The sequence below is a fragment of the Argopecten irradians genome, chromosome 9 (genome assembly GCF_041381155.1).
Source record: "Argopecten irradians isolate NY chromosome 9, Ai_NY, whole genome shotgun sequence".
In the NCBI taxonomy this organism is placed as follows: domain Eukaryota; kingdom Metazoa; phylum Mollusca; class Bivalvia; order Pectinida; family Pectinidae; genus Argopecten; species Argopecten irradians.
The window spans coordinates 37,576,389-37,634,612 of NC_091142.1; the positions used below are offsets into that span (position 1 = coordinate 37,576,389).

A 58,224-nucleotide genomic window follows, 5' to 3' on the forward strand; every position below is an offset into this window, starting at 1 on the left:
TTGATTGTAACGTTCTCCATGTTACACAATGTTCTGGAGTATATTTCAACAAAGACCAAAAGATCCTTGATTTCCTATCGGATCGAATACATGGACTAGTATTCCTTCGGCATCGTGGAAGTTACATTTACTACATTTTTTCGCAGTGAAATTTAAGGTTTTATGGTGAAAATATAAGCGACTTATAAGTGGCTTTTGACCAATCGGAATGCAGCATTGACAGTGAAAATATCATTTTGATTGTTACGTCATTAGCTTGTGCACACAAATGGCGTCATATTTATGTGAAGAAATATGACGTTATGCTTACGTAATAATCGCAAGGGCAAATAATTCTGTAATTCTGTGTTCTTTTTGCGGAACTAGTAGTGTTTATCTTCTGTAAATAAAAGCTTGAAAACAAATGTAATAAAAAGAATATTCCGTGTTTCTTGATGAATACATGAAACAGTTATGTTATCTCGTGAAGTGAAAACTTTGATATTTTCACTCGTGCTTTGCACTCTTGAAAAATATCAAAGTTTCCACCCCACTCGATGAGATATAACTGGTATTCATCAAGAAACAAGGAATACCCTCTATGTACCACAAAATTTTGCCAATGTAAGCTGTGTAACTTTTATCTATTGAGCGTACCCATGTAATCTTTTTGAATAGCTCACTTGACCTACACGTATGGCGTTTTCAAAAGTTATGCATTTACACAGTCAATGACGTGACATCAAACACAATAGACTGATTTGTTAGACTTTCTAATGTCTGCGAATTTATTGATTTTACACTTGAAAATAAATTAGAATATCAAGACCATAGTCAAAAGATAATTCTTTATTAAGTTCATGTAATAATATTTGGTAAAAACAGCAAATCCAAGTAAGACATAAGTGTCTATTCAACAAAATAGCAAAAAATTATATTTAACGTATATCTAAAGGCCCACTACATTTCAGAAAAAAATAAAAGTTGCTTAAAATAACAATCACATAAGAAAATTGATATCGATGGCCTAAGATGAGGTTCCAAACAAATAAGAAAGCAAGATTTCCTGCGTCATCTACATTTTATGTTTTGCCGTCTGGCACAGTGATTTAACAATTAAAGGATTGTTAGATTGCATTTATTGGAGATATAAATGCAATCTGGGTGGCAGATAAATAGAATAGCGCCCGCTAGGTAGGGCGATATGAATTTTTATCTGTTCCCAGATTGCATTTATATCTCCAATAAATGCTATCTAACAATCCTTTAATTTTATATTTACATTTGATTTTCTAGTTCAAAGTAAATCATAATTTAAATGCAAGTGAAATTTGAATTTCCCGCTTCAGCCATTTAACCTCAACAGCCAAGTTCGACGTGATAAAAAATAGTCCCTATAAAAAATTGAAAAGATAACAAAATTTCAATGTTTTTAATAGCTATTCCGTATTTTAAAGATTTTTTTCATAACCAAACTGGTTCATTCAACTACAATGTCAATTTTCCTGCGCCGACTAACATGGTATATGTAGATATTATTACACCAAGTTTAGGCTGCATTTATTGGCTCATAATGCAGATCACGATTATCATTACAGTAATGGGAGTCGCTGTGGCAAAATGTAAATATAGACAAATAACGGGACAGCGGAAAACATAAGATGGCCAATGGTAGAAAAAGAAACTATTTCAATGATTTTAATTAAATAGTTCAGAATGTGCTAATAAGATTAGTTTTAACATTAAGCTAATAATATTTGCAACTCTATATAATCATCAACATTGTTTTACATTTTGAATGTACTCTCGTGGTTTATTTAGATACACCCACATTTTTTGTTTTATCTCCAAAATAAAAATAACCTATTCAAGTTCATCTTTCATGACAAAGTCGTGCGACATACATGAATGATTATGTGATAAATCTTATTGAACATAAAATACCAAAATAAATTAAAATCAGTCTTTATACTTTTCAAAAGATTTCAAACGAAAAATAACACAAACATAATTCTTTATGAATTAATGTCAAAACACATTTGCATACATTAAAAATACAAACAATCAGGATTAAAACATATATGTATACCAGTATATGGTTTAATATGTTAAAACATTGTGCATCTGTTAAATATCTAAACGTAAAAAGATAAACAGTGCAAAAAAGTTACTTCGCAAAAAGGGACACCGCCTGAAACCCTGAAAGATTGGGCAACACTGAAAGCGCTGTTGATAACATCGCTCGAAGATGGGGCAACGCTGAAAGCGCTGTCGATAAAATCGCGTGAAGACGGGGCAACGCTGAAAGCGCTTGCGAAAGAAAAGTGACTATTTTGCATTGTTGATCTTTCATTGTCCTCTATATATAACAGAACACAAACATGACATGGCAAAAATATACAAAACTTATTGTTGATTCATACTCAGGAACGACCTGTGCAACTGTTTTGTTCATTTGGCTATTTCAATGAACATTCAGTCATAATATTGAATTAAATTTTCTTACTTTCAAGCTAATACAGCTGTTTGTACCTCGTGGCTCGTGATAAGGTGTTTGGTGTTAATTTTTGGAGAGGTGGCCAATCAACATGAACAGTATGTATAGACAAATTACATTTATTATAATACAAATGTATATTAGTATATCAATGTAATCACTATCGCTTGTAGCTTCGAAAAGGATAATTTATGTATTCTATGACATTGGGAATAGATTTTACGTATCACAATAATTTCAAATAGAATAAATATTAGACTGTTAGCTTGACTTGGTACGAACGCTTGCGAGTGGTGGCTGGGGTCAGAAGTTTGAATTTTTAGTTTTAGGATTGAATCTTTAAAAGTTTACTTCAGCCGTTCCCGATGTTAATAGTTTGAATTTTCGACCAAAATTTTGCCGTGACTTAGCTATAATTTCTTTGTTATTTTATCAAGATATTCCACGGCTTTTATCTAAAGAATTTCTTATTTTATCGGACAATTAATGTTTTCAAAGAAATGCCACAACACAAGCACTGTACATGCTGCTATGATAATATTGCTTAAACCAAAGTGTCATTGGTATATAAACTATTACTACACTATAGGATTGATTAATAAAGGTACATGTATTCACGTTAATGGCACTTCTCAGTTTTGAAAGTCTTTCTTTTCTAAAGGTCGGTTCTTATTAAACACTTGTTGAACGGTATCAGCTGTTAGCGTTAGTTCAGCTTCTTCTAACGCACTACAAAGCAGTGATACTTTCTCCCTGTCAGGACATGACTGATTCTCGTGCCAATACATGAGAAGGTTTGTTTTCAGTTTGTTGGGACTATCTTTATAGACCTGTTCAAAATCCTTATACTTGGTATCAGGTATTTCTAGGTTGACGGCCACTTCCCACATCTTATTAAGGTCAATCTGTTTAGCAAGACAAAGCATGCTTTTGTCGCCGAAAAAATCTGAAAAAATGATTATATAATTTATTAACAATAGGAGGGCATCACTTTGGGCCATTTTACGGCCACTCAGTGGTAAGCAAAACGTTTTGGAAGATACATAAGGGTCAGCTGCATATTGTATCTTTATCAGAATATCCAATTTTTCTGCGCTCATGGTAATTTCAGAGGTCAGAGTCAAAGGGTGAACATTCACATTTTCATTGTCCTAATTAATTAAATATTAGAATAGAGATAACATATATTTTGCAGTTTTTGCATTCAAATATTTGGTTTGGGAAGTTCAGTTCAGAAAACTGATGAAAAATTCAAAATGTAGGTCACAGTGACCTAGTTAAGTATTTGTTCTATTTTAACATTAAAAACTTTAATATTTCAAGAAGCAACAGGGATTAAACGAAAATCAGTGCCCTATCATGCAAAAAGAATTTAAAAAATAACTGATATTACGTAATCATTTGAATAAAAAACGAAAGACTACAAGAAGAAATAACTGTTAACTTACTTATATTTGCTGCTTGCTGACTGGTTTCGATTGAGGATAAAGAAGACGATGGGGTAAGGGTAGTCCTGGTTCTGCTTGTAGGCCTGTTAAATCCGCCATTGGTGTCAGGTGTGATATTCTGTGCAAATGGGCTTCCTACGTCAGAAACGATTGGCTGTGGCTTACATATACTCATATTTCGTGGGTCAAAATGAGCTGTATACAGATAATCGTTGCCTTTAGTATTGCGGATATTTCCCTTAGGTTTAGCCATACTGGTGTTTGAAGTCTTTTTTACTGCTTTGCAGTGGATAGTTGCCATGTTGTCTTTGTTTATCCTTCTAACAGGAATGGCGACAAAAATGGAGTGTCCGCCCGGGATAACTTCTATAAAGTAACGCCTTTTCCAACACAAGGCTAATGGGCCTTTCTGTCCGAGAGTGACCTCGATTTTTTCAACTTCTTTTATGTTCACATTTGGTGATCTGCTTCGTGACAGCTCTATAAGATTCATGCCATTACGTCGTTTTGTGATCGTGTCTTTGATGTCTTTTTCATGTGCTACTTCTACATGGAGCCTCCACGTATCTTCTTGATAACCGGTGCCTATGAAGATCAGAATATTGTACGGACCGTGTCCGTGAAGTTGTTTTATTTCTTTTGAGAATTTTTCCATGTTCTCTTTCACATTTTTGGAATTCGGTACCTTCTTTTTTGAATATTTTGCATATGCGCCTTTCCTTAAAAATAAAATCATTCCGAAATAATTATATAAGTGTATAAAATAGCAAAGGAAACCTTAAAATCTACGACACACAGAATCGATAAATAAACAAATATAGCTGTATTTAAAGGCAAGAAAAACATAAACAAGAAGGATTCATGCTATGTTGATAGCAAACCATTTTTTAAACAAAAGCGATAATGCTTGTAAATTTCCGTTACAGATATTAGATTGATATGTACATGAATACAAAAATGTTGGAAAATATATAGATATTTTCTAGTGTCATCTATACTTAAGAATAAACTTGAACATATTATTTATATAATTGAGATATAACTATAAAACGGAGTGTACTCTCATCATAAACCGCATATTCAAATTAATCCTTATAATTCAATTTACTAAAGATAATCCCCTCAAAATTACAAATAAATTTTGGAACTCTCTTTACTATGAATTCATTTCGCCTTTATCTCAGCCAATCAGAAGCGACGTTACAAACAATACATATTTTAGCAATATTGAATTATTATAAAACAAGTCAAAATATTTGTGATGGTAGACATATACCAGATTTAACTGGAATCATGCATAATAAGCAAAATCTTATTTTCAATGTTATGTTTTTTATTTGGTAATATACTTAATAACATACTTGCTGAAGTCGATCGTTTCAAAGCTGCACACATTATCAGACAAAAGAGTTACATGGACATCCTCGTTGATTGTCATTTCATCGCCAATGGTCACACAGTATAGCTCGCATTCTCTAAAATCATCTTCTTCCATTGATTTCAAAGGAATTTCTATCCGGACTGGTTTCAGGAACTTTTCCTCATGATGAATGCAGATGGTATCAGAAAAGCCTGCAACTTCGGTTAAGAGGATGGTATTTTCCTTCACGGGTTCAAACTGTAGAAGTATAATATTAACAAGAAAAGACAGGTATCTAAAAATAATATTTGGATAGACGCTAAAATATATATATAAAAAAGCAAATCAAAAGTTATTCGCTTGTTATTTGTTCATTCTGTGGTGCTATGAATTAATTTTTTATTATAAACTTTTATTGTCTGCCTATAAAGCTTTGATATTAATGTTCACATTAACTTTCTACATACGTATGTAATCACAAGTGATGATACCAATAGGACAACGTAAAGTCAACTATATCGGTAGTTGAAATTCACACATACTGTACAAGTACTATATTTTAGCGCTCTATGTGCAAGGCATTTTGCGCTGAAATAAGACGGCGCTAACTATAAATACTGTATAAAGTTAGTAGAGCAATTATTGCGAATACGTGAATACATCCCTGCGTTAAACAGTTCAAAATCAATTTAGCAAAAAGTGATTGCAAAACAAAAATACAATGTATGCGTTTTATTTGCAAACTTTTGACAACCTATATTTAAAACGTTATTTCACAAAGAAGGGGCATCACTTAGGGCCGTTTTACGGCCACTTAGGGGCATGCAAACTATTTTGTATGAAAGTTCCGTAAGGTCAGCTTCATATTGTATGCTATTCAGAAATTCGGATTTTTTTCCGAGCTCATTATAATGTCAGAGGTCAAAGGATAAAAATTGATGTTTTCATCATTTAAGTCCATATTATTTAGATTTTATAGTAGACATTATTTTTGTTGCAGTTTTTACCTGCAAATCATAGATTTATGAATTTCAGTTAAGAAAAAGATGAAAAATTCAAGAAGGTCAACTCTTATTTTACAATGATTTGATAGCTTGACCTGCTTAAGATGATTACATCCTAAGGTCACATGGGCTGGGTGACGGAGTTAAATTAGGTCATATTCAATAAATGGTACCTTTTTGCAATAAAAATGAGTGAATTTGGAATATTATATTTTTAATTTGATCAAAAAGTCTTTAACTAGTTATTTCCGGAATCTGTTTTTTAGAACTTTAATGACTATAGTTGTCATATCCAGAAATCATTATCCTTTCGACTCAGATAATAATGATATTCAAACAACTCCTGAAGCATCGTCTTATTATCCGACACAAACACGTATTTTTTTTATTGTTATGTTAAATATTTTTGTTTGCATTGTGGATATGAGTTTCGCTCCGTAATACACTATTTTACGTTAAAGGGACAATTCACTCAGGCTAATTCTTTTACATAACCAAGAAGCAAAATATGGCATAAATGTATTGTTCTACATTTCTTATGAAACATTTAACTCAATATATTGACAAATTCCACGTTATTTTTAAGTATTTTAATTGATACCGTTGTAACTACAAATCGTTGATCAATACGATTAAGCAGGTACAGTATGTACTCTGTACCCATTCCCGAGCCAAAGTCACGCACGTTAAACATATGAACTACATAACCACTGAGGAGGTAATAAAATGATTCTTAGGCAAGACAATTCATCTAATAAGGTAAACCACTACTGTCAGAGCGATTTGAGCAGTTCTAGACAAAAGTTGCATTACTCTACGAGCAAGGGACAGGGTTCGGCATACAAGATATTCGACCACAATGTGTAATGGCGGACAGCGAGCGAGTTTGAAAGTTTCACACACATTTCACCACCATGGGCTTTTCGAGCATATCACGGTAAAACCGACTGATCTAATTTCCATTAGAACCGATTTTTTCCCCGATATATGTTCAAATTTTAATGTTGTCTTAGATTGAATTGTCCCTTTAAAACTTTGTGTTACCTTTATCAGTGCTTTTTGTGGAGAATCTACGGTACCAGCGGGGAATGTAATTACTCTTTGTTGGTCTTCAGGACAGCGATAGGTCAGTTCCTCATTCGGATTCAGCTCAACTATAACCTCATGGTTACTGTTCCGAAAGTGACAAGAACAATGTATCTGTATACTGTTGTGTAATGGTTAATGCTACAGAGCGTGATATATTGTATAGTTGATGATATTCGCGGGTTTTCATTTCGCTAAATTCGCGGGTACATCCAAAATTGCGATATATCATGGTTTCGCCTATTCAGAATTGGACTTTAAAAGGCTAGACAGATAATTCGCAAAAATAAACCCCGGCGAATGAGTCTACAACAGTAAATCGCGAAATGTAACAATTATACAGGAAGATGTAAATTACCTTATTAAACTGGGTATATTTTAGTATGTAAGTGAATGTGTTTTAAGAGTCGAAAAATCGTCATGCAAATCCAGCGACTGAATATTCCACTTTTCCATTTTCCTATTGTAATACTTGAAAAAGACAAATTTAAGGCATGATCAATAATGATATTTTCAATTGTTAACGAAATCAGTTTACTGATAATTTTTTTCCGTATAAATCATAATGTATGATAAACTTACATGCTTTGTTCAGGCAATGGTTCTGCCTCCATCCTTTGCAAGGGAAATTCAAATAAAATAAACTTTGTGAAGGTTAATACTATTGAGCGACAGTTGTATATACAACAAAACCCCATAATAAATATTGGAGAGAATTACGCATTAAATCCGTGTGTAAATCCAAACTATTTTAAACACACGATATACATACATAGTGAACTTGCCGGACATTATTTAGAAACAATTTGCCTTATACAACTATTTTATAATTCTTGTTGGAATATTGCTCAATAAAAGAAAGTGAATATATTACGACAGCTACAGTGTACAATTTTCCTTCCAAACAATCTAGTTTTAATTGTTGTTTACATTGTTACGTTTTACTTACGCTGTCCTTTCATAGATCATTTTAGAGCCGGTCTTCAACCTTAGAAACGGGAAGGGTCTGATGATTAATTCTTTTGTAAATATAACAACAATGTGCAACGTAATAAATAACATCACAATTGCCACTTCGTTGCTGGAGTCAATTAATGAAACTTAAAATGAATAGATTTGTTATGTAATGAAACTTAAAATGAATAGATTTGTTATGTTGTGGATGTATACAAATGTACACAAATCAGAGTGTACTCTTAAACTGCGAAATCCCAATTTATAGGGTCTCTCTTTATGAAATCATTGTGCCGTTTTTCAGCCAACCAAAAACGATGTTGCAAACGACGACGCCATTTATAACATATGTTTAAGGCAATAAAAATACCTGTTACAAGCAGAAATTGAATTATATCCATAAAGCTATACATGTATCTCTTGCAGATAACTTATTTACAGGTTTTCAGTTTATACTTACTTGGGCAATTCAGGGATTCGTTCATATCCTGATTTATTTCTGAAATAATAACAATATACAATCTTCATTCTATTGTCAAATAATGGTACATTTGTATCTTCTCCTTTCATTGAAATTAATGAACTACAACAATGTATATCACCTGCGTACTATTGTCCGACTAACTTAACTTAAATAAGACATACATAAAACGTTTACATCTAATCTAAACGAAATACTAAAATCTAATCTGGACATATCCTATGGCGTTATATATCTCGCTTGTTGAAGCTGACAATCCAAGTTTAAACAATCGTATCGAGATGATGTTTGCTTTCAAATGGTTTTCAGATGACACTATGCATATGAGTACCTAATTACCAGTGCTGAGATAGTTGGGCATACAAACAGTGCAGAGTACAATACGCGTCCAGATAATTAAACGCAAAATAAACAGTGCACTCCCCTGTTTTTGTTTTTATTTATCATCCTAGACACATTAAGGATATAGCTGATTAGTACTGGGGCAACCTTCACAAGAATAACTCTTTATTCTATAAGTGCCCTTTTTATTTTGAGTTGAGTTATCGGGGCTCTATATACAGGGGATACCAGCAAACTTTCTAAAAGAGAAAAAAAACCCATCTCAACACCAGTGTTTTAACTTGCACTGTCATCTTTAACTACTCAGATGGATCCGAGTGCTGATCAATTTTTAAATGTGATATCATATACTTACAGGATATATTTCAGGATTCCGTCCATGGCTTCCCTCATCCTTTGAAATATGAAAATAACATCTTGGTAAAATTTTGTATAATGTTTAAATTGGTCAAAAATGTATTATTCCGACTACAGTGTTATCTAATTGATCTATTTTATATGTTTACGCAGGAGTTCATTCCATCCCGCTTCAAAATACGCAAATTGATTTAAATTGCTTACCACTGATATGAATCGCAAAGAAAAGCTTTTAAAACAAAGTAATATTGTTGATGAATAATCGATTAACAAATTAAGTCTTTCAAACACATTTGAATACTCAGCAATTGTTATGTTCTTGTACTGAGAATAACATATAAATATAAATAATAATATATCAATCTTACCCTTTCAGGCGATCGACAATTGAATTTGCTTCTCTGAAACAGACAATAAGTAGAAATGTACCAAACATATGAAGACTCGATTCGAATTGAAAGGAACTACTTACACAAAGTTTAGCTTATTGATCAATTATTATTTTGAAATACCACAAGTGCGAGTCATTAACCCCTTAACTCCCAGATACGCCAAACTACGCCAATAGCAGTTCGGTGTAGGAAATACTGACTTATCTCCCTTGTTACTGAAGCTATTTTGAAACTAAATACACCTACTTAAACTAGAGGTAATGGTATTTCTTGCTGATTGACCATGGTAGTCTCTGTTTCACATTTTATATTACATGTACATGCTTGAGAAAAACTTGACTCTCAACCGGAAAAACACATTATTTAACAATACTGTACAAAACAAGGCAGTCGTATCCATGGCAACAGTTTTTCTATTAATTAAATGACATGAATTAGGTGTGCATGAACAGTCCATTCTGTCTATTATAATTTTTGTTGAAAAGTACATAGCAATTACTTTGTGCTTACAATGAAAAATATGTAAACACAAAGCAAAGTGCATGTGATTTTCATGTTGGAAGATGGTTGCTATGGTAACAGAAAAATGAAGGAAGAAACTTAATTTATACTTGGAATTTGAAAATGCATTATCCTTTCATGTGTACATGTCGATAAGTGATACAAATACTTATCTTCTTCCAAAAAACACGAGGAAAAACCACTCTGTAAGAAAACGAATTTTGGAAACTAACAAAAAACATCGGTTTCTATAGAGTTTCAGTTTCCTTGGAAACGGACCAAACCAGACAAAAGAAGGATAGCTTTAGCATCAAAGGGATAACCCTCAAGCAAATAAAACAAAAATCTTTATTTTTTTAGCCTTATGAAGACATTTCCTTTGCTCCAAATCCTTTTTAATGGTTAATTTATGTTTTTTTATAGAAATATGCAAGTTTCGGTTACCATGGCAACTTCATTGAAACACAAAAATCAATTTTTTCAAGAAAATTGAATAGATCGTGTTCTAGTTTCTAAATATATATGGGTTGCTTACCAAAATTATCAACGGAAAATGGAGAAAAAACGCATTGAAATAAAAGTTGCATTTTTCATCAGACTCCTAAAAAATTCCTGGATTTTGAAATACCACAAGTGCGAGTCATTAAGTAACAGGTTTAAATTATTTCTGGTTAAATTTTCAAAGATACCTTGGATGAATAATACAATCTACGAAATCAATTACGTCTTATTCAAAACAATTAAACTCACATGCTATCAAGGATATCGTCAAACCTGTAAAAGAAAAAGAACTTGTACATAAATATTTAGAATTAGAAATGATTTACATCGAAAATGAAAGGGCAAAATTTCCATAAAATTTTGGCGAAAACTTTAATATGTGAAGCGATCTTTATAAATCTAACAAGCATACTTTATCTTTGAAAATAGTATTCTTCAATGGATTGTAGGATAATTGCATTATTTTATTGCCAGTAGCAAAAACTACAAAACTATGGCGGCTATTGATGCACTGTTTTAACCCCGAGATGTAAGAGAACACAGCCTTAAAGTTGATAAGGCTTAGCAACACACGTCCCCTGTCGTCAATTACATTTTCTATAGCAAGTTATTATTTCTTAGTTATGCTATCATTGTACGAAGTTTGAACACATTCGTGATGTGTTTTTCAGTTATCGTCCGGAAGCTAAAATTTGAAGAAAAAAAAACAATCTATTTTTAGTAACAGTGACCTTTATAGTTGATATATAGGCCCCAAATTCAATCCCACGTTGTGTTCTCCCATGTGTTACCATTGTATGAAGTTTGATCAGAATCTGTTGATGTGTTCCAAGTTATCATCCAAAAAACTCTTTGTGAGACAATATATTATTAGTAACATATACTTTGTAGCTGACCATTTGACCTCAAATACAATCCCAAGCTCTATGTTCCTATATGCTATAATTGTATTAAGTTTGAACAAATTCCGTCGATATGTTCTCAAACTTCTAAAATGATCTATTTTTAATATCAGTGATCTGACTTTTTGACCAAAATCCAATCCAAAGCTGTATTTTTTCATATGTTACCATTGTGTGAAGTTTGATCAAAATCCGTTTATGTTTTCTCAAGTTATGGTCTGGAAATATTTTTTTCTAAACAATCTATTTTTTAGTAACAGTGACCTTATCACAGTTAACATCTGGAAAACAATTCCGGACAGACACACAGACGGGAACAAACACTATAGGAGATTTCAGAAAAGATGGCGATGACGTCACACAAAGGTACATCCGGGCGCTCAAAGGTACAACTCTTATATCTGTACACATAAACATTGTAGGAACACAGCCGCTTGCGATGTTTGTTTACATTTTATTGTAATAAATAGTACGCCAATCCGAGAACTATTGCGTTATTTACATTTCAAAAAGTGTAAATAAAAATATTTTATAATAATATATGAATTTAAACTTATAGTATTCATATATTTTACTCTGTTTATACTCCATTTTCGACCGCTACGAGAAAACACGGTCGCCATTACGTATAAACCTTGACAGATATATTGCAAATATCAACTTGATATTACAAATTAAACTCAAAGTCCCTCAAAATATAATTATAAGCAATTACTGTTTTCGAAGTGTTTCTTGATAAAACACTTTACGATGTGTGATTAGTGCAAAATTAAACATTTGCTTTCGTAGATTACCCCAAGCCAACGGCAGCCATTACAGCACAGTCGAGAACCCGAATTTCGTCCATTTTCAGTGTCATTAAATTACGTATTCTGGTTATTTTTTGTCATCAATTTTGGGATTTAGTTTATAACATACAAATGAGTCAGTTTGTAGGTTCTTTTTATCATATTTTTAAACAAAACTTTGAGTATTTAGGATTCTCGAAGCCGTGCGCAATGTATCCTGGTCGGCATTTACAGTACTACGATCTGTAATTTATATCAATTTAAATGAAGTCTACCTAATATGTATTCCAATTATCTAAAAGTAATACCACTTCAGTTTGAGACTTAACACAGCCGGCAGTCCATGGCATAAAAGCGGCTGAAAATGAAATATTAAAAATATTATTTTACGAGATCGCCATATTATTTTACGAGATCGTCAGCCACGTGTACGTGTACGTGTAAAACAGTAGTTTAATTACTATTCGTAATTTTGTTATGATAAAGAGTATTCCATTAAAACAACATGTACATAATAAATAACGAATATATATCTTAAACAAGTACTTTTTGAGATAAAAGTGTTGGTAATTATTAATATGATTTATTTCCCCAACAATGCTGTGGCCTTCGGTGATCTACCAGCGACGAAGCCATACACGAGCGGCCTTGGTCTGGTCAGGTGGTTCACGTTTTGATCATGTATAACAGAAACATTACACATTGAAATAGATCATCTTTTCATAAACACTTTTTCACAACCTGAATTTATACGTATGGACAAATTCGGGTAGGCCTACGTGTGATGGCCCGGCAGGATTTGGGATTTGCAAATTATTTAGTCTAGATGAAATAAATGATTATTCTAATTACTGGTTTATGTAAATAATGAATGCAAGTGCAATATTTGCACCGTTGGACTTTTTTTTATTTTGCTATAATTAATATCGATGCTGATTTCGTTTGTGCGATGATATGAGATTAGGAGGTTTTGCCGAGTCATCTAGGTTTTCCCTGTCGACACCAAAGTAAAACTTGTATTGTAAGACAGTGACCGTGTATTCTGTTTATCCTGCAACTTTTTCATTATACATACAGAAGATGGTATTCAAAACTAAAGCAAATTGCCTGTTTTTTACACGATTTCGCTCAAAGCGAAACGCTTCTTTGATGATCAAGAAAAGATGCATTCACTAAACCGAATGAGTGTATACTCCTTTTTACTACCGTGGGAAATATGTAAGCGACGTCATTCCGATGATTGTGGCGTCACTGTTTGGCGGGACTGACTGCCGTTTGATTCACTCCTACTAAAAATGACGTCACTGGAATGTTCGGAATGAAGTCATCAAATTTAGAAATTGAAACAAACGAAAGGAATTAAACATTTATTTACTCACACCGTAATATTTTCCTATCGTAACTATTACAGGAAATTTTTATTATCCGGTATAGAGTTTTGTACCCGACTAATGTCGATATTGGAGCTGAAAATGCATTGTTTCTTGATATTGTTCCGCTTCTTTTGTTGACTTTAAATTCGTAAAATGAACTTAACCCGCGAAGGGCGTCAGAACGCTTGTTTTCAACGGGAATAAACACCGTAGTGATAAAGACCTTCCAAGTATGGCAACAGTGAATATTTGCATCAGGGAAATAGGGACACAAAAAGACGATTTTCTCCAAAAGTAAGATAGTTACACTACATAATTTTGCTGGAACACTTAAAAATCGTTCTGATTTCAGAACAATTGGAATTATGAAGATATCTCTTACAGTATTTTTATTATTATTATTATATATAATGTAAGTTAATTACAAGCTAACCGATACTTACATTATATATATAATTGGCTTCTTAGGTAAAATATGTTTTTCGTTTAAATATCACATACAGTGTATATAACAATAATGACAATAAAAAAGCCAACCGAATTTTATAACATATATATATATATATAATTCATTTTTCACAAAAAAAATAATACGGGCAGCCACTTGAAACGTCATGATATATACACGTGCAAATGACATACGTATCAATTCACTAGTAAACGTTTCTGTCATAATATGCGTGCCTCTGTGTTTTGGCCGAGGTGACCAAATTTTCATTTTATGGTCTCGGAATAGCAGTTGAGACTGCTTGTTTTACACATGTTCATAGAAATTTAACTGTCGAAAACAGATATATCTAGATTTAATATCCCATGAAAAGTTACATAATATAAGACCACGATCGAGAGCATCGTGGGTAGCGATAGGCCAAGGACGTCTCCTTGCAGGCGGTGTATGGGATTTGCAAATGATCTAGTCTAGATGAAATAAATGATTATTCTAATTACTGGTTTATGTAAATAATGAATGTACTTGCAATATTTCCAACGTTGGACATTTTTATTTTGCTATAATTAATATCGATGCTGCTATCGTTTGTGCGATGAGATGAGATGAGGAGGTTTTGCCGAGTCATCTCGGTTTTCCCTGTGGACACCAAAATAAAACTTGTATTGTAAGATAGTGACCGGGTATTCTGTTTATCCTGCAACTTTTTCATTATACATACAGAAGATGGTATTCAAAACGAAAGCAAATTGCCTGTTATTTACACGATTTCGCTCAAAGCGAAACACTTCTTTGATGATCAAGAAAAGATGCATTCACTAAACCGAATGAGTGTGTACTCCTTACTACCGTGGGAAATATGTAAGCGACGTCATTCCGGTGATTGTGACGTCACTGTTTGGCGGCACTGACTGCCGTTTCATTCACTCCTACTTAAAGTGACGTCACTGGAATGTTGGGGATCAAGTCAACAAATTTAGAAATTGAATCAAACGAAAGAAATTAAACATTTATTTACTGACATCGTAATATTTTCCTATTACAACTATTACAGGAAATTCATATTATCCGATATCGAGTTTTGTGCCCGACTAATGTCGATGTTAACGCTGAAAATGCATTGTTTCTTGGTATTATTCCGCTTCTTTTGTTGACTTTAAATTCGTAAAATGAACTTAACCCGCGAAGGGCGTCAGAACGCTTGTTTTCAACGGGAATAAACACTGTAGTGATAAAGACCTTCCAAGTGAATATTTGCATCAGGGAAATAGGGACACAAAAAGACGATTTTCTCCAAAAGTAAGTAAGTTACAATTCATTAATTTTGCTGGAACACTTAAAAAATCGTTCTGATTTCAGAACAATTGGAATTATGAAGATATCTATAACAGTATTTTTATTATTATTATTATATATAATGTAAGTTTATTATTTTGATAATTATTTTCCCAGAAATAAATTTCTTCTAAGCCCATAGGTACAAATGTATAAGTTTAACACTGTGTCTACCGATTGGTTTAAAGGATCACATACCCATTAAATTTAGATTTTCTATTCATTCCATAAATACTTGTTTAACATCATTCTTTCATTTCACGTACCTCTCCATCAGCAACTCGACTTCATGCTCTCTATAAAAGAAATAAAATGAAATAATAATTAAATAGACGTATACATTAACTTAATGGGTTATTTATGGTTAAGATTAAAATTTCAATCCTTAACTACCCAAGCCAAGGTAATGTTTATCAGACAATAACTGCCATCCAACAAAGTGACCATTATGACAACACTAATATTGACATGAAAGACTCAACTGATCACTGTGAAAATGGCTGATCAATCTTATGGATTAAATCATCGTTGATAACCTCAATAATTTTACACTGCAGATCTGAACTATGAGTAAATGATGTAAATACATGTACAAGCAAAACACTTTCTATTTATTGTGAAATCTAGTGCGTCGTATTAAGATTGTCTGCAAAGTGTTGGCATCTATATATACCATATACTCCATAAAAAGATAGTTTAATGCTTAAATATACTTACATGCATCCAAGTAATCTTGACATGGTTTCTGGCCATCTGTAAACACACAAACTCACATATATAGATATGTATCGTCTGTAAATTACTGTGCTTGATAGGGATCAAAATAATAGTGCGAGTGGCTTGACCAATGAAATAAAGTATCAGTTTTGCCAAAATCCGAAAGAGTACGTTAAATATGGATTTTACGGAGACGTTTGAATAAAAATATCTTACTGAAAAGTATTATGTAATCATAAACAAACAAAGGTAAATATTGTACTAATAGATACTGTTCACCGATGAAATTAAATATTAGAAGAAGGGTATGCTGTGCCTTTAATTTTAATGGGATTAATGTTATTGATATGTATCAGGCATGCCGATTAGTGGTGTTCAGTTTCATTAATACTCCAAATGTGATGGCACTTTCATGGGCAAATCCAACTGAATGATCAATATACTGTGGAGTGATTTATTTCTATCTGGTTCTCCCAGAATTCTTATAATCATATATATATATACAGAGATATTCTACATTTTCCACGAGTCATTCCATATCAACGACACCAAGAAGATTTACAATTAAATATAATCTTCAGATATGTCTCTCAGACCAAGCGAAATAGGAGCCTGATTTTGTAAATCAATTACTACTAATTGAGTATTTTGGATTTAAGATTATATTGGTTAAGTTTTCATTTTAACGGATTTTATTGACATATGATGGTACATTCTGTTGGATCGAATAACAAGTTAAGTCCATTCACATTCACTCCTTGAATTAGCAAAGGTTTGTGGATAAATTTACGTATCTTTACAAATAAACACGTAAGGGTCATTGTAAGTAAAGGGAAGTAATTCGTATACACTTGCACGCTTCAAATGCACACTATTTATAATAATGTGTTAACACTGACATCTACAGATATTGGTATAATAGATCGAAATGCCATGCTCAGTGATATTAATGCACAGGTCATTGCTATCAACTCTCTTTAAAAAGATATATTTTAATAATGGTACTTTTTACAGATGCAATGCTGTTTTAACTATATTTATATTAGCACATTCCATTGAATAAAATCGAGATGTCTTCAGTCATCTCAAGAATGATTAACTTTCTGATTTAACCATGCTATGTTATAGTTGTATCTTTCTTACAGATCACCATGACTTTATTAATACTATATTGTTTGTAGCTATAAGGGGTATAAATAAAACCAATGGGTTTTACCAATATAGTTATGTACATTTGTACATCTTTCAATATTTATCTATTAGTAAGTCCATAACACACAGGGCATCATTGGAATAATATATCAATAGTGATATGATTAAGCCTTCCATAGGGGGTTTAAAAAGAATATTCTTGTATATAAAGTCAGTCCAGAAAATAATGAGCTACGTTATAATTAAAAGTTTGGAAGGAAAGGATGATGTTGCGATGTCTAATATGCAATTATATGATAAATCGTTTTCGAAATCGTTTGACATATATATATATAATAATAATTTATCAAAACGTTTATATCAGTTAAGATGTTACACAAATGTAACAGCATGAAAATTTGATGTATTCCCAAAACACTGATCTTACACAAACAGAACTTCTAGTGCGCATGGAGATATGGCCGTAACCAAATTACTAGTTGTGATACACTTACCAACCAATTTGTTTGTTTGTTTGTTTGAGTTTTACGGCCCATCGACAGCTAAGGTCATTTAGGGCCAAACTACAATTCAGGCATTAATATCAGGATAAAAGATCAGGGTAAGAAAAGGCAAGTAAGGATTAAAACACAGATTGTAAACGTTTATTTGATAAAAAAGGTTTGCATGGGATAAAATAGTTTTGGCTAAAACACACGAGAAAACTCATGCAAAATGTTGATGTAACGATGAAATGTTGAGCTGGTACGATGATATAATGAGAAAAACGTTCATATTTTATCTAAAATACCGATTTCTTTGAGATAATTAAAAATACGATTATGTCTCACGGCATGAAACAAAGTGTACATGTCGGAGACATCGTAGTGCTTATCTCGTATTTGCTTAAAATCAATACAGTGCACTAAAATATGTTCCACTGTGAGAGGAGAATCACATGCATGGCATGTAGGAGGATCCTCCCCTCTCAATAGATAGGAATGTGTAAAATATGTGTGTCCAGTTCGGAGCCGAGAGAGAACAACTTCCTCTCTGCGGTCTCTCCGACTGGACAGTTTAGGATTAAGTGTAGGTTGAATTTTAAACAGTTTATTGTTTGTTTCGGTAGACCACCTTTGTTGCCAATGGTGTTTGATGGCTGACTGAATTGAAGGTTTGATGTCGGTGTATGGTAGTTTCAAATCTGTTTGTGCTAGGCGAAGAGCAGTCTTAGCTGCTTTATCAGCCTGTTCATTCCCCTTTATACCCACGTGACTGGGAATCCAGAGATAAGTAATTTGAGTTTTAGAAGATAATCGAAATGTTCGGATTAAAAGATTTTGGATTAGAGTATTTCTAGGGCTTCTTGATTTCAAAGCCTGAAGAACCGAAAGAGAGTCTGAACAGATGATTGCCTTTTCGATGCGGTGTTCTTCGATGTAGTCAAGCGCCAGACCGATAGCACATGCTTCCGCAGAGAAAATGGAGGCAACATCTGGAAGTCGGATAGAGGAGCAGTGATTAGACGTACAGCATGCTGCCGCAACATTATCACCATCTTTTGATCCGTCAGTGTAGATCTGAACATGGTCAGGGAAAGCCCTAATGCACTCCCGAAAGGAGGATTTGTGTTCTTCGGGTAATGCACTGGACTTTGCCTCTCTCATGCAAAGATAAATTGATATCAGGTGTTTGAATGAGCCATGGTGGTACATCCGATATGGTGTACTCGTCAATGGCGTCGAAATTTATATTTAGTTCCTGCAAAAAATTTGAAATTCTGATGCCAAATGTTGGTATGAGCTTTTGATTTTGTCTGAATATGTCCTGGTGTTGTGGATTAAATACAAGATCGAATGCGGGGTTTTTGGGATTGGATTTCAGTTGGGCAGCATACTGTAAGGATAATTTCTTTCGTCGATCGTCTAGAGATGGCTCATTAGCTTCCACATGGAGACTCTTCACAGGTGTTGTTCGAAAAGCTCCAAGTGCCAGACGCAGTCCCTGATTCTGGATAGGGTCAAGCATCTGTAGATAGGAGCTGCGAGCCGATCCATAGACAATAGAGCCGTAGTCAAGTTTTGATCTAATAAGTGCCCGGTAGATACGCAGAAGCATTTCACGGTCTGCACCCCAATCAGAATGGGACAGAACACGTAGAATGTTCAACGCCTTCGAGCACTTATCCTTCAGATGTTTGATATGTGGAACAAAGGACAGTTTCGAATCAAATATTAGTCCAAGAAATTTAGTTTGTTCAACTACTGGAATTTTAATTCCATTGAGTGTGAGGTCAGGATCATTGTGTGGTTTTCGTTTTTGACAGAAGTGCATACAGACAGTTTTTGATCTTGAAAATCTAAAGCCATTTTCGTCAGCCCAATTTTGTAATTTGCCTAAACATTGTTGTAGTTGTCGTTCTATAGTGTGCATGTTTTTTGATCTGTAACAGATCAAGAAATCATCCACAAATAGAGACCCTTCCGTAGATTGGCCAAGACATTTAGTTATGCTGTAATTTTTAGTCCAAAAAGTGTGACGGACAGGATACCACCCTGAGGGACGCCCATCTCCTGTGTTTCTGTTTCTGAATAAGTTGAACCCGTTCGAACTTTGAAATGCCTGTCAGATATAAAATTTGATATAAACTTTGGCAAATTACCACGTATACCGATGTCATGGAGATCGTTCATGATTCCATATTGCCAAGTTGTGTCGTATGCCTTTTCAAGGTCAAAGAATACGGCCACAAGATGTTCTTTCTTGGCAAATGCTTCTCGTATAAATGTTTCTAGTCTAACTAAGTGGTCTACCGTTCCCCTGCGGTTTCTAAAGCCGCTTTGCAAAGGACTTAAAATATTGTTTGATTCCAGGAACCAAACTAATCTGGTATTTATCATACGTTCTAGAGTTTTACAAATACAACTCGTCAATGAAATAGGACGATAGTTATTGGCATCAGTAGCATCTTTCCCGGGCTTCGGAAGGGGTATAATAGTAGATTCCTTCCAAGACTCAGGAATTTTGCCAGAAGAGTAAACTTGATTAAATATAGTTAAAAGACATTTTAGTGAAGAGTCTGGTAATTGTTTTAAAAACATATATGGAATTTCGTCTGGTCCAGCTGCCGAGTCCTTTGATTTCTCAAGGGACTCGAGCAATTCTGGTATCTCGAAAGGCCTATTGTAACTTTCACTATTGGAGGATTTAAAATTAAGACGTCTCTTTTCCTTTTCCTTTTTAAATTTTTGAAATTTTTTGGAATGATTTTTGATGGATGAATTTTTAGCAAAATTTTTGGCAAAGGCGTCAGCTATTTCGGATTTTGAAGAAAATATTTTATTGTTGTTAATGAGGTGGGAGGATGGTGTTGCTTTTCTTTTCCCACTGATTTTTCCAATCATTTCCCAAACTTTCTTCGAAGATGTATTGGAATTAATTTTTGAGACGTACTCTTTCCAAGTACTTTTCTTGTCGGATTTGATAGACCTTCGAGCTTTTGCTCTCCAAATTTTAAAATTGTTATAGTTTGAGACGGTTGGCGAAGCCAAGTACCGCCTCAGAGCGGAATTTCTACCAGATCTATTGATAAATGAATCATTTGAGAGACGAAACTTTGTAGGTTTTGGCACGGATTTTGGTATGGTTTTTGTAGCGATAGAAGTGAGCGCTTCTGTGAAAATTTTAATGGGGTCATCGAGGTTCAAAAATTTATCCTCAATAAGCTCCTCTGCGCACAAATTTTTAAATTGAACCCAGTCCGCCTTATGTAGATTCCAACGAGGAATAGGCTCCTCAAGTTTTGGTGACCCTATGTTTTTAAGTATAATTGGAAAGTGATCGCTCCCACAGAGATCACCGTTGACCATCCAATCATAATCCAGAAGAATTGATGGATGGCACAACGATAAATCAATGTGGGTAAGCGAGCCAGAGGCAGGGTGTAAATATGTTGGGGCATTGGTGTTATAAAGACATAAGCTGTTTTTATTAATAAAATCTTCGATACGTCTACCTCTATCGTCAGTGCCTGGGGAGCCCCAGAGGCTATTATGACCGTTAAAGTCACCCATGATAATATATGGCACTGGTAGTTGTGATACGATGTTACTAAGTTCATCACAACTAAATGGAGTATTTGGAGGTAAATATATAGAACAGACTGTTATTTTTCGGTGAAGAGTTGCGCTGATAGCAACAGCTTGTAAGGTGGTATTTAGCTGAATGTGTCTGTGAGGAACGTTTTTATGCACCGCCACCGCCACACCACCTGATGCGCGGCCACCTGTTGTTGGGAGTTTTTGTGTATAGTGTAAATTGTCTGAGATTGATGGTGTCTTTCAGCATTATTTCTTGAAGGCAGAATATGGATGGGTTTTTTGTTTGTATAAGATGTTTTAATTCTTCTATGTTCGCTTTAAATCCGCGTATGTTCCATTGTATGATAGTGTTTGTCTCTATGTTGGTCCCTGAGGATAGTTTGTCGGACCGACAGGACTACTTGAAGTAGGTTGTTTGGTGGCGATAAATGTGTTGTCACCAAACTCGCTGTCGTCCGATAGAACATCATAGATGTTCCGTCCAAGGATAGGGTCATCTGATCCCTTACTGGGTTTGTTGTTTATTGCAGGGAGCCTCGCCAGCTTTACCTTGGTGGTTTTTGTCTGGCGTTGCTCCTGCGGTGGTGTATTTGCTGGTCGCTTGGCTTTCTCAGGGAGTTTTTTTACGTCAATAGACGGTGAAGATGTAGCACGTCTATGACGAGCGGCGGTAACTTTTTTTCTAATGTTCGGTGTTTGGTGTTGTGTAAGTTCTGGAGACGCCGGTGGGATTGGCGTTTTAGCTCCAGGTGGTTTTTGTTGTGGTTTGTGTTGGGGCTTATATGGACCAGACTTGAACCTGTTCGGGTCCCCCATGATTATTTTGCAGGTCTTAGCATCAGCCATATCTGGGACATCATTGTCCCAGTTAGGCTTGTCAACCAAGGCCTGGACCGACGCATGTTTGACGGTGACACTGTCAACAGGCGTCTTTGCGCGGGTGATCTGAGCATAGGTTGCCACATTCAGGTCTGAACGCTCGACTATCCTCCTAGCCTCGGGGAAAGAGACACCTTGGGTATATTTGACCCGTAATATCTCCCTCTCCCGAGTCCAGGCGGGACAGGTGCGAGCAGACGCAGCATGGTCACCCCCGCAATTGACGCAGTGACGGTTGACAATGTCACATTCGTCTTTTTCGTCGTGACCTTCACGGCCACAGTACTGACATACCATTTTCCGTCTACAATTGTTCTCATGATGGCCGTACCTCTGGCAGTTACGGCACCTCAATGGATTAGGGATGTAGACAGTGACATTGTAACGTTGGTATCCAACAGTTTACGCTCTGTGGTAATGTTGGTGTAGCGAATGTTAAGATAAAAGTGTGTGTTGGGACCAAGCTCCCACTTTTTCTCGTCATGATGCGTTTAACATGAGAGACCGGAATGTTCTCCTCTTGGAAGTATGACAGTATGTCAGCCTCATTGTCATTGCGCAAGGCTGGGCACCTGATTACCCCCTTGCTGCAATTTAATGATGAGTGTGGTTTTACACACACACTGAGGCCGGCAAAACTGTTGGTTCCAAGGAGGTTCTCCGCTTGTTGCTTGCGGAAAACCTCTATTAGGAGATCACCCGATCCCAAAGGCTTGACAGATTTGACATCTCCAGCAATGCCTTTGATGCCCTTTCGCAATATTAAGGGTGATAAACCTGCAGTGGTCTTGCCACTCTGTGTAGAGGACATGACCAGAAACTGTGGGAATGTGTTTGTTGTACCGATTTTTGTTTGTTGATTTGTGGTTGATTCCTTTTGGGGAAATTTTGGTTGTAGTTCATTTTGTTTGTTTTTGGAAGCCATCTTTTAGAGTTAATTACAATTCGCTAGCTGTGCCCCCACCCACCTCGGAGCCCAACAGGGGGACACTCATGATGACATGGATATCCAATGTCAAAGTGTCAGGGTTACACAGATAGTATACTCGGAAGAATATTTCGAACAAACATAATTCAAATCAAGCTTGCGACAGCACGCTCGCAAGATTGTACACCTGCAAGATCGATCAGAATCAAGACAATCCAAATTAAACTCACGATTGACCCTAAGCCATCGCCTTCTTGGAGATCTACGAACCAAGGGCTCGGCATGACCAGCCGATTGATAATACAGGGCCCATATTACCTCTCGTCTAACCGGAGTCTGAAGCCAAAGTAGTGTGTAGCAGTAAAAAAAGGAAGAAAAAAGAGCAAAACCTATTCAACCACCAGGACCTTCTTCCCCCGGATACGAGATGCAACCCACGGCAAACAGGTTGGCTCAAATTGGAGCTACTGTGAAAGCCTTCAGCTACACTGATATCAAGCAGACGCACACCACACCCCCAAAAGTGGTGCGCATCCGCAAGAGACCAGTGCACCCAGTCTCGGGACGTGGACCCAGCTTTCATGGAGACCAGTTGTGATACACTTACCAACCAAGAAGTTCTTTTATTTCCTGTGGCCTGAAAATATATTACTAATTAGTACATCAATTGGAAATTTCGACATTTTACCGAAATTAAGCTAGCGATTTTTTACTTCAACCTTATGATTTCACTGTCATCGATTATCTATTAACAAAAATTAAACCATTAATGGTAATTTTTCAATTTTTTAATAATTATTCCAATTGTCTATGATATTATGATTAACAAAAATTAACTTACATGTCCGAGATCTTGTACGTACTGAAATAATAATTTTTAATATTACGTTATCATCATAGATAAATTTCTCGACATGTTCGTTATAGTTTGTTTGTTTTTTTGAATAATTAACGCCTTGTTAATAGCCAGGGTCATGTAAGGACGGCCTCCCGTGTATGCGGTTTGCAGTATATGTATGTAGTGTGTGGTGCGTGTTTTTGGAGACTGTTGTATATTCGTGTTGTGCCTTCTTGTATATTGGAACCCTTTTTATAGACTTTGGTGTATCTTGCCCAGGGTACAGAAACCAGAGTCTATCTCACAGGGGCAAGCGTTCAACAGAAGGTTAAAAGTTAGGCGGTGTCAAGGGAGTTATTTTGAAGGGGAGAAAAGGTAATATGCTAAATATAGTCACCTTTTACGATCATGCAATAGGGGACGCAGGTACAATTCCAACGCCCTACCTGCACGACTGATGTTCGTAATACATTTCGTGAGGCAATTTTGATAGTGTCAATATTAATATTGAAATAATTTGTAAAACTTAATAAACCTACCTTTCTGACACCCTCCTTTTACTGAAAAAGATTAAGTGAGATGTAACTCTTATGAAAAGGGAATGTAATGAACACGTAACCAGAAAAATACCTTTTATACAATCGAAACTATTCAACAAATGAAATAGCTATACGTTATTGAGAAACCTGTTACTTGTTTAAGGGAAGGAACTCTTCAAAGTGATCAACATTTAAGATGTGATTCCCTTCTTTTGCAAGTTACCTCCCCTTGTTTCACCATCTCGATTAATGAAAAAGGCTAGTTTTGATTCCTTGCTTTAAAGTTGCATGTGTATTGATTATATGTTGTTTGTTTTTGGCCATCTTAGAGGTCGCACATACTGAACTGAGACAAGAATATTTTGAAGGTGTGATTGGCAATGTGGTAATTCAATTTTGTTAATTAACAATGTTTGAGTCAACGAGGCGAAAGGCAGTTATATATAGCTTTACGTTATTACATAACCCGTTACCTGATATCTAGTGATTTCGAACGTGTACAATCTTGTATATGTCACTATTGTAATATGAACTGGAACGACGATTTTTATTGACTAGAAATTCATTGTGACGTCATGCTATATCATTTGAAATGGAGCTGATATTGATACATATGTAGTCATCAGCCCCTAGTTATCATAATTTTTGACTAATTTTGAATAACATTTAGAAATACATGTCGCCAAGTAGATTCTTACAAGCATAGCCTTTTTAGCATGATAAAACGGTATTGATAATACGTTAAATCTATCTTTTTATAAAAGGTGTTTTCTATCGTTAATTCGTATCAAAGATCATTAAAATATTTGCAATAAAACAAACCTAAAGAATTCACCATCAAACAATTAACAGAATGCTTACCTGGCTGATGGATTCTCTAAACTGAAATAGAAATATAAATCGTATAAATATAAGTTCATACAATAGAAAATATTACTTAATCATACTTTGCTTATCATTGGAGGGTGAAAGCAAATTTACAACATCGCTCATTAAATTCCCCGATTACCATAAGATGCTTATTTAAACAAACACAACCATAAATCAGCCTGCCAATATTTCAATAATAACAATTAATTAAAAAAGTAATAAATAGTAAATAAATAGTGTGAGGTACGAGTTGTCTCAAACAATAACATACCCTTAGTCGATTGTCAAACTTTTCGACCGCAATTTCGATTGCCACCTCGAAAAGCTGATATATCCGACGTTTCGACCGTGCATGTGATTGCATATAATATCCCCTTTTGATACGTCAGTGTTATGTTTATGGCTACATGAGTCTATCTGATAAAGTATCTTGTGCTTATAACCATTGTTTAAACACTGGGGTTGATTTAGTGCACATAGCATGTTGGGTCGAAATAATCCGCCATATACATCAAACGGGCCGAGACATTTCGTACCTGCGCACTATAGATGTAAACAAACATGCAGACGAACATGTTGTGTTAGTGTTATTTAGGCCATGGGCTAGGAGGGTCCCACATGCATCCCCCCCAAACCTCCGAACCAATATTTTTCTGAACCCTTATGACCCACTGATCACAAATCAAAATGTTAACATTGCGTAACTTGGGATGAACTTCCGGTTATGACGTCATAAAGATGGCCGCCATCTCGAAATTGACTGAAAATTGAAAAATAGTCATAACATTGACATTTTTCAACCGAAGTAGACAAATGAGGTATCAAAATGACCACAATTGGACACAAATACATATCAGGACCAAAAAATTCAATATATGTAGTGATTTCTACGTAGGAAATGAAAAATATCTGATATTAAGCTCAAACATGGTGATTTTTCAGCAAATTTTTCATATTTGGCTTGACGCAGCAAAAATGTTTCTCAACAGCAAACTTTTATTTCTAATAAGTTTTTTGACCATTAATCAATCAGTTTAAGCAACAAAAACAACAAAAACCAATGTTAACATCGTTTAAGTTCCGGTTATGACGTCATCAAGATGGCCACCATCTCGAATTTCACTGAAAAATTAAAAATAGTCATTACATTAACATTTTTCAACTGAACTAGACAAATGAGGTATAAAAATGACCACAATAGAAAAACAAATACATGTCAGGACCAAATAATCCAATATATGTAGTGATTTGAAAGCAGGAAATTAAAAAATACGATTTTAAGCTAAAAAATGGTAATTTTTCAGCATTTTTTTCATATTTGGCTTGACGCAGCAAAATTGTTTCCCAACAACAAATTATTATTCGTAATCAGTTATTTGACCTCTTATCAATCAGTTAAAACAACAACGACAACAAAAACAACAACAAAAATATATAGAAATGCAAAAGAGAATTGTTGTTATACCATTATTTGGTTTACAAAACATCACCGGATGCGGCATATGATTGTTATTTTTTTCCAAACCACTGACACTACAGTTTCCTGGTGTCTTGGAATTTCCTGAATATAACATTAGCTAGTGACGATTTATATCTAACAAATTTGAATTTAAAGTTGGCTGAATATCTAAGTACGACTTCATAATAATCCATTTTCATGTTCGAAATATTGTAGACTAGTAGCCTCTCAAACTGAATTATTACAGCAAAACGCCAACTAATAGCTAAAGGGTATCAAATTACATTTCTGTAAATACCATGACACTTTTCGAAACGTGTTGTGTCTTTTAGAATGAGCACATCCATTGTTCATTTCCTGTGTATAACGTAAGGAAATATAAGATGGTTACTACAGTGTCACATATTTATTTCACTAGTTCTTAATGATAATCATTTTCATTGTGCGTGCTTTCTCGCAAGAGTGTCGTCTTCGACTTCGATGACCTGATGTGACATTACATAACCGGGTTACCATCGTGGTTCTAGCTTGTCAACCGTCCATGATTTAACATCAGAAACATCGAATTCAGGGATGTTGGAGTTCTTCCTGTTTCCAACCTAGTTTCACCTAGATTTACATATCGTATATGATGTTTCCAGACTTTCCCCCGGCATTATGGAAAAGACACCAGATGCACATTTTGCGGAGGGTAGGGTTGGTTCTCCTTAATTCGTATGAAGCACAATTCCTCATTCTTGTGAACCTCAGTGACCATAGGTGGCACAGGTGGATTCTTTGAGGTCATCGATGAGGTCTGCAGTGAAGTTTCACTCTTTGCCAACCAAGTCTGGAAAGCACTGTAGAGAACTTTTTACTGGATAGTCTTCAATGGTCTCTTTACGCATACACCAGATGTGACACAACCAGCACCTTCAAGGGAGTGGGAAAAGTCAGACCAATGAATATCATTTAACATTAATGGCCTCATTAGTGACCTCGATGATATCACCTGTGCCATTTATAGTTGCACGAGGGTCCACAAGATTGATGAATAGTACTTCATACAAATTATGGAGCTATGCGCTAAGGAGAACCAATTCCACCATTGGAAGAATGTGGATCTGGTGTTATTTCCATTTTGCCGGAGAAGTCTGGAACAGCATATACGTACGATATGTTAGAATCTGAAAGAGATCCCACATCCCTGAACCTGTTGTTCCTGATATGAACTCTGGCCATGGATGGGTCATAAAAGATGACAGGTTAGAACAACACTGGCAATATGGTGTCACTTCAGCTCATCGACATCGAAGACGACGCTCTGACTTTCAACGAATTGGATACTGATATCTTGATTACTCTGATTCTGACTGCATGTGCCAGCTACCAGATATGTCGAGTCTCTTCAGTGGAAAGTGCAGTGAGACGAGAAAGCACGCACAATAATAATTGTTATCATTGAGAACCAGTGAAAGACATATGTGACACTGTAGTAACCATCCGACATTTTGCTTATGCTATGCATAGGAAATAAACAATGAATCTGCTCATTTTCAAAGACACAAACGTTTTGGAAACTGTTAATGATATTAACGGAAACACAAGGTTAGCTTAGGTTACATTTGTTACGCTATCAGTAGGCGTTGTGCTGTGATAATTATTTTTGAGACGCTGCTAATCTACACAATTGAGGGTATAACAATAATTCTTTTTTACATTTTCTATATATTTTTGTTGTTGTTGTTGATGTTTTTACTGATTGATAGGAGTTTATATAGCTGATTACGAGTAATATTTTGTTGTGGGAAACTTTTTTGCTGCGTCAAGCCAAGTATGAAAAATTTGCTGAAAAATCACCATTTTTGAGCTTGAAATCTTATTTTTTTCATTTCTTGCGTACAAATCACTACATATATTGGTATATTTGGTCCTGATATCTATTGTGGTCATTTTGATACCTCATTTGTCTACTTCAGTTGAAAAATATCAGTGTTATGACTATTTTGCATTTTTTCAGTGAAATTTGAGATGGTGGCCATCTTGATGACGTCATAACCGGAACTTATATGATGTTAACATTGGTTTTTGTTGTTTTCGTTGTTTAAACTGATTGATAAGTGGTCAAAAAACTTATTTGAAATAATAGTTTGCTGCTGGGAAACATTTTTGCTGCATCAAGCCAAATATGAAAAATTTGCTGAAAAATCACCATTTTTGAGCTTTTTGAGATTTTTTCATTCCTGCGTAATAAATCACTACATATATTGGATTTTTTGGTCCTGATATGTTTTTGTTGTCCTATTGTGGTCATTTTGATACCTCATTTGTCTACTTCGGTTGAAGAATGTCAGTGTTATGACTATTTTTCAATTTTCAGTCAAATTCGAAATGTCGGCCATCTTGATGACGTCATAACCGGAAGTTCATTCCAAGTTATGCAATGTTAACATTTTGATTTGTGATCAGTGGGTCATAAGGGTTCAGAAAAATATTGGTTCGGAGGTTTGGGGGGATGCATGTGGGACCCTTCTAGCCCATGGCCTAATCTCGGACTGACGAAGGCCCTATAGTGGCTGAATATATATTCCATAGACATGATTTTGATTTTACTTTGAATTTATTTTGGCCTTTATTTCGGATAATTAATATACTAGCTTTTACCGTTTTTACCTCATTATGAAAAAAGTACCTAACACCAGGCAAAAATAATAACTTAATGACAATTAAATAAAATAAGTACATGATGACCTTATAAAAATTCAAAATATTTAGATCTTGACTTAAAGGACATCATAGAGATAAAATGTTGCTGGACTTGTGACGTATTAATAAGGAGAGGATATGTTTTAGGGAGATTTTCCCCTTCCTGAGGACAACACTTGTTTACAATAATAAACATTATCATGATTAGGGTTGTGATAGCGGTTTCCTAAGTTATTTTAATTTACCTACCTCTGTAATATATTCTCTAGTTCTGTTTCAGATCTAAGTTTGTGATTATGATTTATTAGATAATTTTACTTACCTCTGTAATATATTCTCTAGTTTTGGTTTAGATCTAAGTTTGTGATAATGATATATTACGTATTTCACTTACCTCTGTAATATATTCTCTAGTTCCTTTTCAGATCTGTTATAGAAACCAAAGTAAAACATGTGAATGGATAGATCATGAAAAGTGAAAAATGCTTAAAGAAAATCTATCATTTTTGTCTTTAAACTTAATTAATCACTAAAAACTGTATTTTTAGGTGACAAGTGATATCGTTTGAAAATAACCACAATAAAACATCAACGTTGTAAAGATTGGTGTTTATAAAGTATTCCCATTTATGTATAGTATCCATATCGAGCATACCTGCGGCCGATCTGGAAAGTCATGTTTATTTTTCTGTTCAGAATTAAATTAAATGCTACACTAAGATACTGTTATAATTGGACCCCTGTATTTGGGATCTTATACATGCTATTTATCGATTGCTGATTTTGATAATACGGCAATTAGTGCCACAGCTAGTAAACGTTATTGTCTTATTTGTAGGAATTTCAGACATTGTATTAAACACATTTTTTTAAAAAGTAATTCGTCAACATTGTTTGAATGTGACAATCATAAACGATAATTCACTAGTACATTCTACTTACTTGTTCTGACTTGATTTCCAGGTGTTCAAGCTAAAACAGAAAATTACACATTGAAACGTTAATGTAACATTTGATTTTAAACTTCAAATGTCTTACATTGTAATCATTTTATCATACTAATACACTGTACAGTGAATGAAGATGTAACCTACATTCATTTTGATGCTGATTAGATACTTACCACGAGGACCAATCTTTTAGGCATTTAATTCTGAAAGAAAAAAGTTTTATGCTGCAATTTAACATTATAAACTAATATATCATTTTACTTTGTGTTTTTGCAATATACCTAGAATATAGAATTTTGTAATCATATTTAGGATTTCAAAAAGGAAACTAATCTCGAAATGCAGAATTAGGTCAACAAGATTAGATTTTCAATTTCGACAATATTTCTTTGTTATTATATACATCAAAATGATTGGACATCAGGCAACAGCAGTCCTTACATGAGAGTTCATTTCATATACGATTTTTTGAACCGATTCTAAATTTTTTTTATTTTTGATAGCCTTGGCGCGCAAAAAATCAACCATGGAGAAGAGTTAAAAAGACATCACACGATGGACATCATAAGACAGCATAAAACAAACTTGGTATCGGTATAAATAACAATATATCTTATTTCCCATTGTAATAACAATAAAGACTTTGATACGTAACCAATTAAATACCTACCAAAACCCTTTAAGTTACTAGTAGGAAATGAGAGACAGGCTGATACACACCTTTCATAATAAAGGATTTACACACACACACTTCAGCAAAATGTAAATGGTAACACCATACAGCGGATACAACGGTATCATACTCACATGCCTAAAGCTTGTCTGAAAGACAGAAAGCAAAATCAAATCTACGATACATTTACTCATATGGATCTGTTTCCATAATGTGCACATTATATTCCGGAAAAAAAACCGCAAGCACTTTGTAATAAAAAGTAGACACTTACCTTGACCTTTGGACATGCAACTCAAGTAAATGTTCCTTAAGTCTATAAAACAGAAAGTTATAAATATGCAAATTGTTATCATGAAATTATTAATTGTATTAATATTAAATGTAATTGTAAATATGTAATAGTTCGTGTCTAAAATTGTATTAACGATTCAATTCCATAATTCGAATATATCTATTTTATGTAATTTTCGGGTAAATTTCTATGATATGCTATATTCGAACCTACTAGCTTTATATGTTATAGGTTATACGAATTCATACCAGTTAATGTGTACGTACTGGGTTTAGTTTTAATCTGCTATTATACATTGTACATATCAAATAACTGACATTTCATTTAAAGTTTACTTATTTTATATCCATAAATTTGAATACACAGGTACTCTATATGCTCCCGAGTATTTGTAAGCAGTATATTTATATATACAATGTAACACTTACATATATCTATAAGCATTTGTTACAAACTATAGTACCGTATTCATCAATTGTATTCTATTATTCTCACCTTTTAAGTCCTTCTTTAATATTCGGAGACGCAGTAACATTTCTGAAACCACAAAAAAGAAACTCCAACCAAATGTTCCTTCACTACCATTTTAATCCTTAATACGAATTTAAATGGATTGGTTTGTTATAAAAAAAAACATTGTCTTACATGCAATTTATTGGACTAAAAGCATTTTTTTCTAAGCCAACACCCGCTATATATTTATTTTGACAAGAAAGCTATTGAATTTGAATAACATTTTCCTAGCCCTTGACCAAGGTATCATATCTGATATCTAATCAATTACAGTTGTTGGTTTCTCTTGCCATCCTACCTCTATACGGACTTCATATATCTATATATGGTTAAACGTTGTCTTTATACTTACTGATCACGAGATTTGTTGTCAATTCTGTGAAATTATCAAGAATAAAATTAAAAGACATGTTTGTTTGAAATGGTATATTTAGTTCCGAAAGGTTACAGTTTAAATACAGTCACTCGTGTAGTTACAAATTAATTAAATAATAGATGTGATGATAAATAGGTATGAATATTCATCAACACAATAAGTAGAACTTACAAATCTACGTTTCAATAAAAATAAATCAAGCCTGTCTAAAAACAATCAATGGAACAGTATAGGCCTATATAGCCAAGTGCTCCTCTTACACTGGACAAGTTTTGTTGTAATTGATCATTTGGGACACTTATTAAGCGGTCTATCTACAGAGGTGGTCGCTAAGAAGAGTACCTAAGAAAACTAACTTTATATATCGTTATAGAAAGGAAATAGTCGTGAAAGATTAAAACATAAAAGATACTCACTCATTGATCAAACTGCATGCGAGCTGGTACCTGAAAGTCAAAAGACCATCTTTTATCATGAAACAGTTTATCTTAGTCTTGATCTCTTCGCAAACAGATCAAACAAAAAGTAATTTTGATCTTAGAAACACCATATAGCACATAATTTAGATGTCGTGTTCTAATTATAAGATTAAAACACAATTAAAATATCTTGATTTAAGCACAGCTGTAGCATATTTTTCATTGAAATAAATCTATATTTCCCCTAATTTCAAAAGAATTTTCAGAACATGGTTTCCGAAACATTGGAAAATTCCACTTTTATATCTAATTTCCTTTTATATTAGATTCAAAATTTGATAAAGATGATATAGTATACTAACGAATAGTCGACGTCTTCGGAGAATGACCTGCAAGAAATTAATATCATTCATATCAGCAAGGTTACTTCATTCACGTTAAAAGAGCTTGTATGTTGATGAGCGCCATCACAACCTTAGATATCACATTCATACACACACAAATTGACTGTAAGTTAAAAGATACATAATGTAAGTATTAACAATAACAAATGGATAAAAAGACAGGGTCACCTGCCCGATCACGTGGGTTTTCTCCGGGCACTCCGGTTTCTTTCCACACTAAGACCCCTCACTCGCTTACATCCGGGCCATCTACAGTGATTTGCATAAGTTGTATAACTTGTTTCGTAATCGATGTAAAATAAATAAAGTTTATATATTTTTATATGAAAAGACTTACCCATCTTCAAGCATTCTGTTAAAAATGAAGAAAAAACACTTGTAAGACCAATTATTAAAATGTGAAATAAAATCCAGTTAAACTCATGTATCAGGCAATTATTTGCACGCTGGATAATTTGAAAAATAATAACGGTGCGATTGAGCACTTATATTTACATATCTATCTAGGAGCTATGAATAAAATAGCTTTGAATAAGTTATCAACAAACGTTTGAAAATAGTTAAAAAAAACACTTTCTACTTCAAGTAAAGTTCGGAACGAAGTCGACTTATGAATGAACATTTACATTAAACTGTTACTATAATAAACCATTGTTATGGATATGTCTATACGTATTATTTACAGATAAAATTAATGACACTTCCAATAATAAATATACTGATTCATAGACTGTAAGGATTTTATATAAAACAGCCATACATACTTCTGAAGACATCCGTGCTGGTCCTTCAATCTGAAAAATGATGGATTACGGTTGTTCCAATTACATATGTATTGTCATTGTCAACATATTATTTTCCTACCTAACTTACTTTATAAACAAGTGATAGTTTTATGTACGAGAACATGTCTTTATATTTACATTATTTACATTCTAAATTGCCTATGTCATACCAATGTTGATAGCTACAGTTTCTCAATTGTCAAGATTGTTTCTATTGAAACTTTCCAAAAATGTCAGGTAGGTTCGCCAGCTGTTATATCGTTCATGCTTATTTGTAGACAAAAGGTGGCCTATTAATTGTGTTATACTTTTAAAAGGTCTGGAACGTTTAGTATAGGAAACAAAACTAAAATTAAACACAGAAAAAATATATTTAAATGCACACTTTAATTGTAGTCATTATAAAGTAATAAGTATATTACTATGCAAAACCACTTAAATTTATAAAGCTTATAAGAAATTATTAATTCAATTTCATTTTAGTAAATATATAAAAAAAATACTTCAGAGACTTTCTGCATACATTTTAATCGTTTAACAAATGATTACAAAAATTATAGCACAATACACAGAGCACCGTGGTCTAGTTTATGCACGCAAAGACGACAAAATCACAATCGAAACCTACGTTTTCGGCAAGGTCTTTTCAATACTGTTTTAATAAAAATACAAATTAACAAGCTTCGTTTAAAATGTAAGACAATAACTACGCATGTTTGTTCTCATGGAATTCATCATTGGAAGCAAAATTAATAATAAGTTTTGGACATAGGAAATGTAAATCAACTTGGCGAGTCAACTAATCACCAACATTTTTGAAAATATTGTCATCTTGCTGGTACCAAACCGTTCAATTAATTGGCTTTAAAATTATCGGTTCATAACGTACAAAATGACGCCGCCGTATATTACGTCGCATTTTTTTCAGAGAGAAAAAAGTCCACCATTAAAAGTGGAATTACACGTAAAATGGCTTATCTAATAGTATTAACTTTAACTTTAATAGGTTTTTGTTATGGAGATATAACATAAAATATCTGAGTGTAGTTTCATTATAAACAGATTCGGTTTATTTAGAGTACACTTAGAATTTGTGTTATATCTCTATAACAAAGAATATATTCAAATAAAGATAAAATATTATTACAGAATCAGAAACAATGCCAAATTCCACTAATATACACAGAATATTCAGTAACCACTTCCACTTTTATACCTAGTGGAGCTGTAATATTGGTAAGCTTTTACCTATCTTTTAAAACATTAAATTACAGCTGTTCATATATGGATAGTTTCTGTCAGTTAATATGTCTATCTCAGTTTAATAACAATATCACTCATTAAGACACAGCAACAACCAATAGACACTTACTCTGCGAGGAACCCATCCCTAGATAAAAAAAATTACATCCATAAACAGTAACACGACAACCTGTTTTCCCCTTCCTTTTCCCTTTCTCTCTATTTTCTTTTACTTTGGTGTTTTCCCGACTCCTCTATCGTGTGAACACAAAAGTTCATTCAACACATTCTTTAAAATATCAATTATTACGTTCCAAATAATTATCTGGTAATTTGAATACCCCGTCATTAATTACGTCTAAATAGGAAGTCTTATAAAAATGAATTATCCAAGCTTTAATAGCTGGATGTAAGAATCCATGATATCAGTATAGTGTTGAATAACGTACAATTATTGGAAGACATGTCACAATTATGACGGAATATGGCCAATTATAGTACTTTCAGTGGTATTGTGTTGATGTTTCATAGCTTAAGATTTGATATACTTTCTTGTTGAGGAAGACTTTTTCTTTCAAATGGTTTGCAGATGTCCCCTGTGATATCGGCCATTGTTTCTAAGGAAGTATATTATTTGCCAATAGAAATAGTCATAAACAACACGTGGAATTATTGTATGTGGATATTACGTCGTGAAAGTTGATTTTTTTTGCTTTTTTTTCTTCTTGGACATACGCATATATTTATATGCTGACAATTTGCACGTCTATAACATGTTGTCATGTGCGTGCATTGTTTTGCATTGGGCTTGTAGTACAAGGTTGCGCATTAAGTCAAGTGTTGAAATGAAATCGGATTAGATAATTAGCGCGCCCTTTTTTACCCACCAATTCTAACCTTGGTAACAACATGTTTTTAAAACAAAGGAGAGACCGATCGCACAGGGGAATTTGAACCATTTGAAAGATTATGTATTTATTTCATTACGAAAGTGTTTTAAGTCTATCACTGTCACACTCAAAAGTGAAGTTATTACAATGTAATTTGATAAGGCTTCCAATAACTATTTCTTTAAATACAGCTCACGTTTTTCATTCATACCATATTTTGGTTTCCGATGGAATCTTCGCTATTCTGTAATAGAAGCACATACATGTGTTACTGATAGATAGGCAATACGTATTTTCAAATAATAAAAATAAAAAACAATCAAATAAACAAACAAACAAACAAACAAAAAACAACAGAACAACCCGCCCCCCTTTCAAATACGAAAATCGTCCATCACCTACTACCCAATGTTTTTACCCAATGTTTTGTAACTCGATTAAGTGTTCGGATGGGTGCATTCGTTAGTAAAGCATTATAAGCTTCAGTGAAGTGGTAAAATAGAACAGGCATGTAGATATACTGCTGCTAAACATTGGCTAAACAATTGGCCCCTACATAACGTTCACAAAGACAGTAGTATTTTAATACCATTAGCTCATTATGATATTTCTATCATATGTCGTTTCGTTTTAATCAAATAACTATAATGTAGTATCTACCACAATAGAAATTTATGAGTTGGTGTCAGAATGCCAAACTGTTATAATAGCTTACCTGGAACTCCAGTCTTTCAGCTGATTAATTCTGAAATATTCAAAGCAATATCTATATATAAATACCAGTCATGCTTATTAACCCTTATTATCATTTTTGTAACTCGATCTGGACTTATATACCGACACAATTTTAAATGTTAGTATGCAGTCCATTGCAGGTATAAACATTAGTTTTGTTATATATCCGTCCTTTACTCAATGACTACACATATATATATTTAGATACCTACAAGCATATGGCTGTAGAAATATCCATGTTCCTTGTCTGCTATACTTTACTGACTGTACTGAGTAATACATATATTTAAGTATATTTCTATGTGATACCTGTGATTAAAGTTTTGGTTAGATAAATAAACATGTAAATAATGTGGAAGAATAGATAACATATTTACAATGTACTTTTGAATTTAAAAGCAACGTATCAACGAAGGATATCGTATATAAAGTTAAAGATACTCCACCGCTGACAAATGGTATTTTTTCACTATCAAAAACAGGAGCAGACGATTTAGTACTTTTCTTCAGCTACAAAAGCTACTTACTTTACACAATTACCAACATTGAAAAGTTTGAGCTTCTAATTTTACTTCAAGTTAAAATATGAAAAATAATTAATTGCATCCCGAAAAAATTCCGTGGCACTATATCCTATATGGAATGAAGTACTGATTGCGCATGCACTAAAGGCAAAATGAATTATTTTATATTAGTTTTTGTGTTGATTAGACAGATATATACACGATTACACGCCAATTACTGTTCAAATGATGAATATTATTTATGCTCTGTCTGCGGTGGAGCATCTTTAAATGAAAATATTCATTCATTTGACTAATTTTACACAATGATATTAATATCAATTCTGAAACATTTATTTTATGATCTTCGAAACATGTAAAACGAGAGATATTTACATTTTTGCTGCATCAGGTTCGCTTCCTCTGTCGCCCCTAGAATATAAAAAGTATACGAACGTACATTATCACATCAAATCTGTTAGACGTGTGATATGGCTGTTGTCCTATCCTTAATATATACTTTTTATTGCGCAAACAGTTTTTTTTAGAGAATTGATATCTACTAATATCTACACCATTTATAGTAACAACAGTTTTCATTAATAGTTTATGATTATTAAATTTCTATTATTTTGTATTATATGCATATAGTTGTACGATAAACAAAATATTGTTTAAACTAAAGATGAATTTACCTTGGTGCTTCGGCCATTCTTGATATCCTTTCCCCTAAAAACTGAAATTTCAAATCAACAAGATTAATATATTGCACAAAACAATCAATTATATTACTCTGGATGCTCAATCTGTGTAAAGGCAGTTTCTAGGCAACCCCATCAATGACAAAGAAAAGATTTTAAAAAATGACACTGAAGCTTGTTTGGTTTTCAATCCAGTATTATTACAATGCACTGCTGATTATTAAAGCAAAATGTTACATAAAGTATTTGGGAACGCCTAGTCTACTCACGAGTTAAGTGCAGTGCGGATAGATTCAGAAAATTAATATTGACTCGATATTTAGATATTTTGTGCTGAAATACATTTATATGTGATATCAAAATTATTTGGTTTGTTGGTTTACGTCCTTTAAAGCTGTGGTCTGTGTCTCCTGGTATTAGTGGTGCTTTTGTACTTTTTATAGTGTTATCATGAAACTTTGTAAACAAGGTAAACATTACATTGAATATAATTATAAACATATCTGATGCTAAGTTACTATTAGATGTTTACATCATTACTTACCTTTTAGTGTAATTTATTCCTCTCTCAAACACATAGCGTCCTCTTAGATATCACCTCACCGCCATTTTGTCTGTCATTACTTTACAACTAAACAGGAAGTAATAGAACAAATGTAAGAAGATAATTAACCCCAAACAAATGTCTCAAACCATTCCACACCAGTGAAGGTAGTCAATTTGATAAACACTATAACGTTGGTTCATATAGGTCTCACAGCTACCTAGCCATACTATTAATATATCAGGCGTTTTTAGTTATTTTCTTTTCATATTATCAATGTGTGTCTCCTACACCGAGTAAAAAAAACCCACCTATTGGCAACTTCATACACTAGCTCATAACTTTTTTTGTATATTTGAATACTATAAGACTGCAAAAAACAATGTGTATTGTTTTCGATGATAAAAAAACAATTAACCTCAATGGATGCTTGCCTTTTGTCTGTAAATTGAAGGAGATAACAGTAATATCATTATAATAATATCAACATACATGACACTGATACCTTTCCGTCTCTAAAGCTAACAGTGCTTTATATAAAGTGTTATGTGTATTGTGGATCAATGTTACGTCAACTGCTATTGTGAAAAATGGCGCCAAAGTCTGGTTATCATATATTTGCTAAATTATCATATATTAAACTTGTGTGGTTTATCTCCTTTTGGACACACTTTCAGTATGTAAGATATGGTAACATCCTACCAATAAAATTGCCAATTTATGTGTTAATTACATGTTACATTTCGTCCCTGTAAGTCCTGCCATTTAAAACAACATGCATTATAACGTTTAACAAATTAGTATTAACAAACAACAAATCAAAACATTTCAGATTGATCATTGATCTGTATTGCTGCCAGTACACTGTACGTTATGTTAAGGTTTTAGACTGTTTTAAAACTAGCGGTATTGTGTATACCTGTGTATCAGTTCTTAGGTGTACTTTAACATGACTTAGTTGATGAAAATGGTTGAGGGTTTAGGGTTAGGTATATATTTCTTTCACTTAATAACCATGCTATTATGTCACATTGAAAACAACATGCATGACTAAAGTGTCCTCGTATGTAAAACAATTATTTGAATTAATTTTGTCATGCATCACGCATATATTATGACGTTGCATTGGGTATAAACCAGAATTAATGGTACATTTAAAGATGCTCCACCACCGACAGAGCATAAATGATATTCATCATTTGAACAGAAATTGGTGTTAAATCGTGTATATATCTGCCTAATTAACACAAAAAATTATATAAAATAATTTGTTTCGCCTTCGATGCATGCACAATCACTACTTCATTTCATATAGAATATAGTGCCACAGAATTTTTTCGGGATGCAATTAATTATTTTTCATATTTTTAACTTGAAGTAAAATTAGAAGCTCAAACTTTTCAATGGTGATAATGGTATAAAGTAAGTAACTTTTGTAACTGAAGAACAATACTAAATTATCTGCTCCTGTTTTTGATAATGAAAAAATACCATTTGTCAGCGGTAGAGCATCTTTAATAGGCAGTGTAAAATAACAATGGCTCCAGATTTAAATCATGTGTAAAGGTGCTGATTGGCTGCCAGGAGGCTGGAAACATATTTTTTCTCATATCAAAATGGAGAAATATCTTGATTGTAAAATTATCTGGTTAAAGATATTAAATAAAATCCATTGGGTGAGTGCAAATTCATGTTCTATTTCTCATATTTTATGGTAATTACCGCTGGTGCGTAATTCGCGAAGAAAACCATGAAATCCTTCACAATCATAGATCTGAAATAAGTAAAAGGCTCAAATAATGTCGCTTTCATGTACATTGCATTATCAAATAAACCATTCCTATCGTTTTGATACCGGTGAAGCGGAAACAAAACTTAGCTTTAAAAAGTAAAATTTCCAGTAAAATTTCCACTAGGTCTTCCCTCTATATATAGGTTTACAGCATATATACTTTAACCTTATAAATTGTGGTTTCCACCAACGAAAATACCTCCAGAATTGTTTTTGCGGAAAACCCAGGAAAGTGTAATGTATGAAGATGTATGAAGCGCGCGATTTTTGCTTGGAAAACCTGGTCAGCTGGACTACATGTCATTATAAAAAGGTAGGTGTAATAAGGTAGGTTGTGTTTAAGTTATTCTATACAAGCATGAAGACTGCCATATTCCTGGTCGGTCTGTTTCTGAACATCGGTAAGTGGGTTCTTTTAAGATTTAAAAGTAAACATTGTCAATTTGCAAATTATATTTTCCAATATTAATATAAAAATATATCCAGAGATTATACAGATTAACAAACCAGTATTAATACAATTACAACTATTAACAAATCAAAACATTTCAGTTTGATCATTGATCTGCATTGATGCAAGTACACTGAGCGTAACGTTAAGGTTAGACTGTTTTAAAACTAGTGATATTGTGTATACCTATATATCTGTTCTTAGGTGTAGTTAACTTTACATAACATAACTTAGTTGATAAAAAGTATCTATGCATCGGGCCTAACCTTAAGTATAACTATTGAGTCTTAGATTTTTGTTGTTGTTGCCATTATGTTTATGTGTGTCTATAGCATGTACATGAAGCAATTGTTTGACCGTATTCGACTTTACCAAAGCTTACACGTCAAGTTATATTTGATATTGTCATGCAAATGGCGGTTATAGATTATAGCATGTAATAGCATACATTCCAACATATACCAATGTGGATATAGGCCTATATATTCAATGTTATAATGATATCTCAACATAGTGGGAATACTGATATTTAAGGGGGAAAAGTTAAATTTGGGAGTTAAAAAGCATTTCCAGAAGTATATGATTGTTTTGCCCAAAATATAATGGTTGAACATTTTGTCTCAAAACTAACTATAGTCTTTGTTTCAAGTTCAGTATTCCTAAAAGTATATAATTGGAGTGTTTGTAATTATTGAAATGCCTTCCTATATCCCATGTTTGCATGATACAAGGTCAAAAAGGACTCGGTGTGTATGCTTTGTCGAATCCTGTCAAACCAGCGCTACTTGTACATGCTAAATACACTAGTAAGCATAATGGTATTGTTATTTGTTGGCAGAAATAGGTACCGAACCCCGTGGAATTACTAAACTGTAATCAATCCTCGAATAAATTCTTTATTTCTAAAAACATTACGGTTTATCAGAAAAGGATTATTTACAGTGCAATGTTCAACAAAACCTATTTTAAGATATAATGATTATATAACACACACACATTCGTTCAACACGTACCATACCTTAAGGCTCTGTAAGCGACAATGGATGAAACAGGTAATTTGGTCCTTTGATATACAACAAAAAAGTCAAATAACTGCACACTCTGGTCGACTGTGTGGCTTTGAAGTTGGGCGTCGCTTTCTGTAATCTTCAAGGGAGACTACATGTATGTAGGCATGTGATTGGTCAGTTCTTTTCTTTTGAAATGCCTTCAGGGTTACGATGACATATCTTTATATGGATACAACGTCAATGATATAGCCATCCCTAGTTAACGAAGCTAAATGACACTTTCAACATAATGAATATTTCAAGATACCTGTATCAAATTCTCTTTACGTATCGTAACTTCCATTAAAATGTCTTGGTAATAAAGCATGAATACTTGTTTTATTTCGTATAACAATAATAAGAAGAAAGGTAATATTTCAGTTATCGGCATATATAAGTTTAGTTAAAGAAACTATTTGTAAGAACACAATTATATATATTTTACAGCGTTTTTGTCAATAAAATGCGCTCAAGCGGAGCCAAAAACGTGCAATGACCTTGATCCTTGCCATTGTTTGAATGGTGAAACTGGAATTTGCCTAAATCAACAATGTGAACCGTGCAAGTCGGGATCGGAAACGATCCGTTCGTAAGTAGCTTTGTTTTGAGATTTAGTAAAGCGTGCCTGCATGTGTTTTATCAGTTCTAGAGTTACCTCTCTTTGTTCCAAACTAAAAATGTTAGATTTCTTTTATAAGCTTGCAACAACAAAGCACATTTCCTTTACAGATAAGGTAAGATATGCTATGATAATTTTATTATTAGAGTGTCACACATTTTAAATTTAAACATACATCATCACACACATATATAACACATATTAAAATGCCCAGCTTTGTTGCATTAAACTTTCCTGAAATTTTATCAGAAAAGATAGTTTGACCAATAATTGCGCTGAAGTTAACAATTACAGGTTTGCTGAATTAAAAAAGCTCCATTTCATATTTCCCTTGATGTATTTGTTGTCGTATCTTTACTATATATCAGTATATAAACTATCCGCTGCTTATTTTATATCCATAGTAGTGAAAATGTACCACTATTGCAGACTCAAAACAATTCATTGTAACAAACGCTTTACTTTAGTCAGTTTTGTCATTGAAAATATAAATTACAGCCGACAAACGGATGAATGATGAGTTGTTTAAGTGGTTGCAGTGTTCCGTCTTTGTGTATTACACATGTATTTGCCTTTGCGGGCAGGCATTGTGACGTTTTCTGAGTGAAAATTTTGTCTTTTTTTATTAAGAATGTGACATCACGTTCAAATTATATGACGCAAAATAAATACCTTCCCACAAAGCCAGAAAATGTAATACGGGTTATGGAGTAGTATTATAATGAAGCAATTTGTATGCAATTACTGTGATCATCTTAATTGGATAACCATGAAATATTCTACCTTCAAAATCAATTGAAATCCCAACACCATATGAAAAAGAGAATCTGTGACTGTCCTATGCTAGATCTCTATAGACGATTGACATGTTCACAATTCTTTTGTTCTTTTTGACAGAAAGAGAACACCTTTTCCTTTCAGACGACGGAAATACTGTACCAGAAAAGGGCACTGTGGGTCTAAGTGCCATTGCAGGTTCAGACGATGTTGCTGTCCCTGGCATGTACGTACCAACAAAGAGATATTAACAAAAATGCATCGCAGTTCATATTTCAGTGACCATGTATGTTTGGTGGAATTACTAAACTAGCTACTTACCATTGAATCACATTATATACGGACGTTTTTGTCCGTCTACATAACCATTCTCAATACAAATGTACTAACGTATAAGTCTTGTTTAATCAATAAAGAGCACCACACATCAAGTTTGCTGATGGTGCTTCTAAGGATGTATACAATGAATTATGCAAAGAAATTAAAATTGAAACATCAAAATATTTTATAAATAACACATCATACTCACTCTCACTGTATTTTTTTCAGAACTGTTAAAGTACATGGCCAGCCTTTTCACATTCCTTGCTGTCGACGTCACTCAAACCAATAAAACGTTTACGATACTTACGTATGATTTTTTTCGTTCATTGCCCCGATTGTGACAGGCTTGGTATACATGTAGGTTACTTCACGAATGACATCATGATTAAATTAGAGTTAAGGATGTGTTCTTCTGAGGTTTTGGTCCCGTTGAATTCTCGTTTCGACAAAGATAAAAGAAGTTATAAGATTTTCAAATGCAATTTATTAATATCTGTAGCAAGTTGCCAAATGCAAATTACATTTTTAGTGGATTTTTTAACCGAGAATTTTAAGAAATGGTCCATTTGGCGGCCATTTTGAAATTGTCTTTTTTACGCTTTGAGTAGAGTATAACACGCGAGAAATATTGCGTTTGTATATGTATTGAACAGATAACTATCAAAGTTTGAAAATCACAGCATAACAATTTATCATAAATCATTTTCATATTCCTAAAGAGATTAAAGTTGTAGAACAGGAATGATAGTAATGAGTGTCACGGGTCTGACACATTGATGGCATCTGAAATACTTACAATCAGGCTGTTACTTAGTTCTCATCCCATAGCTGGATAAAACTGCTTCAATTAGAAATAGGTCTTTAAGTGTTCCGCGCCTCCTGGGTTAAATCCTGAAGAACTCGTGAACTATACATGGTGTCATCATGCGTGTATATGCACACAGCCAGCAGTGCTGTATAGATTATAAACAGAACATTAAACTTCTGTGGTTTTTAGCAAGAATCTTTTTATTTGCTTTTAATTTGTAGATTTGCAATCTGCTTACTTTAAAAAATACATATTATAAAGCAAACGTAACACTGTAAAAATAATACGAAATACATGTATGTTAAACCACAATGAGTCCCTCTTGTTAGGTTGATATAATTATAAGAATACATAAATAAAACGGCAGTTCCCGTGATTGTTTACATGGATGTCGACCCTCCTGTTTAAATCGAACGCTTGTTATCCACTGTAAATGTCTTTTCTTCGCCTTATACACGTTTAGATGGAAATGAACCTTCATTAATTACTGTACAATTACTAACTAATTAATAACACTGTAAACATGTGAAATGAAATTGTAGACCACACCTTGGCTTCATGGTTTGCCTATATATACTCCTTTCACTGCACTGTATATGTATTGACATTCTAAAATGTTGATAACTTAGGTGGTGAATACAATAGTAAACACTCGATTTGTAAGTATGAATATTACGGTAACTAAACAAGTCTAAGTATAATAAAAACTCTTTGTATGTAATATTACGGCACATATAACTTAAACAAGTCTAAGGTATATATAAACAAACTCGATTTGTAAGTATGAATATTACGGCACATATAACTTAAACAAGTCTAGGTATATATAAACAAACTCGATTTGTAAGTATGAATATTACGGCACATATAAATTAAACAAGTCTAAGGTATATATAAACAAACTCGATTGCTGCGATAATGGTGTAATACCCGTACAGATCGGAATAGATCGGAACAGTTCGGAGACCATACATTGTATAGTCTATAATACATATATCTTCCTGCCACATTGCGCTTCTGACATTTATGAAGTTATTGTGTTGATTAGAATATAGGATCGTCAAAATGTGTTTGATTCCGGACTAAAATTAAGACATCAACATAACATTTGTGAAGATCATCCTTGAAACAAATTCATATCACTACATACATATTTGTGTTTGAGTTCTCATATCACACAACATATCTTGTACAGTTAATTGTTTTTATGTGATATTTATTTCAAAATTTCATTTGATGAAAATTTTCAAAAATTGAAGATGAAGAAAAAAACAAGAAAGAGAAACGTATGAGAATGCAGGCTCATCATACTACTACCTGTTTTAAGGCACATCTCTCAACTTTTTTTAGACAAAATATAAGGAAACTTTTTTTCACTTCGATTTCGAAAATTCCACATGAAAAAAATCACGTCAATTTCACTTGTTCAGATTATTTCGTTGACCTCATTGTGAACAGATTTACATAGTGTATAATGGTTCGTTTTACGCGAAATTCACACTTCTTGATACAAACTTGTCATCCATCATTTTAGAAGAGAGTGTTTTGTAATGATAACAGTGTTTTCGGTAACGCTGTAAGAGGTACCGGATATTACAAGAGGAGATACTTAAACATGGCGGTGGAGGTCTCAATGTTTACTCAAGTGTCAAAATTACTTAACCCAGAGTCGTAACGATCAGACAGGTCAGGAACGACGCCCAGGCTCGGTCTGCACTCGTCATCACATTACATCATTTTTACAATATTTCATGTAAAATGATAGTTATACATTTGTATATGTATGCTTCAGAGGTAAAAGTATAAACCAAGCAGTGGGTTATTGTTTATGTTTACGAACACCGGTGTGTAATTACCTACAGTGTCTCTCATTAGTTGTCATCATCCTCTCTTGATTGCGATTGGTTACCTATGACGTATGACTTAGGACTTCTTTTGATCACACATTTTCGTATAAATTGTATTTATTACAAGTAGTTTGTAATAGGAATACACAACAATATAGCGGATCTCACTATTTAAACACTATATATTTTGGCAGTATGGTTTGGTAAGCTTCCATGAACGTATAGCACTGATCACAACGGTAAAATGCATCTGATAGATAGAAGTTCCCTAACAAGTCACTGTTATTTATCATGTTTATTTCTAAACTCTCATTAGTTAATTTTCAAATTTTGAAAATACGCTCAAGTTTGCTAAACATTATTAACAACAGTCACTTGCTACGAAATCACCAGTTATCACATAACTTTACACCAATATATCAACTTACATTTCGAAATATTTTAAAGACAAATGTGCACCAAAACATAAAGCTAATTAAGCCATTTTGTCCTTTTGGCATTACGTCATTGTTTCCTGATGTCACGCCATTGGTTGCATCTTCCTCGGTATTTGCATTTTACAAAGTTTTCTACCCTTACGGGTAAGTATTTGATTGCTGCGTCATTATTCTGTGAGCGACATATCGTATTTTTCAGCAGAAAGACGTAATTTCCTTCATGAAATGATGACGTAACAATGGATATCTACCCATAAGGGAAGCAACTCTATAATATGTACAGACGGAAGATGTAATTTTATTTTTATGAACGCCCTATCATTTCTTATCATCTTGTTCGATTTTGGTACAGATTTACCGTGCTTAGGTTTAGACCAGTCACGCCATATCTAGCCCCTTTCTCGGTTTCAGCCACTTACTAATTAGTGTATGCCGCCCTTCAAATTGTAAACAAAAATGTTTACGTTTCTTCGCAACGTTTAATTCATTTTGGAAACAAATCAATTGATTAATTAATAATTTTCTTCGGATGAAGAAACTATTACAGGCTGAACTACAATGAAGACTTTTTGATGATATTGGGCAACATTGTATATGTATGTTTATAACTAAACAATAATTTAGTTATCACTAAACAACACTACATAGTAATTATTATAATTAATACATAATGCATAGAAATATAAAATACTCAAAATATCAAACTAAATACTCATTAGATCTATTTAGAGGAATGGCAACCAGTGATCAGAGGCACAGTGATATGATATACTATTGTGAAGTACAGTCAATGTAGTATTGTATTTGTTATATTTTACATTACATGTATGTATAGATTGTTCAGATATATTTAGTTTATGGAAAATGTCAGATATATTTAGAGAAATTTCATAGTGATCGTAAAGAAGATGTATTCTTCAGATATATTTAGAGAAATTTCATAGTGATCGTAAAGAAGGATGTATTCTTCAGAGGTTTCAGTCCCGTTGAAGTCTCGTTTTGACAAAGATCAAAGAAGTTATGAGATTTTCAAATACATTTTATCAATATCTGTAGCAAGTTGCCAGTTGCAAATTTTGTCAAAAAATTACAGTTCTAACTTTAGCAGATTTTTTTATAGGGATTTTAAGAAATGGCCCATTTGGCGGCCATTTTGAAATTATGTCTTTTTTCGCTTTGAGTAGAGCCAAAGTTTTACCATTTTTTACTGAAATTGTTTTTACTTAAATCATCACTGCACCAGCATTTTTAGCTGTATCGAGCTATTTTTTGCTGTAAATCTTCACTTGATTCGTGATAATTAAAATATTGAGCATTAATGTGTGAAATGATTCACTTTTTTCATTTTATTTTTACATTTAATGGTAATTTGAGCACTTTTATTTTTTACTCTAAAATACTGAAAAATAACAAATATTCAAGTGGGGCAAAAAAGTAAGCACACGGACCCCCCATTTTTCAGCCTGATTTTGAAAGAACAACCCTTTCCCTATTGATATGCAAAATATAAACAAAAGTTTAATACCAGAACTTTTTCTATAAAGAGTTAGATTTGGCAAAAATGGCTGAAAATGGTGCATTTTGTAGCTCAAAATTAAGGGGTAGGGGTAGCATATGTTGTTATTCTGAGAAAAAATATTAGTCTTATTGATCAAAACTGGTATATTTCAAAAGAAGACTACTGGAAAATCAATTCTACCAACATTAATACATATCAAACACCTCATTAGGAAATTATGGCTTTAATCTCTTGTGTATATGGTCAAAACGGCAAAATTCCCATAAAATCCAATATTTTGTCAACTAGGTATCTTTGAGTGACAGTAGCTCAAAAATGGCTGAAAATGGTCATATGTATTTTCTTTCATTTTCTTTCATGGTATAAACTCCTCTTTCCAAAAATCTATATGAGAAAAAAAATTTAATACAAGAAAATTTGACTTCTCAGAGGAGTACATCCTTAACATGTAAACATAATGTAATATCTTTAATTATATCATTTTCTCTTTTTTCAAGCATGATATTGAAAAATATAATTCATTTCTTGCAATTAAGCAATTAACTGTCTTTCTTTTTCTTCACAAAGTCCCTCCATCACTTTCTTCTCTTCTTCTCTATTCCTCATCTAATCTGCCTTTTCCTTTTTATTAAAATTAGGGCAATGCTATAGTGTTTATAAAACTCCTTTGTGATTGTGTGGATAAATGTGTATGACACCGTTTATGTTATGTAAGTTTGTTTCTTGTATAGTACTGCTAGGAAATGTCAACATAGAGGAAATAAATGAAATTATTAACCAATAGAGGTCACGTGACCTAGTCGGGCACCACTCTCGCTTCTCTGTGTCATGTTACATTATGAAATCCAATGCCCCATTTCCTTGATATTTTAGTCACGAGATGGTCTAAAATCCTCCAGGAATGGTCCGCGTATTCAGAGCTACTTAATATTACCAGCTATAAAACAACTGATCTGTTGGAATACTGCAGCAATCGTTATATTAATGTTGACCTATGTATAATAAGTAATCATCCAATTAAGATCGATCATTTAAAACAATGCCTTTGGAAATACAGATCATTATAAGCACTCCGTTCAATAGAGGATCTGACAACATCTCATAAGTGGTCATGTTCGTATGGCCTTTATATACCAAGTGCACATCAAATACATTTTCTACACCTTGCTACATCATATTTTTTACAAACTATTTCATCCTATGAAATTCACTGTCAAGATTCCGGTGGTAAAAATGTGATTAGCCAATTGCAAAGGTCACCAGTGATGATAAGGATATGTATAGCCAATTGCAAAGGTCACCAGTGATGATAAGGATATGTATATTAAGGTGAGAGGTATCTCACTTTGTCTTTGAATGTAATATAAACTTCCTTACCACCAAAAACATTTAATGATATTTGAAGTGCAGCTTTAGACTGTTGGAGTCACCGCTATAAGTGCAGAGTTGGGAACCTACTTGATAATTCGTTAATCATATGCAATATGGGCCTCTCATGTAATTGGGGCTAAAAAACAAAATATGTCCTCTTAGGATATCACGTAACATAGTATGTGCAGTTCTCTGTATACACCAGAGTGGGGTGTTGGTTAGGTGCATACTAGCATACTGAGCGAGCTCCTAAAAACTGTGGCATTATTCACACTGCCGGTGTTGCAGCGGCTGGATTCTCATCACCCCATAGACTTAAAACCATGCTGAGAACTATATTCCGCCTCGCACTTCTTTTGTGTAGTGGTGAGTAACTTTTTATTTCACATTTCTTTTATTGTATTCCTCGTTTTATTGTTTAAAACACTTAGCAGATTATCTGTAGTTGGGAGGCAAAGTATTCCTTCATTTTCCGGTCCAGATTAATGTTTTATATAATCTGTACATATGTTATATATATCGAACTAAACATTGGTTTATTTGTTTGTAACTATATTTTAAACCTGTTGGAATTGGTGGTATAAACTATTGTTATTAATATAATATGTCAACATGTTTTATTGTAAACCATAGTCAGTCCTAACAGAACCATGAGGTAAACTCGTGCTATAGTTGGTCTGCCGTTGATACAATCGTGGAACATGTTACGGTGACATTTAGCAGTACCTAACCCAGTCTTTATCCTTTAACCTCTCGGCTCGCCAACCTTATAACACAACAACACACTAGGCACTACATATTGACTGGTGTTTGCATGTTTTAGTACATCTAGGGGTAATGTTTTATTTTAATTTTAGTGGATAAGGTTCACTCTATATGGGCAATACGTTTACCAATAAAACTGTATTAGCAGTTAATGACTCTGAGTATTTAAAACCAATAAACAGTGTGTTTATTTTAGAACTTCTAAAAATCCTACTATCGTACAAGAAATGTTATATGTTCCATAACTAGACGAAACGTTTGACATGCATTATTTCTGCACTAATCTATAGCAAACCATAAGTTTGGATGAATTAAGTCGAGAAGATCAGTCAAGTCATTGGCAAACATGTTTGGTGTTTTATAGACATTATAGTTAAAGCACAGAAAAGTAATTGTTCCTATTGTAAAGCTTTATGTATGTTAAGATAAAACATATTTGAAGAAATCACTGTAAATAAGTATTAAAAAGGCATTTGACTGCAGCTTATAGGTAAATATCATATGATTTTAGTAGTATAGCCATTTTGGTTTTACAGAACGAACAGTTTATGTATATATATATTTGGCATCGCAAACAATATACATTCACATATGTGTTTTGATGGTAGGTTACAGGATTGGGGCACCGTGGGATCAACTTCCCGAATAATGTTGTCCTCGCACAGGAGAGCTCTCGATAAACATACAAATATCTATATAATTCTGATTTAAATTTTCTATAATGAGTTAAATGATATTGAAGGATTAAAGTTTGTAGGAGACAGAGAAAAAAGTAAATGAATCCATATAGCTATAACGTTGCAAGTCCAATTAAAGGAACATACAGTTTTGAAGTATCAAAAACAACATTCTGAGATAATGTCTTAAATTTTTCGCTTACATAATATTTTCATTTTTTTATTTGTTTATTTATTTATTTATTATTATTTTTTTTTGTTCAATGTTTGCAGTAAAGAAAAAATATTTGATATGCATAACATAGACAGCTGATTGCTATATTTCAATTACTCAAAAATATATTTCAAATTCCTCCATATTTTATCAAATTTCTCAATGCATCCAGTTTTAATTGACATTTTATTCCCCCAATATCATATTTTGTACACATAACTCACTCAAACTCCCCATAGTTATTCTTTGTTTTTCCTCGGTACAGAAAATATGCATAACTTCATATTAGAAATAATGAAATTGAAACACAAAAATCAGTCTTACCACAGCGTATTGTTTCTATTTCAAAATCCATAATATTCCTAATTTTTTTCATACAGTTAAAATTAACTTTGAACTCCTATTCGACTTTGAAAAATTAAAACTATGACATATAATTCTAATAATATTTGTAATTTTGATGGTGAATAACATATTGTCGATTCGTGAGTATGAGGGGAGAAGAAGCTTATTAATTAGTGGATATAAGTTTACACTGTGCACCTGAAGAGTGAAGGATTACATATGTGATACCAAACCACAAAAAGACCGAAATGTATCAAACAATCGGGAACTTTCGGCACTTTTCGTAAACGAGGCGGAAAGTGCCGAAAGTTTCAGATTGGTGTATTATGCCAAGTAGGACATTCCTCCGTGTTTTTCGTTAAAATATTCGTATATGAATACTACTGCCAAAATTTAAAAAACAAAAAACAAAAAAAAAAAACAATGATAAATAGTTGTAATACACTAAATTATAAATAATGTCTCGGAAAGGAACCAATCTTTTTTGAAAATCCTCATCGTGAATTAAGGTGAATTACGTAGTGTTTATGTAATAGTTCCACTACCATTTGCACTATCATGTACTGATCTCGTCAAGATCATCATGTGTAGAATCTTTCAACCGCAGATGTTTCATGTGTAGAAACTTTAGGTTTTTCTTGTTTGCTGTTGAGTATGAGATATAGATACATCTTAGTTAAATTTCTGAATAAAAATGAAAATATAGATAAATAAAGAAATAAGAAAAAAATAATAAATTGGTTTTTGTTGCCTATAGGTTATCTCGAATATTTCTACACGTGATCATGTAAGAAAGCGGTGAACTACTACAGAAATGACCATAGATATTTCAGCTTTCATTCCGCATCATGTTACAAGGTTGACCTAACATACATGTATTTTATATGCAGGCCTATAAAATGTGCTATTGTTATGCTGATAAAACCGACTTTTCTTGGTACGGAAGCACGGTAATCATGATACATAAGTGGGCGTTCCATAATTTAGTTGTTCTAATCTTTTTATTTGCCCGACTCCACCGCCGCCCCTCGAGATAAATATGTCACAATGGGTTTTTTTTAATTACCCATACAGCTATCTTGTTCCTGCGTCTTGTTGAGGGACGTGAGGGAAGACGAGAAAGTCTGGAATGTCCCGAAGGAACCAATATCTTAAAGACATGTGCATGTGACGATCCAGCGGATGGATTTGGTGTGTGCTGGGACAAAGTGTGCGACCTTTGCTTCCGACGCCTAGGGTAAATATCGTGATATCTTTCCTTACAGCTGCATAATAATCGAGTCACCGATTGGTGTATTTAGCAAGATTCAGAGTATTATTTCAGATTCAGATTATTTTATTTCCTTGTTTTTAACACATTGGAGAGTTGACATAAACATATACAATATAACAATTCAGACAGTGCTGGACAAACATATAACTGCATTTTGCATAACAAAACAGGTACATTGTATGATTAATTAGGTATACATACCATTTCATAAGACATAATATCAATGATTTATAATGCACATTTCAATACCTTGCAATATTAATTTACTTAAATTACAAATTAAATTATCTCGTAGCTTTAAAGCCAAATCTATATATTTTCCTAACCTGTTTAATCCCCCTATATTCTGAGTTGATAATAAAAATACAATGATTGACATCATTCTGTGTGAATACATTAACTCTTTTGTCACAAAAGTGAAAAATATCATATGAAAATTAATTAAAATTCATATTAACGTAAAATTATGTGATTGTGGGTATATTGTGGTTAGTGGCCACTTTTATAAATGGTGTATGCTATAGTCAGGTAAATAAAACCGAATCTGGTTATGTAAACCGACATTCTTTCGTGTGCTAGGAAGTTTCACGAATTTCGTGATCCAAGTAATTTCACGAAATTTATCTCCTTGAGTTAGCATCTACATCAATTGTACTGATAGGAATTTTCAGTCAATTTTCTAATCCGCGCGTGTTAATCTCCGTGAACATGTTTTGTAATGGAAGTCGCGAAATTTAATACACGCGAAAGAAAGTTGGTTTACAGTAACATGGTAAAGAAAGAGGGGAAGGTGAATAAAAACATTAAGACGCGTAAAATTCCAGATTACGACTACGTTTCCAAAAGTCGAACTTGGTTAGATTATCCGTAGTTAAAACACACTGCGACGCTCTAGCCTCATGAAAAAATAGGATTTTTTTTTAATAAATTCCTAGATATTTATATTAAGAATTTATACATCAAATGTTTCACCTAGGCCTATGTAACAAAGTCTCCAGATTTATGAATTAAGGTATTAACATATTATATCGTGTCGTTTAAACTATCCCTATACGGTTCATTCCCACTCAGCCAACATGTTGTTTTTGCTTTATAAACTTTACCTCAGTTAACCTGTGAACAGGTTGGCTGTAGTTTGTATCAGCTATGCCTACTAATATAAAGGTAAAAGGGAAAGCAGAATTAGGCTGTACCAAACTAAGATATAACCCTTATGATATTACAACTTAAAAAATGGTACTAATTGAAACCCTTATGATATGTCAGTAACAAAATTATTGATGATTAAGGATGTACACATCTGAGAAGTCAATTTTTTTTGTATGAAACTTTTTTTCTTATATAAATGTTTTGAAAAAGGAGTTCATACCATAGAAGAAAATGGAAGAAAAAACATATGTCCGTGTGCTCGTTTTGGAGCTATTGCCACTCAAAAATACCAAATTGACAACATATTGGAATTTATGGGAATTTTGTCGTTTTGACCATATACACCAGAAATTAAATCCATAATTTCCTAATATAGTGTTTGATATGCATTGATGTTTATAGAATTTATTTTCCATGTGGTGTTCTTCAAAAATACAGCAGTTATGATTAATAAGACTCATATTTTATCAGAATAACGACATATGCTACACCTACCCATTAATTTTGAGCTTCAAATTGCATCATTTTCGGCCATTTTTGCCTTATTTAACCCTTTATAGAAAAAGTTCTGGTATTAAACTTTTGAAAATACATTGCATATCAATAAGGGAAAACTTGACCTGAAATTGACCTGGAATTCATATGAAATTGACCTGAATTTCATATTAAGATTTTTTTTTTCAGGTCGATTTCAGACCAAGATTTGAACATTTCGCGGCTGCAACATTTCGCGATTTATTGTTTGGAAGTTTTGTGAGGAGGTTTATTTAAGGATTAAAGTCTCTTTCTGGTGGTTCTATCGAAGGATAAAGTTTAGTAGAGTATCGATATTTGGAATGGACCGTGAAGCGGTCCATGAAACTAATATCGACACCCTACTCAACTTTATCCTTCGATAGAACCACCAGAAAGTGACTTAACTCCTTATATTTACAGTCTTAACTATTATTTTCATAGCTCAAAATGTACCCTTAATGGTGTTTATGGCATTTATAAGACTAAAATTGAATTATATCGTTTGGTTCCGACAGGCATTTGGAACAGCCACTCGAAGTGGCGGAAATTCCCGCCAATTTATCAATGAACATACAAGTAAAATGAGTTCCGTCTGATGAAGCATATATCTGGGGTTTTCTCGGTATGAAACTATAAATCGTTTTATTTATCTGTTGTTAAAAACACCATGGTGCAAAGCAGTTTGGTTTTAATCTTTTGCTTCGTATGATTACACACGCTTACACAATTCATAACGTGGCAGGATATTTAACGTAGTTGTGACGCTGCGTCAGATTCGAACCGCCTGTGTCAAGGAGGTGTGACAAACAGAGAGTTTCTTCAATATTTTGTGATCACTTGAGTTCTACTTAATTAGTTCATGGTTGAAATTACTTGAATACACTGGTGTTTACATAGTTCCATGTCATTTCCGGATTTTGGAGATTTTCAAATGTATCGGACGTCGTTTCGAGGAACATGTACAAACACAAGTAGGCCCACTACTGTAAAAGTTTACCGCTCTCAAAATGTTAGCTTATATTTATATTGTTGTTTCAAACACTTCAATAAATATTAGAGATGTCTATTACAAGTATTGTAAAGCTACAATTGTAGGATTCCGTTTCATTGATATTTCGAAACACCAAACGTACATTGTGTATGTAAGGCCTACTCTCGCCGATTCACAGTAGATAACGTACAGGACTTGTCTGTCCCCCGAGGTGAACAAAAATGCATTGTCGTGCAAAGTCGTTTTGGTTAAACTTATCCAACTCAAAGACTGATGTTGTCCTGACATATCTTATCCATTTGCGTACAACCAAAGATGTTAAAAATACAAATAGGATGTAGATCTACATGTTGTAGCGAACAACACAGACTCACCGACACACAACATGTAAACATTGCGACGTCATCGGAATGTGCAAAACTGTACATTGTACAACATTGTTTATTTATCATACGCACGGAAGCATTGCTCAAAGAGGTACGGTAGTATTTTGTTTTAGTTTTTACGTCCTATTAACAGCCCGGTTACATTGTTTAAGGTACGGTAATAACATAAACAATGTAACTTTTCTACATTTGTATTTACACACGTACATGTATACATGTGTTCAAACCTATATTGATACATGTTCATCGAACGTACGTTCGGTACTGAAAACACCAAAAGTTTCTGATTTGGACCATCATAAATTCATCCACGCGGCTCCAAATTGCGCGTGACATACTCAATTTATCGAGAAATAAAGTTGAGTAGCCTTTGGTTGAAATCAACAGGGTTTATACTATCAATTCACCACTGACTGTAAATATTAGCCGCTAAAAATCGTATCTTGTTTTTGCGATATATTAATTTTAGTAAATTTGGATGAATCCGCGAGTTTAGCGAAATTAAAACCCTGGAAATATTAGCAACAATACAGTAATTATATTTACCAATAATGAAATACGTAACTATGCCAAACTCAATATTTGTATATACGTAGGAAGAGGTCTCTCAAGGAAAGGACGGACACCATGCTACCACTTAAGTTATTTCGGCGTTCAAGATCTATCAGTCCTGAACTCTATGGATATAGAGATCGTTCAAGAACCCAACATTATATACGTATACTCCGCCGTCGGGAAAGACCCCCAAGTCGGACAAGACCACCACGTCGGACAACAACAAGTCGACCTCAGACGACAACCAGGAATCCATGCCAGTCTCTATGCAACCCTGTATATGTCAACGACGTCTTAAGATGTCAGTGTCCTTGGGTATGTACGGTATTCAATTGTAGTACTTTAGTTCCCTACTAGGACTGGTAGTGTGTTAGTGTAGTATAACTCACTACTGTAATTTCCTCAGTATAGTTAGTGGTTTATGTATCTTCTTTATTTAAATAGTTGAGACATAAAAATTTAAGGGTTTGTTCAATAGATTAATACAATATGATTTTTTTAAATCCTAAACTTGATAATATCAAGTTAAAGTGATTATGAAGTCATTTTCAGGGTCAAATAGTATGTAATCATTGTTATGTTTGCCTAATATCATAAGAAAAAGCTAAATAACTCTAAATTAGGCCGGGATCTAGGGGGGGGGGGGGGGTCTACGTGCACCCCCCCCCCCCCCCCCACAACTTAAGAAACCAATGTTTTTCTGAAGCCTTATGACCCACTGATAACGAAATCGAGAGGTAACATTGTATAAACTGGGATGAACTTCCGGTTATGACGTCATCAAGATGGCCGCCATCTCGAATTTCACTAAAAATTGAAAAATAGTCATAACATTGACATTTTTTTCAACCGAAGAAGACAAATGAGGCATCAAAATGACCACAATCGAACAACAAATACATATCAGGACCATATAATCCAAAATATGTAATTATTTCTACACAGGAAATGAAAAAATCGGATTTTAAGCTCAAAAATGGTAATTTTTTAAGCAAATTTTTCATATTTGGCTTGACGCAGCAAAAATGTTTGCCAACAGCAAACTATTATTTCTAATCAGTTATTTGACCTCTTATCAATCAGTAAAAACAACACCAACAAAAAAAACAATGTTAACATTGTATAAGCTCCGGTTATGACGTCATCAAGATGGCCGCCATCTCGAATTTCACTAACAATTGAAAAATAGTCATAGCATTAACATTTTTCAACCGAAGTAGACAAATGAGGTATCAAAATGATCATAATAGAACATCAAATTCATATCGGGACCATATAATCCAATATATGTAGTGATTTCTACGCAGGAAATGAAAAAATAGGATTTTAAGCTCAAAAATGATAATTTTTTTAGCAAATTTTTCATATTTGGCTTGACGCAGCAAAAATGTTTGTCAACAGCAAACAATTATTTCTAATCAGTTATTTGACCTCT

The 58,224-nt window shown here is 33.5% G+C and overlaps 2 protein-coding genes and 1 long non-coding RNA gene across 3 annotated transcripts; 1 reads left to right on the forward strand and 2 right to left on the reverse strand.

Moving 5' to 3' along the window:
* Nucleotides 1–813: 813 nt before the first annotated feature.
* Nucleotides 814–16,497, reverse strand: LOC138332249 (uncharacterized). The gene is made up of 12 exons (XM_069280264.1): nucleotides 16,466–16,497; nucleotides 16,015–16,044; nucleotides 11,152–11,175; nucleotides 9,877–9,909; nucleotides 9,507–9,545; nucleotides 8,789–8,827; nucleotides 8,324–8,362; nucleotides 7,957–7,989; nucleotides 7,333–7,459; nucleotides 5,286–5,542; nucleotides 3,925–4,643; nucleotides 814–3,422 (listed from the first exon to the last, which is right to left on the reverse strand). Exons 1-12 carry the CDS (start codon nucleotides 16,486–16,488, stop codon nucleotides 3,109–3,111), a joined length of 1,677 nt encoding a protein of 558 aa, XP_069136365.1. The 5' UTR covers nucleotides 16,489–16,497; the 3' UTR covers nucleotides 814–3,108.
* A 7,609-nt stretch (nucleotides 16,498–24,106) lies between these two features.
* Nucleotides 24,107–39,741, reverse strand: LOC138330748 (uncharacterized). The gene is made up of 22 exons (XM_069278272.1): nucleotides 38,925–39,741; nucleotides 38,375–38,415; nucleotides 38,076–38,111; nucleotides 37,157–37,186; nucleotides 36,653–36,685; nucleotides 35,682–35,699; nucleotides 34,938–34,961; nucleotides 34,289–34,318; nucleotides 33,862–33,876; nucleotides 33,483–33,509; nucleotides 33,118–33,147; nucleotides 32,678–32,701; nucleotides 32,308–32,349; nucleotides 31,792–31,833; nucleotides 31,652–31,666; nucleotides 31,018–31,047; nucleotides 30,837–30,866; nucleotides 30,289–30,321; nucleotides 25,742–25,762; nucleotides 24,881–24,901; nucleotides 24,345–24,365; nucleotides 24,107–24,140 (listed from the first exon to the last, which is right to left on the reverse strand). The coding sequence occupies exons 2-22, from the start codon at nucleotides 38,389–38,391 to the stop codon at nucleotides 24,107–24,109; spliced, it is 573 nt and encodes a 190-aa protein (XP_069134373.1). The 5' UTR covers nucleotides 38,392–38,415; nucleotides 38,925–39,741.
* A 10,370-nt stretch (nucleotides 39,742–50,111) lies between these two features.
* LOC138332250 (uncharacterized) lies at nucleotides 50,112–57,116 on the forward strand. Its single transcript, XR_011209799.1, has 3 exons — nucleotides 50,112–50,284; nucleotides 52,994–53,156; nucleotides 56,831–57,116. It is a non-coding gene; the product is annotated as an uncharacterized lncRNA (long non-coding RNA).
* The last annotated feature ends 1,108 nt before the right edge of the window (nucleotides 57,117–58,224 follow it).

Coding starts and splice junctions, on each gene's coding strand:
- LOC138332249 (XM_069280264.1), bottom strand. CDS start 16,488: ATGTCAAGATTACTTGGATGCAT. Junction 16,045..16,465: donor TCAAGATTACTTGGATGCAT/GTAAGTATATTT, acceptor TTTCTTTTATAG/AGAGCATGAAGTCGAGTTGC. Junction 9,910..11,151: donor GACGATATCCTTGATAGCAT/GTGAGTTTAATT, acceptor TGTCTGTTTCAG/AGAAGCAAATTCAATTGTCG.
- LOC138330748 (XM_069278272.1), bottom strand. Junction 37,187..38,075: donor GAACCTGATGCAGCAAAAAT/GTAAATATCTCT, acceptor TGAATATTTCAG/AATTAATCAGCTGAAAGACT. Junction 31,834..32,307: donor ATTAAAGAAGGACTTAAAAG/GTGAGAATAATA, acceptor TCTGTTTTATAG/ACTTAAGGAACATTTACTTG.